A 72089-nucleotide genomic window follows, 5' to 3' on the forward strand; every position below is an offset into this window, starting at 1 on the left:
GGCTCGTATCTAACCCATGATCCATCGCAGACAGCATTAACTTTTGAGTGTTTTCCTGTTTTGTGTGACCAGTTACTCGCCTTGGCACTTAATGCTTTTAGGCTAAAATGTTATTCAAACTTTAAAAAGTCATATCTCTGGTTTCCCTTACATGATGTCTGTGATTTTGGTTTCCTTTTGTTCATTACATAGTTTTCTATATTTACAAATTAAAGTAGAATTGTTATTGGGTTGTGTTGTGAACTTATTAACTGTTTTGGTACTTCTAAATGCTTCATACTTTTTCTTAAGTCAAGTCTGTCTCCTCTGTGCAATAGCTACCAGAGCATGAACTCGGGTTAAATAATGAAACCTTTACTGGTCCTCACAAGAATAGTGACATTATTACTTGTAGTCTCCCAAAATTAATAATCCACTTTCTCAAAGGGGCCATATATCCAAGAGTCCTGGATGTTTTCTCAGGAATTTCACCTGCAAGAAATATCAGAAGAGAGCCGTCATGCCTGGGTTTGACGAGATTTATGAAGTTTAGAGTGTTTAATGTGTTACGGAAGGTGATTTTGAGTATAAGAGAAAACAGAGCAGTTGATTGTGAGCCGTTAGTCATACCCAAAAATGAATTAATTGTGGGTGGAAAGAAGTTGATGGTTTGGCAGACTCAGGTTTGCCGTATCCTATGACTGATGATAAAAACTGTGACAAGTATTTAGTGGGGATGTGATTGCATTATTGCTTGTGATAATAACCCTGTGGCATATGGTGGTGCAAGGATTGATGTACTTAAATACAATGTCATGAAGATCCAATTACAATAAAGGGAGACTTTTGGCAAGGTACAAATTGCTAAATGCAGTGATCACCTGCTAGTGTGGATTCACCAAAATGAAATGGGAATTACATTAAATATAGCCTGGGCAAAATTTGTATTGCATAGTGTAATTTGCATAATTTCAATAGATTTGCATTATGCTTGTTATGCGAAATTCCCAAAATTAAACTATTATGCAACTTCACATAATTACGCGCCATTCACAATACACGCATGGTAGCACCAATGAGAGCAACTGTTGTTTGTGGTGCTTTTATGTTTTTTTACTTTTTGTTGGTGCAAAATGCATTCTTGTATCAATTCAATTCAATAAAAATCTTCATTCGGTCTGATGAACAAGTTCATAATAAAAACAGTTATAGACATCAGCATACAATAAAAGAGAATAAAACAAAAGTTTGGTATTTAATAAAAACAAAACTTAAAACATTACATCAGGAAATAAGAGTTCATAAAGCTTACCTTTTTCTTAAAATCAGAGAGTAATTAAATTTTTGACAGCAGAACAGATTGTTGGGGACTCAATGCGCTGTAGGACAATCACACCTAATTGATGTGATTTAAAGAATCTCACTCTAAGGACGGGACATAGAAATCAAGATTTGTAAAATGCATGCTATGGGCAGAATAACATTAAGTGCTTAGTGGTTAGGGGACACTTCCATGGCTGTGTTGGTGGTGCTGTGCCGAGCCTTTGGTCCGTGAACTGAGGTAGGACTCCGTCTCCCAGCAACGCCCACAGCAGCAGCAGGTAAGGGACTCGGACAATGTGCTAAAAGTGGGCCTTGCTCCCCGCGGTGCAGGACACTTCCACAGCGGCGTTGGTGGTGCTGTTCATTCTTGTGTCAAAAACTTGATGCAAAGATGCACTTTCCGCTAAAATATAAATCTAGATGATGGATTTGCATTTTGTGTTAATGCGCTACTTGTCTGTAATTTTGCCAATATTGCACATAATGACACAAAAACAAATTACAAGAATTTTGCACACCCGAGCTGATGCTTCTGGTGTCCAACAAGGTTGATCAATTAGACATCTTTCGAGAGTTTCCTTGTGTTACTGGTGTGCTTTAAGCACAACATTATCCTTAAGATGAATGCAGTGCTGTGCATGCACATGGTCAGCAAAGGTGTCAAAGTGATGATGGGTCCACTCAAAGATGAACTGCAGCAGTTACTGAGACTTGGTGTGGTAAAGGAGGTTGAGTCAACAGATGGTTAGCACAGAGGGTGGGGAAGTTCAAGAATGTATAAGCATCTCTGAAATCTCAACACACACATTTGGGTGAATTATCAATAATTTCTTACTATGTCCGTGGAACAAGTGATGCTTGGGGGGAGCAAAGCTATTCGGTGCAATGAACTTATCATTTGCATACCACTAGTTCTCGTTTCAGGTTGATTCCAGGCATCTTGCATCCTTTGTCACACCTCTGGGAGACTTCAGGTTCATTCTTATGCTCTTTGGCTTAGTACCTGCTGCTGTGTGCTTCCAAACAGTGATGAGGATGATGCTTCAGGGCACACCTCAGTTTTCATTTTCCCAAGACAATTCCCATGACATGATCATCCCTGTCAGGTAAAGACAGGGATGATCAAAATAAGTATACTGTAATCTGGTCTCACCATGAAAAGAGAAAAGTCTAGGTTTAGAGTACTCTCCATGACGTACTAGGTTCACACCATAACATGTGAAGGAGTCAGTCCTGATTTGAAATTGCCCAAGAGAATAGTGGAGGCACATATGACGGAAAATAGGGAGCAAGTGCAGTTGATCCTTGTTCTCTCATAGTTTTGCTGAAAATGTAATGCCAACTTTGTAGAAGCTGCACTTTTGTGGACACAATCACATTACCATGTAAGCTAAGTATCAAGAGAAGGGATAGTTCTGCTATTCAATGTACACCATGAACTCAACCCAGGCCGTATCTATGGTACAGTAAGTTATATATTGAACAATTTCAGTGAATCATTTCTGGTCTTTTAACAAAATACATCTGGTGATTAGTCACTTCTTCACACAAACAACTCAGATCTTTGTTGAATGGACATTACCAAGTACAATCTATAACGTCACTGTGTAAGAAACAGTTTAGAGGGATGTTAGGCATAAATGGATTGGAACATCAACATCATTTTGCAGACACATAAGTAATGAAATAACTTCATAGTAATTAAAGACAACACTATGGTCCTCTTTTATGGGCTCCTCACTGCTTGCCCATTGTTAGGAGGGCCACTAAAGCTCATCCTAACCAGGGACTTACAGCACCACATCATGGGTGCAAGGCCCAGGGGATGTATCCTGTTCGTAAGGGTCTCCCAACACTGGGCTACTCTTGAGAGAATTCAATGTCGAGAATCAATCTCTGGGGGTGCCCGAAGAAATTTTGCAAGGTATGGAGTAAATGGAGGACCTAATATAGCCTAGATGTTGAGGTGGAAAATGTCTAGATGGCCCCAGAGGGGTGCTTCCTTTAAACCTAAAGACAGGTAATGGTTCCCAAACATCCAAGAGAAAGAGGAACCCTGAGATACTACAATGTGGCCATGTGGTCATTTTGAAATTGATTTCTCAAGACGCCAGTCGTGGCTATAACACGGTATTGTATGATGTATGGCATAAAACTGTATGTTACTGCATGACTGTAACCAATTTTGTTATGGTTCGCTTTCTTTTGTTTGACAAAAATACAAATAAAAACATATTTTGTTTTAAAAAATCAATCTCTGGCCCATCTGTCACTAGACTGTAAAAAACAGGCTCCACACATTGCCAGGCCCATTTTTATGACCCTCTTTTCTGTAAGGTAATGACCTTTCAATAACACTTTGTGCACTTGTGGTTTCACCAAGCTTACATTCATAAAAAGGTTGGCAAAAAAACACTAAGTTTGTTTTTGAGGTATCATCCCATAACACCCTATCATAAATCAGGCCCCTAATCTCTTAAGCAAATAAAACATGTGTAATGGGAAGTTATTTGGGTTGATTCAAGCAGTCCTGCAATGTGTTCTTGGTTCTCTTACTTGACTAAATGATTTGATCTTCGGGTAAATCATGTCCACCCTGGCCCTTTGTCCCTTCTCTGCCCTTAGTTCTGGAGTGAGGTAGACTTATTTGCTCCCAGGTCCTGTTGAGGTTGCACTTCACCCAGCCAGGCTACGAAAGTGCTTGGAATAGTATAAACTAAGCAACTTTAGCCAGTAGTAGAAGACAAAGAAAAACTACAGAGGGTCAGCAAGAGAGAAAAATGAATAGAAGGGAAAAGGAAATACTGACTACAATGGGGTTATTAGACTTGTCAGGCTTAGTGTAGTCTTCTACCAAATATTATGCCTTCTCCCCTACTGTTTACTGAATTTGTTTAGTTGCCCTTAGGATTTTGTGCACGTTATCACTGCAAAACAATGCTAAAGTGCTTGTGCTCACTCCTTAAAAGATGGTAAATTGGCTAACACTTGATTGGCATATTTAGTTATAAGTCCCTAGTAAAGCAGTATCCTGTACACAGAGGGCCTCTAAATTAATTCCTTCTAGTGGGCCTGCAGCATTTATTGTGCCACCTATTTAAGTAGCTTCTTGAAATATGTCTCAGGCCTGCCATTGTAGCTGTGTTACGTTTTAAACTGCCAATTTGAGTAAGCAAATAAACCCTTTGCCAAGCATAAAACTCCCTTTTTTAATGCATATACGTAACCCCTGAGGTAATCCCTAAACAGCTCTTATGAAAAGGCTGCATTGTATTTACAAAGTTGCAAATGTAACTGTAGTGATTACCACAGACAAGGTAGGTGTAAGAACACATACTTTATTGACTGTTCATCTCCAAAGCATCCAGAAACGGACCCTCCGGGGATCATTCCATTGTCATGACAATGACATCATAGCAATACGGAGAATGCGAAACAAGCTTAAAGGGAAACTACTACAACATCTCCTCTCTTTCCATTAATACAACAAGGAAATAGAAAGCAGGAGAAGGCATAAGAAAATATTGAGATAAAAGATAAAGAGAAAAAGAGATACGCCATAAAAAATTAGGGAGAAAAAGGTAGGAAAGCGTACTTGGTAGCAATAAAGTGGTAAAGAGGCAATAAAAGAATAAAAAGGTCTACATCGAGAAAAACAGAAAAAGAATAAAGATTTTTTCAGAATTAAAGATTTAACCGATTCGGCGGGACACTTGTCCTACCACTCCTCCATGGAGGGACATATTTAACAAAAGTACTTTTATTAACAGTGGTCTTCCGTTTAAATGAAAAAGAACAACCAGCTTTTCCTGAGTCCAAACCCAGGTGTGTTACAACCTTCATGGGAATCTTATAGATTCTGGACAAGTTCCACTAATTTTTTCCATTGACCCTTACAGCAAAGCGCGAGGTAGCATCCACCTTAATGGGAGGACCAAATTTGGACAGACCCTTGGGAACATTGAGGGGAGACTTAATCCTCACCCAATCCCCTACCGAAACAGAAGACTTAAAATCACTGCCTTCTGAGGAAACAGGTTGTGACGAAGAACCATGACCTTCTTGTATAGAGACAGCGGGTGATAACTCAGAGTCACCGTTGTCTTGCATCTCCCGCCCTCTTTTTCATCCAAGCAGGACACATGTGAAAAGAAGCTTCCCTACCTCTGAGAAGAGTAAAGGGACTGGAACCTGTAACTGCACTCGGTGTGGTGCGATGCGCCCACAACATATTTTGGAAAGCTTCCTTAATGTCAACTCTGGATGAAACAGCCCACTGAACACACTCAACAAGGATGCGGCTTGTGCGCTCAATAAAACCGTTGGGCTGTGGGTGATAAAGGGCCACACGCCGGTGGGTGATACAACACTGAACTAGGAAATCAGACATTTCTTTGGAGGTAAACTGTACCCCATTGTCGGACACAATTTCCTTGGGAAAACACTCCCTGGCAAATAGGCTTTGAAGGAACTTGATGACTTCATGGGAATTAGGATCTGTCATAAAATGGACCTCCCACCAGTTGCTGAAATAGTCGGCAACAACCAGTGCAAACCTACATTTATTGGGGAGTACATTGAAAGGTCCCACGAAGTCGATGGCCAACTTCGACCACGGACCATCTGGTACCTCCACCTGTTGTACTGGGGGTGAAACAATTTTTATAACCTTTATCGCTAGTACAACAAGTTATACATCTTTCCACAACATCATTGATTTAGCGGTCCATGGAAGGCCACCAATACACGCTGAGAATTCTTTTTTTGAATATGTCTGACCCAGATGTCCCTTGTGACCAGAATCAATGATGCGGCTTCTGAGAGACTCAGGAAGAACAAACTTATTTCTGCGCCACACCAAAATTATACTGCAACAACTCAGAACTCAACCTGGTGATCATGGGGGTATGGTCTTTGACAGTACGACCTTCAAGTATAGGAATGAGGGGCTTATGATCTGTAAGAAGCGTAAAAGTTTTTCCCCACAAAAAACACTTGAACCGTTCAACAGCCCAACAACACGCCAGCAATTCCCTTTCAATAACCGCGTAATTCTTTTCACTGGGCGTAACACTCTTGATGCAAATCCAACAGCGTACTCTTTCCCTTCCTTGGCTTGAGAAATCATCCCCCATAGACCATCTAGACTGGCATCCACAGACACTGTGCATTGGAAGAGAGGATCAAAAGGGGTGAGAATTTTGCATGAGCCCAATTCATTTTTAATCTGTACAAATTCCTCTTGACAGGAGTCATCCCAGATAAAGGTAGACTTTTTCTTTAGTAGATCTCGAATGTCAACAGTTTTGGCAGCAAAATTGGAAATAAACTTTGTGTAAAATTAGCACAAACCTAGAAATGAGGAGACTTCTTCTTTGGAGATGGGACATGGCGCTTTGGAAATGGCCTCAATGAGACCCTCTCTAGGAACGATACCATCTCCAGAAATGCGGTGTCCAAAGTATTTGATGGACTCAACAAAAAACACATTTGAATTTGTTCGCCACAATCCCCTTGCCTTCTAATCTCTCCAAGACTTTCGCAAGATTTTTGTCATGCGACTCCTTGTTCTTTCCAGCCACCAATATGTAGTCTTGAAAAACCATAGTATCTGTGACACCCTCCAAGACCTTCTCCATGACCCGCTGGAAGACTAAGGCCACTGAAGTTAATCCGAACGGCATCCTCCTAAACTGAGAGGTGCCAACAGGTGAGACAAAGGCGGTCAGATGCTTGCAGGCCGTGTCAAGCTCAACCTGATGATATGCCGATGCGAGATCAATCTTTGAGAAGTACCTCGCACCAGCAAACCTTGAAAGAATGATGTCGATGTGGGGAAGGGGATGTGAGTCTATCCACATCTCCCTATTCAGACTGCGCAAGTCAATGCATACCCTAAGAGTACGATTCTTTTTGCGTGCCACCACCAAGGGAGATAACCAGGGTAAGGACTCAATGGGTTTGATGACTCCTGACTCACACATTCTCTTGAGCTCTAACGAAAAATCATCCCTAATACTGAAAGGCACATTACGCATTTTGTGTTTAACTGGGAGAGCACCTTCCTTGACTCTGATTGAGTGCTTGAATCCTTTAATAGAGCCCAGCTTCTCTCCAAAGACCTTTGGAAACTTAGCTGACCAGTAAACTAGGTTCTCACCTTTCGGATTGTTCACCCACAACAGAAACTTGTTCAGGCGTGCCAGGTTTAAGAGTCATGCTGAACAACCCCTGATGATACCAACCAAAAATGTTAAGTCCCTTTTTCGCCACATACATTTTTCCTTCGATACGCCTGTCTTTAAAAGCAAGAGAAGTGACAAAAAACCCAGATAAATCAATCCTCCTCCCTTCATAATAGACAGGACTTCTGTCAGGGGTTTTAAGAAGTCTGTCCCCCCAGGTACTCTCAAGCAACTCCTCCGTAATCATGGTCATACATGCCCCCGAATCCACCAACAGATGCAAACACTTATCATCCACCAACACATCCACTATAGGATCAACACAATCCTCAGAATCATCCTTGACAACCACAACAAAGTCGGTAAGGGAGCTCACGACTTCACACACAGGATCACTCTTAGGTTCCTCAGAATACACAACATTGATACTTCCCCGGAAACCACACATTTTTAGCAAAGTGGCCTTGTTTCCCACATTTGTGACAAGATGCATTCTTTGCCGGACACACCCTTGAATTGGGGAAATGAGACAGGAACCCACACTTGGTACAGAGATTTCTAGAGTAGGAACCTTTTTTTTCAATTCTAGTGTATGTAGGCCTGTTCACTTTTTGTTGAGACTGTGGTTTGACATTGTCTCCCTGTGACTCCTCACTCACATCTTTATGATCCTTAATAGCACCCACCATACTCTTATCCTGGACTTTCTTGTCTCAACAATGTACCACAATTTGGCCACGAATAAGTTGAGACGTGAAATGTTCAAATTCACATTCTGAAGCCAGAATGTGCAAAGCAGCTACATACGACACTATACTCTCATCACTCTCCTGTTTTCTGGTAAAAAACTTGTGCCTTGCAACAACGAGGCTACTCTCCACATCAAATTGCTTCTCTGGCATAGCTACAGCTTGATCATACACATCTATTTCGTCTTCACCCTCCACTATGGCCAGGGGAGGTAAATGTTCTAACACAGCTTGTCCCTCAAACCCCATATTATGCTCTAAAATGAAACGCTTCCTTTGAGTGCTAATGCTTGAGCCCCCCCATAGCACCTAGGTATTTTACAAAAGCTCAATACCATACTTTCCACTTAACAGGTGGATCACCTGGAAGCTGTAAAAAATGGGGAGGGGGTTGTACATTCTGCATGACAGTATGAAGTATTAAATACCTGTGGAGAAAGAAGGTTAGTACACGATGGTAACAATATGAACAAACCACCAATTAGTTTCCAGTAGGATTGAAAAATGTCACAGAGAACTCCAAGCATAGTTGCTTACCTGTACAATGTAATATAATTGTGCACACCCTATATAAATGCCCAGAAAACACTCGTGGAGACAATTGCAGCTGTGGAAGTGAAATTGCTGAACCCAAAATGGCAGAAAGAAAATTACACCACATGAAATGACATGCGCCTAGCCAAGTGTGTCAAATCACGATATGATACGCTCCAATGTCACCTATGAACTCTTACTGAGCAGTAGATGAAAAACGAAGTCTCCTTCGTAGCGCACTATAAAACCCAGTCTCTTTCGTTGCCAACACAATCTCCTTTGTTGCCTACACAGTCTCCTGCGTTGCTTTACTCACTGCGAGAAGACACCATGCCTCAGGCGAAACACGAATGTCACAGTACTCACACTCAAGAGAAAACACAACGTTTAGACAATGGAGTTCCTTACGCAATCAAATTAGGTTGTCCAGGCAAAGCGAGGTATCCAGGCAACACCGACACACCAGAAAAACGTTCTGATAATAGATTACGTGCTGACGCGCAGACTAACCAGGCAACCTGACGCGCTCAAACTTCAACAGCGGAATGACTAGAGAGCCTCCTCTGAAGCTTGACGTAACTAGGCAACGATGAACAACGTAGAGACCTTTTTTTTTCCTGACTCACCCTCTGTGACGTGCTCTCTCCACTGACACCCGCAGAGGATTCCAAGACATCATCAAATGGAGACAACTGTGAAAGGAGAAAGATGCCCTGTCCATTGAATTCAAACGGACACATCCAGGGAAACGTGTGCGAAAACATCACTCAACAACGCGTGTCCCAGGCAGTCAGATGAGTCCCAGCAAGGAAAGGCAACCAGACAGGAACAAAGCGCAGCCATACCAGTGAAAGTTGCTAGAGGAAGTTGCTCGAACACTGGCAGAGAGTTAAAAGTACAGAATGAAGCTTCAAATACTGAAGATGGCTCACTATTGACACAGCACAGACTGGGAGGGCAATATAAATCCTTGGGCAGACGAAAAGTAGAAGAAGTATTCCTCGACTTCCCAGCAAAATGACTCCTTGAACTGCAGACCACAAGGAAGAGTCAGAAATAGCTGGAGACACAGTAGACAAACGCTGCACACGTGGGTGGAGAGAGGAACAGTCAAACTCGTCACCAAATTTGTAGTGATTACCCCAGACAAGGTAGGTGTAAGAGCACATACTTTATTGACTGTTCATCTCCACAGCTTCCAGGAACTGACCCTCCTGGGATTCAAACAACAGCATTCCATTGTCATGACAATGACATCATAGCAATACAGAGCATGTGGAACAAGCTTAAAGGGAAACTATTACAGTAACTTTAAGTTTTGCATGTCCTGGTTGTAAAAAACTCACAAATTTGTTTTTCACTACTGTGAGGCCTACCTCTATCATAGAATAATTTTGGGTTACCTTATTATGTTTAATAAATATTGACTTTCCATTGAAAGCAGGTGGAAGTCTCATGTTTGATGTCTAAGGAATTGTATTTAAAATCCACTTTAATGGTAAAGTCGAATTTTACGTCACAATTCTGGAAATTGCAATTTGAGAAAGTTGTCATTTATTTAACCTAACCATTTTGTGCCTGCAGCATGTTTTCTGTGTCACATGACTAGGCATAATGGGCAGTTGGCCTTTATGCACCCCTCCCAGTCAGCCCCTGACTGTGCACAGCCCCCCTTGTGCTTCAAAGCAGCTGACTTAGCCCTCACACAAAGAACTTCACATTAGCCTTTTGTGCCCCCAGACATCCTGGGAGAAGGGCAGTGAGGCAGAAAATTCCAAACACTTCTGTGCGGGTAAACTCAAAAAATGTCTTCCACTTTAAAAATAGCAGCAGGTATAATATTAGAACCCTCAGACCCACTCTTAAGTGCTCTTCTGGACCTGTGGAGGACTATCAGTGGACTGTCCTGCTGCCTATGACATACTGTGAACTTTAGAGGACTGCCTTGTTGCACCAAGAGGACAGCTGTTCTGCCTGAAGTCTGCCTTGTCCCTTCAGAGGACTGTCCTGCTGATTACAACTTGCTTTTCTACTTGAACCTAGGACTTCTAGAGTGGATCCATTGGCCAGTTGGTTGACCTCTTGATCAGAACCTCAGGGACAGAAAAGGCTCCAACCATCTTGAACCTGCACCTAGACCCAGCCTGATTGAGTCTTGATCCTCCAAGTGGTACCCCTCTAGCCATGCACACTTGGAAGTGGTGCTAAAAGTGCCAAGGTAGCCCAAATCTGAAACATTGGTCTTTTCAGCCAAAAAGTGATCAGAGAACCGAGAGGGGACCCGGACCTACCTGCTCACCGATCCGCCCAAGGTGCATTGCCTGTCAGACTGACTTCACAGTAGCTCCTTCTACATTGGTCTTCAAAGCAAATCCTGTTCAGCTGCTACTCCCAGAAGGGGAATCTGGGCTAGCAGCTTTGTTCTGCTGGAGATTTTTTACTTTTAAAAAAGAGACTAAGTATGAACGTAGAAATCCTTACTGCGACTTCATTCAGCAGCTCCTCTGCGACGATGCCTCCTCCTTAGACACCGCCGACTGCCTCTCCCTGCTGAACTTTACCTTTGCAGACATTTCTTTTAAGTCCAAAGATAAGTGGAGACCGGGCCTAATCACCTTTGTGTATCTGAAATGTGCTCCAGTGTGGTCAGCAATAACTTTTGACTTTGCCGCGGTCTCGCGCTACTAGATGTCCATGTTTGGCGCTTTAATTTTTAAGGAACCTTTTTTCACTTTAAGCTTAAAAAAATCATTCCATGGGTCCTATTGACTGGATTTTTGTTCTTTTGGTTTCACAATTTATTACAATTTACTTTCTTTTGCTATATTTTTGTGGGAGCTTTCTTGTGTTGTGCGTTCACTTTATTAGTGTTTATGTGCTGCATAAATACTTTACACTTTGCATCTAAGTTAAACCGGGCTGCTCTTATGTACCAAGCTACTAGAGGGTTGAGCAACAGGTTAATTTAGTGAATTTATGTGGTTCATCCTAACAAGGATTGTGTCTGTTGCTTGAGTATTGTTTCACTCTCCTCAACCAAAAAAACAATTTCTCAAAGGGATAAAAAGGAAAGAATCACTAACCACTGTCTGACAGGCAGGAAGAATGAGGTGAGGATTGCAGGGTGCCAACCACAGCAAGAAACACACCTCCAACAAGAACTGCCATGGCACTGAGATCCCCAAGAGTGGTGAGAACCACAAGGATGGCAGGAATCCCGAAAGACTTCTGAATACCGAACTGCCTGGAGAGGAAAGAGAAGATATAGAGGAGACCTGGACTAAGAAGTGCTGAAGCCCCCTATCCACCAAGCAAGACTGCTAACTTGCTCTAGTTTAGGAGGGCTGTGGCTAAGCCAAGTGGGTGTCACGGACACAGGTTAAAAGTGCTAAAAGTGCTATATGATATCTGGGATTCTGTAATTCCTGTATAAATGCAAAAAAATTGATGGACAGAATGTTAAACAATGCCAAACATTCACCCCAGTACAGAGGTCTGGGCCTATATCTATCTTTTTTTGCTCCCCATGCCATTCCAGTTTGAACGCAGCCATATGCAATCAGTCTTGACCCTGTTCCCCATGAGAACAGTCCAGCATGAACTGCCCGAGCCAGGTCACCCCAGAAACGGAAACAAGCATCCTTGGACTCGTTTTGGGGTTTCACCCCTTATCAGCCTGGCTAGCTTCACTCCAGTGGTGTGAAGAGCATGGGGCCCATGCCTGGGCATTCCAGTCCCTTTTGGGGTGACAAATGCAAAAAGAACAAATGATAGACAGAATGTTGAACAATGTCAAATATTCACCCCAGTACAGAGATCTGGGCTTAAATCCATCCTTTTTTGGTCCCCATGCCATTCCTGTTTTAACTAAGCCATGTGCAAATCAGTCTTGACCCTGTTCCCCCTAGGAACAATCCAGCCCGGATTGCCAAGCCAGGTCACCATGGACCTGAAACAATCATCCTAGAACCGGTTTCAGGGTTTCACCGCTCATCAGCCCGGCTAGCTTACTCCTGTAGCATAGAGAACAAAGGACCTGCTTCTGGGCTTACCTGTCCCACTCTGTCCCACACCTGACCCTGATGCAGAGGTCTGGCCCAGGACAAGGGTTCATTTCCCACCTTGGCGGGTCTTGGGCTCAATTTCCTCGGACCCGTTATTTCTCGCCTCGGTGCCTATTCTAATCATGGGTCCCACTCTGCAACTCTGGGCAATAGCTTGCTTAATCTCCACAACGGCCCCAACAGCGCTGGGATACCTGGCTTCACCTTGGGGGTGCCCAGGAGTGGACATTTCATAGGGAAAAGCCAGGAAGGGTTCCACAGCGGTATGAGTACAGCGCCAGGACACCCTAGGGTAGCAGTGCGCTATACAAGTACAACACATTTACATTTACATTTTGAACAATGTCAAACATTCACCCCAGTACAGAGATATGGGCCTAAATCTATTGTTTTTTTGCTTGCCATTTCATTCCATTTTGAAACTGTCCATATGCAAATCAGTCTTGACCCTGTGTCCTCCTAAGATAGTGCAAACAGTGGCAGAGACAGTTGCATTTCAACTCACGGATATATTCAACCTAGCCCTCAAAACTTGAATATTCCCATAAATGTGGAAAAAGACCTCTCTTTTACGGTTGTATGATGTTGCAACGCATGCCATTACAATGCATGCCATTACAATGCCTACCTTTACCCCGACTTGCTGTCGGGATGTGCTGGAAGTTGGAATAGTACAATTTATCCAGTGCATGATCATACTTGAAACACACATACAACTGCATCGTCCCTTTACATTGTAGCGGGAGAAACATCACCTCCTGTACAGCAGCCTGTCCCACTCTTCAATGATGAAGAAAAAGACATTGCAACCATCGACCAGGACACCCTCCAAAAGCTGCTCAACTCCATTGGCAGCCCATCTCCGGAAGCAGGGCCATCCAGCAGCATTGTGGAAACTCCACCTCCTGCACAAACCACCCAGCAGCAAGCACCAACCACCACAGCTGTCTCCCAGGACCTTGAGGACCCACTTCTAGCATTTCAACGTCATGCGGTACAGGTCCAGCAGGAGAAGGCTGGTCAGGTGCGGGTGGGGTTTGACAGCCTGGTGGCCAAATTAGATGGGGGTGTGCAGGTGTCTCAGTCCCATTCAGGACCACCTACAGACCATCACAGACACCCACAGTCCGCTCCATGCTCTCCACCATTCCATGGCTGACATCGCTGGAGTACTGAGTCAGAGACAAGAACAACTGTCCAGTCTGAGTGGCTCCAGCGATGTCAGCAAGGAGTTGTGTCACATGCGAATGATCATGGAGAACATGGAGCAGATGCAAGCCTCACAAATGGCTGCCACGGCTGCACACCACAGAGATGTTGCTGGAATCTTCCATGCCCTGCACATGCTCATCACAGCAGTGCTCTCTCAATGTTTGGCACAGATGAATGCTGTTGATGCTTCAGCATCCACATCTTAGCCCCCTGTGTCAGTGCCTCACAGTGGCGCAGCCAATCTACCACAACGCACACGGGAGGCACATGACACATCAGAGGATGAAGATTAATTTGCATCCTTGCAAAGAAGAAAGCGGTAGCATTCATCTATGCCAAATGGACTGCTTCTCCCTGAATCTGTGCTTAGAACCATGCCCCGGAACATCAGCTTCCACTGTCCCCAGATTCACTCTGTGACACTCAACTTGGACCTCGATATGGACTGCAATAATTTGTGTTGTTCCCAATGACACTGCAATCATCCTGCTGACTGAACTCTGCCTCTTCCTCTGGACATGTTACCCCCCAAAGGACTCTGTCAGGCCCTCCACTGGGCCTGACAGAGTCACCGAGGGACATATGATTAATGTTCATGTTTAACTGTATCCTAGATGGGCAGTGAGATGACCGGGTATGTGTGAACTAGCCATGCCCTCATTGCTCAAATACAACATTCTTGCAAGAATCCAACATTGCCCTACTTACATTATGGGAATAGGCATGTGTGGAAATATGTCCAAGTCAGACGCATGCCACAAGTAGTGTCTCCATTTAGTCTCACTTGGCAGATCTACCCACACTCAACGGGGTGCACAAAGCTTGTTGTTATGGGGTCATTGCATTTCACATTCCAAGATAGAGCACACCATATTCACATAGATGATGGCACATATCTAACACCTGCTATTGGAACCACAATGACTGTTTCAGTGAAGTTGTGTTGGCAATAGGGACTTATCCTGAAAATAAGGAACCCTCTCATGCTGTGCTCACTGTGAAAGAAGAGGGCAATATGTCCAGGGATGTGTAGCGCACTGCAATTAGCATATAGACAGATGCTGTACCACCATTTCATGGGTGGCATCACTATGAGGCAATGCCAAATGTAACAGCTAGGAAACGTGGGTATGATACTGGCACTACAGGGAGTAATGCTACATTTCCCCTCCTGTTTGCTGCAGAACTGTGTTTTGCCTTGTGCTGTGCACATTTGATCCACAAAATGACAACATTCTGCATGAGCATGAAAGGTGAGCATCTCTGCACAGGAACATCCAATTTCCATAATGCTGTCACACTTGCAGTACGCAGCATGTGTGCCCATGTCTAGGCATGGTATATGGACCCTGAGACAGGCTCATGTGAATCGTAGGTTGGGGCTGTAATCTGGGGAACACGGCGCATCCATCCATCTTCATGATGGATGAGAGTTGCAATGTAAATGTTTGCTCAAGGCCATATTCCTACATTGTGTTGTAAATGGGCAACAATGTGCTGTCTAACTCTGTGAGTCACACATAAGATGTTAAACTTCACAAAAGAGTTTCCCTAGCCTAGGGCATTTTGCGATGCAGGGCGCGCAACAAAATTCGTTTTTATTTATGTTATTGTTTACTTACCTGCAATTATCCATATTCTGGTTTTTAGAACCCCCCACCCTGCCCCTCCCCCGCCCCACCTTTCCGCCCCATGGAACTCCCTCCACGGGCCGCGGCTGACTTTGGTTGGTGCTAAATGCTGTTTGGAACTACTTTCATATTTAAACATCAAACATTCATAACTTTTGTTTCCCTTGTTGGATTATTGTTCTTTTGATGTAATTTTATTTATTTAGGTTTTTATTGGTTTTTATTTTTTCTCGTGTTGTGTGAGAGATTAGTTTGTTGGTTGAATGGGAGTGATCCCTCTTAAAGCAACAGCCGCAATCCCCTCAGAGTGAACCACAAAGTTTACTAAATTAACCTGTGCTTAACCATCTCGTAGCTTGGCACAAAAGAAGTCAAGCTTAGCTTAGATGCAATGTGTAAAGTATTTATGCAGTACTCAAACAGCATTAAAATGAAAACACAGAAAAAAACTCCAGTTAGTGGAACAGAAGGTATGAATTTTTAAAGTTTAAGGTAAAAACTAGTGCCTTAAAAAAATTGACGCACCAACCGCCGACATCTAGTCACGCGAGACTGGGTCAAAGTCGAAAAATATGGTTGAGTGCGATGGAGCATAGGTCAGACACAAAGGGTGGATTGGGCCCAGTCAACGCTTACTTTTGGACATAGAAGACATTTTCAGGAAAATATTCTAAGAAAGCAGAGTTCGGCGGGGCAAGATTGCAGGCATATCTGAGGAGGAGGTGTTGTCATCGGGGAGTCACTAGTCAGAGTCGCAGTGAAGATTATAACATTTGGACTTAGCCTCTTTTTTGGAAGTCGCATATCTACCATGGGACAAGGCTGGAGGCTGTAGCCGATGAGAGTTCCACAAGGCTAGATACCCCTTTGGTGAAGGACTGCTTTAAAGGGTTTTCTGGTACGGAGAGGAATGTAGTGGGAGCCGCTGCAAAGGCAGGTTGACCAGCAATTCACTTTTGGGGAATAGACATGCAGGATGGTCCTTTCATCTCTCAATTCTAAGAGAATATTTTAGTCAAAACAATTTTCAGCCCCAAGTTTTGACTTTTGGCTATCTGAGCATCTTTAGCATCCCCAAGGGCCCAGGACTGGAAGGGCACCACTTGGGGGGTTTAGACCTCACTCAGGCTGGGTCCAGGTGCCTGTTCAAGATGGTTGGAGCTTTCTTTGACCCTGAGGCTCTGATCAGGAGGCCAGCCAACTCATCCTTGGAGTTACTCTGGTAGTCCTAATTTTAACAACAGAAACAGGGCTCAAACAGCAGGCCAGGCCTCTGAGGGTTCAAGACAGGCTCCAGGCAGCAAAGCAGTTCTTCCAGGTACAGCAAAACAATCTTGTGGAGTACACAGCAGGCAGTCCTCTGAGAGTCCTTTTTCAGGCCCAGAAAGTTAATCCAAGAGTAGGTTTGAGGGGTCTATTCTTTACCTTGTGCCTGATTTGAAGTAGGAAAGGTTTCTAGTGTATTTCCTTTGAACTGATTGAAGTTTCCTGACTCCCCTGCCCTCGCTCCAAGCTGGCTAAATGAACAATGCAGGGGTGACAAGCCCTTTGCGTGAAGGCAGAGCACGGCCTATTCAGTTGCAAATGGGTCTGTGCAAAGCTCCGCTTCCGCATCCTGACAGGTGATGGCACATCCAGGAACAACTAATCTCTCTATTGTGTGGCTGTCTGGGAGAAATACACAAAGTCCAACTGTGTAATACACCCAGTGATGTGACCCAGTGACAGGCTGCAGGCACCAAATAGTTAGATTAGGAAAATGTCAACTTTCTAAAAGTGGCATTCTCACAATTGTATCCTAAAATCCACCTTTAACATTAAAGAGGATTTTTTATTACATTTTCTCAGACACCAAACTCGAAATGCTTACCTGTTCCTAATCAAATGTTAGCACTTATTAATTGTATTAAGGCAACCTAAATATATCCTATTAGGTAGGTCTCACAGCAGTGAAAATCTAATGTAGCATTTTTTCACCACTAGGACATGTATACTTAAATGTACATCCCCAAGCTTTTAAATACAATGCACCCTGACCAGTGAGCTACCTAGGGCCCACCTTATTGGTGACATATGCAATAAAAGGGATGCTTAAGGCTTGGTAAGGGTGTTCTATTACAAACTCGGAATTGGAAGTTTAAATTTCCATTCAGGCTGCAATGGCACTCCTGGGGCATATTTTAAGGGACTGCTTACATGCATGGCACAATAAGTGCTGCAGGCCCACTAATAGAATTTAATTTACAGGCCCTGGGTTTATGGTATACTACTCTACAATGGACTTATAAGTAAATTAAATATGCCAATGAGGTGGAAGCCAATTTGAGCATGTTTTAAGGAGAGAAAACAAGCATGTTAGCCCTGGTTAGCAGTGGTAAAGTGCAAAGAGTCATAGAGCTAACAAAAACATATTTCTTCAAAAAGTGCAGGGTAAAGGTAAAAGGTTTGGGGGAAGATCACCCTAAGGCTTACCGGTCTAACATGTTTTTTTTTTACTTTAATGCTGTTTTTGTACTGCGTAAAATATTTACACATTGCCTCTAAGTTAATCTTGTCTGCTTTGTACCATGGCTACCAAGGGATTGAGTTTAGGTTAATTTAGTGACTTTAGTGGGTCATCCTGACAAGGATGGTGGCTATCACTTGAGGTGGGTACTGACCACTCTCAACTAATATCCCAATTTCTTACAAAGCCTCTCTTTCCATTTTTTGGCAATGTGTTCCGTGAGGGTGGTGTCCAGAATGAATTCAGGTAACTTGGGTGCCGGTGAACATTTTGGTTCAAAGCCATCAAGGCTCATTACATTGAGCCAGGTTTGTACTCTTTCTTGATTGCTGTTCTTGACAAATAATAGGAATTCTGTTGTTTTTAATTTGAGCTGCAGGTAGGCACTGGACATCAAGGTATAGGGGATGTGCAAGCAGGTTTAAGGCAATGTATGTTTGAAGCTGAGGAGACTTTCAAGTGGAGTTGTGTATCATCACCCTGCTGTTACTCATGAGTAGAGCACCAAGCGGCTCTATGTAGAGGTTGAAGATAATAGAAGACAGCATGTAATCCTGGGAGACACCACAGGTTATAGAGATCTATTGGGACCTGGAGGTGCCATTGTCATTAGATTGGTGTTGGTTGTTGAAGTAGGGGGAGAACCAGTGATGGATATTGGCAGTGAATCCCATTTGAATCTCCAAGGTGTGTAAGAGTGTGGAATTGTGGACTATGTCCAAGGAAGCTTAGAGATCATTCAATAGCAGGAGGCAGGGATCATCTTCATATGTGGTCAGGCGGGCATCATGAATGATGGGTAAGGTAGCAGTCTTCATGCTGCAGCATGATCCAAAATCAGTCTGGTAGTCATGCAGGTGATGGTTATCATTGATGTGATTTTGTAGTGTTTTTTTAATGATCTTAATGATGAATGGCAGGTGAGAGATGGGCCGGTAGTTGGAGAGGTCATCAGAGTGTAGTGTAGGTTTCTGTAGGAGTGAGGGAATGTGGCCTTTCAAGAGAGCTTTTGGGAAGATGCCTTGAGTGAACGGCACATCGAAAATGGTGAATTGGGATGAGAGATTGTCCCCAGCATGAGGGAAGATGCCATCTTCATAAAAAGAGTCTTTGTGGAAGCAGAGTATTTTGGTGAGATCTGTTGAAGATATGGCTTTGAAGGCCGACCATTTTGGATGGAATTATACCTGGTGTTGTTGATGTGCTGTCGGGACTCCTGTATTTTTTCACTGAAGAAGAGATCGATGGCATAACACCCTTCTGCTGGGTGAGGCAGAGGAAAAGTGATGAGGTTGGTTGTCTTGATAGCTGGTGCGCCTCTGCTTGTGGTTTCATTCATGGTGTTGGCATAGTTCTTTGCTTTCACTGATGTGACGGGCTGTCTGTGTGTTGCACAGAGGGACTTCAGTGTCATGAGGTCGTTAGGAGTTCTGTATTTCTTCCATTTTCATTCCTTTCTACAGATGGAGCTCTTATTATCAGTAAGGACTTTAGTGTGCCAGGATGCTGAAGTCTTCAGCTTCCACTTACAAATATTAATTTGGTTATGAATAGTCACATAGTTTTGCAAAAAAGTATTAAAGTTGGTAAGAAGGGTGTTCTCATTTGATGTGAAGTTGGTAGGGTTAGAGATTATTTCAAGCAATAGGTTTCTATGGAGAGGGCTTTGAAGTATCTGAAGGTTGTGTCCTCCTTCTTGTGCTGACCTTGGTCTGCTGGTAGGACACTGAGCAGGTAGATAAGGATGGCAAAGTGGCCAGTCCAATTCTAGGATACAAGTGGTTTGCACTGGATTGTTGGTGATGTTGAGAAGATAAGGTAGAGTATGTGGCCCTTTAGAGTGTGTTGTTTGTGTGACATGCTTTACCACATTGAGTGTGACAATGGGGATGGAGAGAGGGTCTTTTTTTGATCTTATGTTAGTTGGGAGATTGAATTCTCCTAAGAGGGTGGTGGCGGCATGTCAAATGGATAAGGGGGGTGAGGAGATTTGAGGGATCGACGAAGCCCCTGTCCTGCCCGGGATACCTGTAGAGAAGATTTAAGGTGGTGGTCTGAGTTGTAGAGTGGGAAATAGCATAATGGTAGCTCCATCGATTTGAGTTTTGCATGGTTGGCTAGAACGCAGAACCAGGATGACTAATGAATTACCTGAGCCCTTCTTCTTTCTTATATGTGCTGTCCACACCATTTCCCTCACAACGGACAACTTGGCCAGTATTGTCAAAATGACTTTTTAGCCACTTCAGAGTTTTCAAACTGGAGCTCTATGCTGCACCATATAAATTAATGTTTCCTAGAACATGTTTGGTCATTCAAACCCCAACCTGCTTACAGTTCCAAGCAAAATATCTGTGACTAATGAGATGTCACCCTTATGTTGAGTGAAAACCTTGATGCTTCCACAAATACCTCAAACTCACCACACATATAATTGGCCTTTGCAGAGAAATCACGGTCAATGTGAAAAGTCAACAAGTCTGAACTCTATGTGTTGGTTGCATAAAGAAGATACACTGTTGGGGAAAATACATATGCACATCTCAAAAATGCAAAGTATACCACGACTGAAAGCACACTTGTACCTGATTGATGCTTTGTATTTCATCTTTCCTTTTTATTTTTCTGCATTTCGGCCTTGGAATATTCTGTTTGGTATTACTGATATGTTTAGGAGTTTGGCTATATATGTCAGGCCACAGAAGTGTACCCTTAAATTTATACTAAATCTTTAATTCTAATACTGAAAACACCTCTTTAAATACTAGCCAGAATAAGTCAAATTACATTTACTCATTAACAATTAGCAACTAGGAAAAACAGATGTGTGTGCTGGAAATACTTAACATTTTTAGAAGCTGCCAAATGGTCACATAGCTTATATGCCTTCTTCAGGGGGCTCTTGCTTCTTAGTCACAAGTACATTCATTCTGTGGCTTTAATTTCCTTCTTTAAAGTCATATGTATGACCTCACAAACTCTAGCTTTCGCATTGCAATTAACTAAAAACATAAGACTAGATTAGGTGTCAACATATGTGGCCACATTAGCATATAGGACTGTGCCTCATGATTAATTATTTTGTGTGTTTAGGAGATGCACATACTCTCGTTTGGGAACTTAGAGCAGGGAGCTTCAAAGAATGACATCGGGAAAATGTAGTTTTTCTTTTAACTTGCACTAGAGTCGGGGAGCATTTAAGAGGGGAACAACCTAAAATTAAGGCAATTTTAGTTTGAAAATGTTGAGAATCTCCCACCTAAATAGGGAGCATTACAATGTTTAAGCCGTTTCAAATGGATCACAGGAAAAGGTGACAAAAACATTTCATGAAAACTAAAGGGGTGTACTGAGAATATTTGAAACTTCACACATAAAAATGTAAATTGCAAATTGAAACACACAATAATATGTGGATTCACTAGCTGTGGCCTAACTGTAATAGACCTCTCATAAAACATGAAATGAGATAAAATATAACTAGCACACAGAGTTAGATAATTGCGCTCCTGGTGGAAAGGCACAGACAAACTTCAGAGGAATAGCTGTGGAGCTTTTCAGACAGCAGGGTTTCCAAACAGTAATGTGGGGTACAAATTAAAAGATCCTTGCTCTCACAGAGCCCAGCTCAGAGGTACATTTTAGAGTAATATTTGTTCTTTTTAGTACTTTCATTGTCAGAACAGGACGGGTCCTCTAGAAAGATTATTGATATGTTGTTATGTTTTTTAAACTCTTTTGGCCGTTCTGGGTCTGGAAATTAATCACAGACCTTAGATCGTGAGAGGCATGGGGCCTAGAGAAAAATGACCTTGCTTTCCCCATGTAAAGGTTAGGATTTAGAAACACACTGTTGGTCCTTGAACTGCTCCTGTATCTCTTCAGAGAGTTCTAATGACCCGTCCACTGGCGGCACTTAGGGCCTGAATACTAGTTTGGTGCAACCGCTCTGCCAAACCCACTCATGGACCGCAGGCCATATTAACTTAAAGAATACCGTAATGGGAAAGGCCAAAAAGTTCCAGCACGACATGGATGGTGATGTCCATGCCATGCTGGAACTGGGGGTATACGGACAGGGGGACCTCCTGAATGTATCCCCATGGCGGGGAGGATATGGGGGCTCTGTAGGGCCCCTTTGTTCCTGCACCACAAGCTTTTCATGGCAGGGCTCCACCATGAAAAGGCTTTCGGACCAGGAACTCAAAATATGCGGATTGGGACTGCATCAGTCCCTCATCAGCATAAAGGATTGTGACCCTCCTGTGCCACCACCAGGGAACGACTGTTGCCTGGTGCAGCCGGCGGTCAACTTGCAAAGTTGTAATTGGCAAAACTTCTGCGCCACTGCAAGTCTGGCTATCGCAACACCGCCAGACTGGTAATCTGGCCCTTAGTCATCTTCTGATTGGGGGCCTCAGAGATGTCATCTCACCCTCAGAGGCCTATCACTGTCTATAAGGCACACACACCTAGTCCTACAACATCCCATTGCCATCAGGTTCAGGGACCCTCAGTATCCCCTCAATCACTTCCTGGAGGCCTTTGGAGATGCTACAACTGTTCCTTAGAGACACTTAGTCTGTTTTCAGACAACCCCACACAACACTCAAACACCTACAGTCCATTCTCAGACCAGGTCTCAGAAATCCTTGCAATGCATGAGAGACCCTAAGGCTCAGCAAGTTTTCAGACCCACACTAGTAATGAAAATCCCTAGCTAGCCCTCAAGCTACCTTCAAACAACCCCGGCTAGCCAATGGACAGCACAAAATGTGTTTCAGAAAGCAAGATCTACCTTTGGACACAGGCTGCACAGACACTAGGAGTCCATTCAGACACCCCCACTCTTCTGTTAGACCCTGCCAACTATCCCTCAGAGGAATATCAGCCATTACAAATCATAGCATCACATCATGGTACATTACAACATAGATTTTACCACCTATACCTTTACAGCATATTGTAATGTACCACTATATAATTCACGTCAACTACATACATTTTTACAATGCCTATGGTTTTTTTTACCAGGCAACATGCCAAAACATGCAATTTCATTGTAAAAATATTTTAGAACATAGGATTAACATTACTAAATTATAAAAAAGTTTAACCCATGTTAAAATGCGTCTTGCCTTATTGCTTAAAACTCCCCAACCAAAAGTATATCTCTATTGTTCCACCGAAAGTCAAAGAAAAACTTTTTTTCTGAAGTTTGTTGGAATTAAGTCACAAGTAAAACATAAAATAATAATAACGCTTCCATGCATTAATTACATGTTTGGGTTGATTTTCTTTCAGGAACACAGATCATAATAATTAAAAAGTATTTTCAATAAAACAAGACTACTAAGACTGCACCTCGCACATAATAATCAGGTAAAACAAAATCTAGGCTTCTTATCTTGCATTCACAGAACTTCTTCAAATAGGCACAAGCAGATGCAAAATAATAACCTAACAATTGTCCTGGTCTAATAGTCAAATAAAAAAAGCTGTTAAAAATTCAGAGTTTCATATTTACTTAACTTTTATATTTTTTCCACCTTGAAGAAAGAATTTAAAAAAAGGTCCCACTGCAAACATTGGCTACAACTCTGCACAAAAAGGGTAAATAAATGTGCCACAAAGCTCAGCAAGTAAATTTAGGGGTATTTTGTAATACACATTTTTCTTTTTCCACCTCAATACAGTCTCACTAAGATTCAAGCCATGCCTCGAGCAGGATATGGCCATGCCTCAAGCAGATATATGAATTAAATTACCACCCATTGCAGGGGGAGGATGGTTACTTTTGGGGGGATTACATTGAAAGACCTTTCGAACATAAGCACTCTGCCTTTGTGATAGAGGTCGAAGTTAGAGAAAGCATCCAATAAATGAAAGCTTCTGATACCACCTCCAATGATGTATCAGGATCAGTCTTAAAGGAGGTCTCCATGAACATCCCTGTTTCTGGGCAAATGCCACTAATTCCAAAGTTAAAATGTATAATAGGTAGGACAAAAGTGTTGAATAATTGAAACCCTCCCCACCCTAACCCAAAACATTTAGGGTCAGATGCATCAACAATCCATTTTGCAATTTCCTAATTGCGAATTCTTGTGATTCGCAATTAGTAAATCGCAAAATGGAATGCATGAAAGTGTGTCTAACACTTTCTGCAATTCCTAGGGGATTGCAAATGACCTACTTCATGAATAATAATGAGGTAGGTAGCAATTCACGACCCCCTTGGAATCGCAAATATCAAGGGGATGGTGGCCTGCTGGGGTCAGCAGACCACCATGTCTGTGATTGCTTTTAAATAAAGCAATCTTTTTTTTGTAAAGTAGCCCGTTTCCCTTAAAGGAAAACGGGATGCTTTACAAAAGAGAAATTGAAAACTTTTCCTTTCATTTTCTAAGAGCAGGCAGTGGTCCGTGGGATTTACAGAAATTCACAAAGAGAAAGGGGTCCCTTAGGGACCCCTTCCCATTTGCGAATTGGTTACCATCTACTTGAAGTAGGTGGTAAAATGCTAATGTTTTGCAACCACATTTCGGTCGCAGAACATTCATGTATACCGATGCGATTCGGTATTAGGAAGGGAAGCCCTAAATATACCCCTTCCTAATAGCGAATCACAAATCCATTATGCGATTCGGTAACAGGTTACCAAATCGGCAAATAGGATTTACTGCATCAGAAAGGCATTTATTTGCGTTTGCAAATGGCTGATTCTGCGAATCGGCCACTTGCGAAGGCAAAAAATGCTTGATATATATGGCTCATAGTGATACTAAAATTCCTGAGGAATTAACGCTAACCTTTAACCACAAAATGTTTCTTATGCATAATAATGAAAGCAATCAAAAAAGAATACTATTATTTGGCACTCTCTATAACTTAGTAACATTAGAGAATAGTGATATGTTGAATATGGCTGGGATGAATATGTGATGTTACAACACGTGGTGTTACCACGCGGTAGATAACAACGTGGTCGTTAAATCTTGCGTGTGGTTACCACGCATGGCATTATATCGCAAGTCATTTCAACGACTTGCGCTAGATGGCGCGCTGGACTTAGGAATAGTAGAAATTACTATTCCTACTCCAGTTACTACAACAGCAGGGAAGTTGTCGGATTTAAAATCCAACACATTCCCTGGTTTTGCACTCCACCTAGCGCAAGTCGTTGAAACGACTTGCGATGTAATGCCATGCGTGGTAACAAAGCGGACAATGTAATATCCGCGTTGTTATCAGCCCACGTGGTATTACCAGTGTTGCAAACGCTGTCTCCCTGCTGGGATATCAAAAAGTACGTCCCTTCTATTCTAGCAACTTTACAATGTTAATTCTTCCTTAATATGCCTTACACCAGTAAGCATGTTTCTACTTACAGTGAATTTATAACTGTAGTGGAAGAAACAAGAAAACAAGAAGCAAAAGTCCTGTGAACATTCTAATTAACGGTGAATTACTTGTGATTGCAATATGAAAAACATTTCTTCTTATGCAGAAAATCATGGATGTTTTTTTCCATTTTTCACATTGTATATTGCACTAAATACAAAAAAAACATTCTTAGCAGAAGACATCATAAATGATAGTTTATTGTAAATTGAAATAAAAAAAAACTAACAGCATTAACTATTGTTTCTCCTGAAAATTTACAAAATGTAAATGACCCATACACTACACTTATACAATCTCATTATCATACTCAAAAGCAAAGAAAAATTGTCACATTGCTAAATTATTTGAAGGAAACTTGGATTGGCCATTTGAAAAGGTCACATCGCAGAGGGGTTGCATGTTATTGTATCCAGTAGTGGAACTGCTATTCAGCCTGTTTAGAAGGAGAGCAAAGACTAACATTGCCATAGCGGGTTAGCATAACTCTTTCTCAACCTGTATAGAAAAACCCGAACACAATTTCTACCATTTCCTGGAAATTTAAAAAAAGGAGCAATGTGTCCAGGGAATGAGACAGGCCTACGCTTTTATAGGTAGTGATAGCCCAGAATCTTTAAAAACCAACTAAAGAAATGAATGAAGGGCTCCTTTTTTAAGTTCAACAAGTTGCAATGTTTGGTGGAACATAGTACTTTGAAAATATAGCCTACGTCTTGATTTAGCTGTTCTAAAAAACTCTCTAACAGGCACATGCTTCACGGTAGGATTTGGCGAGTCCTCAATTGTGATTATTAAGGAATCGCAATTAAGGACTCGCAAAAGCCTATGTATGTAGGAATCGCTATAAAAATAGCGATTCCTATACATTCCATAATTGCGACTCGCTAAATGCGAGTCGCAATTAAGGAATGGCTTTCCATTCATTCCTATGGGCCTACAGGCCCATAGGAATGAATGGGAAATTGCATGCACAAATTGCGAGTGCAATTTCAAGGGTGCAAGGGTGTCAAAAGGACACCCTGTTGCACCCCTGAAATTGTACTGTGCACCCATGTTGCACACACACATGCCTTAAGGGCATGTGTGTGTTTGACATGAAATTTTGAAAAATGCACTTTAGTGCATATTTCAAAGTTTTTGCAAAATACCGTTTTGTTTTATTTTACAGTAAATTGCGGACCCAAATAGCAAAATCGCTATTTGAAAGTGCTTCTTGCATTGCATTTAAGAAATCGCACATTGCGATTGCTTAAATGCAATGGCAATTTGGGAAATCACAAAAATTGCGCTTACCGAAATTGCGCATGCCAAATTGTTTAATGCATCGCAAAAGCCCATTTTGCGATTGCAAACGGACGATTTTTGCGAATCGCACCGTTTGCGATCACAAAAAGCTTTGATGCATGTGCCCCTAAAAGTTACTTTACACTTTATACTCGAAATGGTTGCTTCCTATAAAAAAAATAATATTGCTATACAGATAATATCCAATTGTATTCCATAAAAAAAGTATGCACCATTTTTGGAAGTAAAAATGTGTTAAAATTGTCCCAAAATGTATCTAGTTAGACAATCTCAATCAATGTCCACGCTGTTAAAATCTTGAAAAAGTAATGGTATTTCACAACAAACTTCCCCCCTTTAAATAGCGACTCAGAGAATGTAAAAATGATTGTAGGAGGTTGGTGGAAGGGGGAAGTATTATACACAACACCCCCATACAGCGGAAAAAATGCTGTAATTCACAGTTTCGTTTTGTCAGTTCTGCAAAAAAACTCGAGTAGACATGCAGAGCTTGCTAAGTGCTGCAAGTGCAAGGGGAAGCAAGGGGCCAGAGGAATGGATAATCAATGTATTGGAACAGCAGGCCCTCTGAGGTCAATATTTTGCATGTGGCAATTAGTTCAACAGCAGTTTAACCAAGCATGCCATAAATTAGGGGCATTGGCTGACTCGATTGTCAGAGCTTTGGTCAGACTTTGGAGCTAAAAATGCAAAATTGCTGCACATAAAGAGGCACATGTATAAAACACAGAGCTCATGAGTTCTCATATAGTTGCACAACATTGAAAAACACCTGCTCATCTATCGCTTTTCCAGTAAGTAGCACATAGATATTGTTTCATTGCTTTCACTTGTTGATTCTAAATAGTTTTCTTAAAATACTATTTAAAAAAAAACAATAGAGAGCTGCTGAGACATCCAGTCGGCAGTGCTCTAGCTTCCCAATGTGCCCCTGTTTGGCTGGCCAGGCAGGAAGAAGCCTGTGAATACTCTTTCGAATTCCTAGTCTTGGCCCTTTTTGCATTAACCCTTTTTCCCTTTTTGCTATAGTGTTGTTTTACCATGTCCACCTAAGTGCAATGCATTCTGGTACATGGCATCAGCCGCGGTCGGTAGTAGGAGTAACTGCAGGGCGGTGACGAAAAGAGGGGGAGGAGCAGGGTGGGGGGTAGTAAACTATGGATTACGGAGGTTTACAGGTAAGTTAACATATAAATTAATAACATGAATTTCGTTGCGTGCACTGCATCCCCAAATGCGATGCAGTGCACGCAACAAAATTTGTTTTATTAAATTATATGTTAACTTACCTGTAAACCTCCGTAATCCATAGTTTACTACCCCCCACCCTGCCCCTCCTCACGTCACCGCCCTGCAGTTACTCCTACTACCGACCGCGGCTGCATGGCATAAAGCCTTAAATCTCCTAATTACCAGAGAAGATTTATTTTGTAACTATCCATATCCATGTTCAATAGACCTGCTACACCCTAATGTTCAGCTAAATCTACAGTTCAATGTTATTCTGAAATGTCTGCATTTCATATATTGGAGGGACACAGAATAAAAACACAAAACAATTTATGTTGGAAGTGTAATAGCGGATCATAAATCTAAGCTAATAATCAGGACCTCTTTTGGGCTAAACTTTTACCTGAGGTTCATTAATGCGGTTTAATCAATTAATATTCCAATTCCGGACATTCATCACAATTCATCAAGGTGGAACATAATATCTGTTCTCTTTATCTTCAGAAACCCAACACCAGTTCATCAGCAGTTTAAAAAGTTCATCACACATCATGCATGGCAAGTTAAAACATCACATGTTTCACTGATAGCTGCTGCAATTGGGTTCTGCGCATACAGTAAGCCTGGATTTTTTGCTTTTTGGATCACATGGTTTTAGTCTTTTTACTGTATCTCACTACATGAGTCATACCCACGATAATAATATAGCAAACGGACTGCACATGTTTACGGGCAATATCCGCCTTTTCAGAGAAGGCCACTGTGACACAGCAAGTTAAAAGGGCACTTGACTGGTTACATTTCAACACGTGTACACACTCATGTGCACAGGTGTGCAGGCTACATGTAGGATTACCTTTGTGTGCATCCTGGCAAAAGCGCACAGGTAGCCTGGCGCAGTGGTGACTCTGAAGGATTTTGATTTGGGGCAGGCTTTAAAATGTTAGTATACTCTGATAGGGAAAGTCAGTGTGATTTAATTTTTGTATGTAGTGACACTTTATTATTCACATAGGGAGAAAACTGCTTCCCTTTGGCCTACAGAGATGAGAGACATGTAATTGGGGTGTAATCTTTGTAGAGACATCAATTCTGCAAGCTCCACAATGATATCTGTACAACTTATGGGTCATCCAGAATTGTCATAATTCTCTGGCTCAGCTCAGAATCAGAGCCCAGGCCTTTTGTCACCCTGCTGTGCCCAGTTAATTACACTTCTCTCCAGCAGCGGGAACAAAGGCCTTCCCTCACAAAGGGAGCATTTAACAGTGTTTCACTCAACTCCTGAGGAGAAAAAGGGTGGGCAGAATGATCTGCCTCAATCAATCAGCTGTCACGTTGGGCCAGGGATGGGCCTTCCAAAGTTCACTGAACAAAGGAGGGAGGCCTGACCTCTGGAGCCAACACAAGAGGGGGCTCCCCTTTGAAAATCTATTGAGAAAGGTCCTGTGAGGGGCAGAGCTGAGGTTCCCAGAGATGTGAATTTGGTTTCAAGATGACAATATTTTGATCTGTTCCACCATGCTGTGCAGGACGATTGCGACAAGGTGGAGAGGTGATGCAGCACCCTTGGGTTGGCCATGGGTGCCTGGCTTTTGGAACCTTTCTCTCCCCTTTAAAAACTCTAGCACAGGGGGAGACTCTCTCTTGATTGGTGATGTTTCTGTGCTTCGCTGGTGGACCCTAGTTGCTGCCATGGACAACTTGGAGGAAGAATCCCTTGATGTCCACGAAGGACTAAGGATTCCTCCCAGTTGATCCCAGGACCTGTGGGCCTCCACAAAGGCCATTGAGACTGGCCCACCTACACCATCTGTGGACCAATTGGGGAAAAACCCTAGACTTCTGTGACCAGAAACCTAGACCAGGAGGAAGGCTGGGGCATGGAATCAGGAGAACCAGCTTCCTGATGATTGCACCGCTTAGGTGGCGAGGTGGTCTGCTGCACAATCCCTGATGGCTAGACCTCACCACCAGGAGTAAAATGAGCCTAGGATCATCAAAATCCACCCAACTGTGCCTCAGTTATGGCATTTTAAAGTTTGTGAACTTTTGACCTTTCTACCGGCTGCAAAGTGTGTGGTGCTCCGCTGCTGAGCCATCATTTACCTCCAGGGTGAGCCATGGCCCGGGGTTCACACCTAATTCATTTATTGTTTTCCTGAGGGAGGGGGCATGTGTGGGACCCGCTCCAAAGATGCTCTCCTGCCCTAGGCACCCCATCCCCAGGGCCAATCATTTTGAAAAAGGGACTGGGACCGAATTCCTGCCAGCCTGGAGCTGAGGAGGTCAGGTGGAGTACTGTTGCATCCCCCTGAGTGGAGGTGGACTTGCCCTGCTTCCTATGCCTGTGTATGGGAGTAACAGGGAGCCACGGCAAGAAAGGAGCTCCCTGACCGGAGGAACAGGCAGGGGAGAAGAGCTGCTGGCTCCTGTGGGCAGTGGAGGAGATGGTGCCTGTGTGGGCAGCCAGCAGGGGCAGCCTGGGGTGGGCTGTCCGGTGTGCCCTCCATAGAGGAGTTTCACAGGGGTTCTTGTGGTTTACTCAGTCCCCTACAAAAATTAAAACAAAAACAAAATGAGGATCTGCTGCGCAGCATGAGACCACATGGCAAAAACAAAACAGTGGCTCTCCTGGCGCAGCAGGAGAGCCATCCATCAAATATGCACTGCTCCTGGAGGTGCACCCCATATTTTCCTACTTTTTCCTACTCATGATGGCCCCAGGAGTGCAGGGGCCCCACCAATGAAATCCAGAATGTGTGGGAGGGCTTCAGTTTTTGTTAGGGACTGACCCTATGTTTGTGGGGTCCTTGAAATCTGGACACCTCTCTACCTTTTTATTATTGCTTCAGAACATTCCCTAGGCTACAGCTTGTGCTCTACAGCTGGGAGTGCAGTGCTCTCTAGGGGCTTTTGTTATGGTTGCATCTATTATAGCCTGATAATGTTTATAAAAAGGTACAGGCTTTTAAGTGCCCTCTAGTATATGGTTGTATGCTAATGTAGTCAAAATGAAATGCCCTCTAGGAGTTGCTTTTATGATTGCAATTTCATGGTTGCAGAGTTTATGCAAAAAATTCACAGGCACATGTTTATCTCATTTTAAATGCTTTAATCAGATAATATTGTTGACAATTATTATTGCTGACTGTGTGTCAGTCATCAGTGCATTTGCACCGGATTATTATTATTGATAATTGCATTCTGCAGTAAAGGATGCCTTTAACATGTGGTTTGTTACTTTTGAACTTTTGACCAAGCCAATAGACTTACCTTATATGTTTGCATGACCCCTTTAGGGGGTCAAAGGTGATTATTTAATGTAATCTGCGGCATTTCCCATCTACCAATTTATATATTTATATAGTATTTAGCATTGTGTGTGTGTAATAAATGTACTTCTTTTTCTAAAGATAAAGTACTGACTCGACAATCTTTTATTGAGTGCTATTATTGCGTGCCAGTGAACAGTGGTTACTAACCCACACCACCTTCCCTGAGTAGGCTTGGACTGCTCTACCTCGCTACCCTGAGAGAGTTAAGGTGTTACAATGGGATGCTTGGTTCCCAGTAAGGTCAATTTTGCATCTACTTCATGTGCAGGCCACATAACTAATAACCCAATGTCCCACTTTTGAACTCAGAAAGTTCTTGCACTTGCCATGGGCAGTGCAGATTTACAGTGAGGGAGCTCACCGTTAGTCATTCTTTTTACAGTTTTTTCCACCATTTGCTCACACAAGAAACCACTGGAAGGGTGTGGTTGGAGGGTACCCAGAAGTAGCTGACATCCTCTAGGGGTTCCCACCAGAAGGGTCGGAGGTCCTTAAAATATTTTCCCATGGTGTTGGTGTGAGAAAGTTGTGGTTCCCATGGTCCCCAAGGGTTATCTGGTGGGAGGGGAAGCTAGCCCAGGTTGGCCCATACAGGTGGGTGGGCCTGTGGAGGGAAGGTTCCTGAGGTTGAGGGGATAGTGGCTGACCTAGAGGGGTCAGAAAGGGGGAGTAGGACTCCCTAGATTCCTGGTATGGGTTAGTGGTGGACCCTGAGATATCGGGTGACTGCTGAGAAGTGGAGGTCTGATGCAACTGCCCCTGGTGGCTAGCACTAGTACCAGCAGTGACATGAGCCCAGGAACATCAGAATGAGCCCAACAGGGCCTGGGTTATGGCATTTTAAAGTTTGTTAACCTTTGTATCGGCTGCAAAGATCTTAGGGCTCTGCTGCCAGTCCATCAGCTACCTCCAGGGTAGGCCAGGGTCTGAGGTGCATGCGGAATTCATTTATTTCTTTTCCTCAAGGGGAGCATTCATGGGGACCCCTCCCCGGAACTTCGCCTTGCCCAGGGACCCCATGCCCTGAGTCGTTCTTATTGAAAATGGGACCAGGAACCCATTCCCAGTCACCAGAATCAGTAGGGGTGGGCCAGCCCTTCCTCAATGCCTATGTCTGGGAGGAGCGTGTGACCGCCACAAGGAAGGAGATCCCCGAGGCAGGATTGGGCAGGGGAGAAAGCTGCTGGCCCCTATGTGCAGCAGAGTAGATGCTACCCATGTTCAGAGCCAGCAGGGGCAGCCAGGAATGGTCTCCCCGGGCTGCCCCAACTGAAGAGGCCTGCTGGGGTGCTCGGGTGGGACTGATCACCCCCGCAAAAATAAAAACAAACTGAGGATACGCCACACAATATGAGATGTGTGATAAAAACAAAACAGTGGCTCTCCTGGTGCAGCGGGAGAGTTGCTCATCAAATATACACTGCTCCCAGAGGAGCATCTCTTAATATCCTGTGGTGCTTGTATATTTGCCTAATTTTTCTTCCTTGTGGTGGCCCCAGGGAAGCAGGGGCCGCACCAATGACATCCAGGAAGCATCGTGGAGCTGAAGGAGTGCAGCAGCCCCCCTAAAGAGTGTCTGTAATGGGCACAGGAAAACTAGGACACCTAGGAACCTTTTTTTATTACCGCTGCAAAGCACTTCCTAGGCTGGAGCTTCTGCTCTACAACTGGGAGTGCACCACTCTCAAGGGGCTTTTGAAATTGTTGCATCTATTGAGGCCTGATACTGTTTAATAAAGGTACAGGCCTTGAAGTGCCCTCTAGGGGCTAAGTCTATGGTTGCATGCTAATGTAACAAAAACCAAAGGAAATGATGGACGGAGTGTTGAACATTGCAAGCACTCACCCCCAGTCAACTGATCTGGGTTTAATCCATCACCATTCCTTAGCCCACTCTGCCACCCCAGTTCAGACATGGCCATATGCAAATCAGTGTGACCCTGTGCCTCATGGGAACAGTCCAGCCCAAACTGCCAAGCCATGTCTTCCCTGGACAGAAAACAAGCTTCCTAGGACCGGTTTCTGGCATTTCAGCCGTCTTCAGCCAGGCTTGCTCGAATCCAGTGGCAAAGTGAGCAAGGGACTCACGTCTGAGCATACCCTGCCAACTTATGGCGAACAAAGCAAAAACCAAAGGAAATGATGGACGGAGTGTTGAACATTGCAAGCACTCACCCCCAGTCAACTGATCTGGGTTTAACCCATCACCGTTCTTTAGCCCACTCTGCCACCCCAGTTCAGACATGGCCATATGCAAATCAGTCTGACCCTGTGCCTCATGGGAACAGTCCATCCCGAACTGCCAAGCCATGTCTTCCCTGGACCGGAAACAAGCTTCCTAGGACCGGTTTCTGGCCTTTCAGCCGTCTTCAGCCAGGCTTGCTTGAATCCAGTGGCAAAGTGAGCAAGGGACTCACGTCTGAGCATATCCTGCCAACTTATGGGAAGCAGGGGGCCGCACCAATGACATCCAGGAAGCATCGTGGAGCTGAAGGAGTGCAGCAGCCCCCGTAAAGAGTTTCTGTAATGGGCACAGGAAAACTAGGACACCTAGGAACCTTTTTTTATTACTGCTGCAAAGCACTTCCTAGGCTGGAGCTTCTGCTCTACAACTGGGAGTGCAGCGCTCTCAAGGGGCTTTTGAAATGGTTGCATCTATTGATGCCTGATACTGTTTAATAAAGGTACAGGCCTTGAAGTGCCCTCTAGGGGCTAAGTCTATGGTTGCATGCTAATGTAGCAAAAACCAAAGGAAATGATGGACGGAGTGTTGTACATTGCAAGCACTCACCCCCAGTCAACTGATCTGGGTTTAATCCATCACCGTTCTTTAGCCCACTCTGCCGCCCCAGTTCAGACATGCTAATGTAGTCAAAATGTGATGCCCTCGTGGGGTTGCTTTTATGTTTGCATTTTCATAGTTGGAAGGTCTATACAAACAATAGTCCTAGCTTCACCAAATGAGCAGCAAATGTGTTAGATTACTGAAGTCACTTACATGGACAGTCTAGATGGCCATGTGGATTATAAGTTATATACATTCCCACTTGCTTGAGTGGAGTCTCACACCATGGCAGTCTCTGTTGTCCCATGCACTTGATGGGAGTCTCTCACCCTGACAGTCACCATTACCCCATGCACTTAGGGGAGTTTCACATTTAGACATCCTCTGTTGCCACACTTAAATTGAGTCTCATACCCTGTCAGCCTCCTTTTCCCCATGCACTTAAATATGTCTCATACCCTGACAGTTTCTGCTGTCCCATACATTTAAGTGGAGTCTCGCACTTACACATCTTTTATGTTCACTTACACTTAAGTGGGGTCTCACACCTAGGCAGCCTGTTAAGTGGAACATCACACCTGAGGAGCTTTAGCGGTCCCACTTCATTGGAGTCTTACACCTGGTTAGGCTCAATTCCCTCATATAATTTAACTGAGGCATCACAAGGATGCATTGTGGGAATTGCAGATTTTGTGAAATATGTCAAGATTCACAACGGCGGTCCCCCGCTACTGCACCTCACACTAGTTCCAATATATTGCATTCCTAGGCAAGACACCCCTGCGCCAGCCGTTTTGTGACACCCCTGTTATAGATCCAAGATTGTTTTCAATGAATATGGGGTGCACCAGGAGAATGACGTCCAAAGTCCATCAAGTAATGTCAATAAAGTTCTTTATTTTCAAATTGTACAAATTGCATCAAAAGTATGTAAGGCTCAGCCAACGCGTTTCATTCCCTCCCGGGGAACTTCATCAGGGCTCAAAGGTAATAGGAGTAAGCATCAGAAGATCCAACCAGCCCTACTGAAAGTTCAGTGGTGGCACAAGATATAGGAACTCCCCGTTGTGTAAATAAGAACCGAAGGTCCTGAGCTCAAGCACCTGCAGTGTCAACGGGCCGGATAAAGAAACTATGTGGTCACTCCAAAAGTACAAAGTCCAGTGTAATATACTGGAACAATCTGGAAGTCTTGCAGTTAGATTGAGTCCTGCATAAGTGAACCTGTGGTTTCAAAAGGCATAGCGATTTTCCTGCCCACAGCAGTGCGTGCTGGGAAGCCTGTATTAGCTCTTGCTTGGCAGTAGCATTTTCAAATCTCCAGCCAAGTGGGAGAAAACACCAAGTCCGCTCCCAGTGAGCGGTTGCTTAAAAAAATGCTCTTGCCCATTGGGAGCAGACTTTAGATCTGTTTCCCGGCACACAGTAATGTAGACAGGAAAATATATCTAATTATTGCTCCTGCCTGGAGGGAGCAGCAATAGGAGTTGCTCCTTACAGGAGGGTACAATGCTGGCTCCTGCTGGATGCAGGCAGCTGGCTGGGGCAGAGGGGGAATGTGTGATCGGTGCCCTGGGTGGGCACCAAGGCACCCACCTTTAATGGTACCAGGCTGCAGGAAATGGGGTCCCCATAGACTGAAATTGGCCTGGGGAGGGGGCCGCATGTCCCTTTATCTCCAAACAAGGATGCTGGGCCCCAGGGTATCGAGTGCCCAGGGCCAAAATCAAAACCACATGCCCCCTCAACCTGATCATAATGCTGGGTCCCAGAGAATGGAGTCCCTGGGGTTGATATCAGTGAGGAAAGGGGGCTGTATGCCCTTTCTACTAAACAAGCATGCAGGGTGCCTGGGGGATGGGGTCCCTGTGGCAGAAAAAAGTCTAGGGAGGGGACCACAGGACCCATCCCCCTGATAATAAAGCCAGCCCCAGGGGATGGGGTCCCCAGGGCTTAAATTGTCTTGGAGAAGGGGCCACGTCTCCCCTCCCCTGATAATAATGCTGGGCCCCAGGTAATGGGGGCCCTGGGGCCAAAATCGTCCTGAGGAGGGGAGCCCTCATGCTCCTCCTCCCCTGATAATAAAGTTGGTCCCCAGGGGATGGAGTCCCTAAGGCCAAGATTCTCCAGGGGAGAGAGGGCCACATGTACCCCAGGCTAAGGGAAGGTAGCAATGTGGCCCCCTCCCCTTTAACAAAAACAACAACCCTGGCAGATGGAGTCCCCAGGGCTTATTGAGGCTCGGGATGGGGCCACATAGTCATTCACACCAAAAAGGCCTTGTAGGATTGGTTTCCCAGGGCCTGAGGCTCAAGGAGGGGGCTACGATGCCCACCTTCCCTTTCAGAAAGAAAAGACCCTGGGGTGGGAACTCCAAGGCATCCAACCCCCACATGCAGCAAACCCCAAGCTGTACTTGGCCTTTGGCCATGTGCAGCATGGGATTGGCTGCATGTGGGGATTAGCATCAGGCCTACCGGCAACCATTGGTCATGTACAGCGAGGGTTGGATTTACGTTTTGCAATTAAATGTTACTTAAAGTAAAGAAAAAACTAGAAATTCACTGAAAAAAACAAAGGATAAAGTAATGTTATAGTTAGGCTAATTTGACAGTGTCAACATTAATGTTTTGAACATAATAATCGCAAAATTTACCAGTTATAGTTAGCAACGCTATCTATAACTCGCGCCCCCGACATGCACTGCTTATGATCTCACACATATCAATCATGACATGTTCTATGACATCATTTATGACCTCACTGATGAAATCTCAAACGACATCACTGATGACATCATAAAAAAATGATGAAATACAATAAGAAAAAACAAAGGTTCTAAAACGTACCTGACTGACGGATGGCAGAGGGCCATATAGCTACTGCTGGGATGTACCCTGATGTCATTGTTGATGTTTTGGCAGTGGGCAACAGGGTATGTCCCCCGATGTCATGGTTAATGTTTTGGCGGTGGACAACAGGGAGTGATGGATGCAAAAAACTGGCAGAAAAGAGAAAAATTCATAAGTGAGCAAACCATCCAAAGCCATACAAGAAATTCCTATACAAATGGTTGAAAAACTATGTTGAGATTGCTTTTCAGCAAAATATGAAAATGAGGAAAATATATATATTTACCATTACATTGTCAAGTCTAAGGGCCGATGGATATGACAATAGATATTAACTAGAACATGCCCATAGCATGCTAAGCATGTTGCCAATAGGTGTGTGGAACAAAGGAGATACATATACTTTGTCAATGGTAAATAAAGTGGTTAAATCCAAAAGGCAACGAGTAGACATGCAATTTACCAGCCTCTTCCATTGAGCTGCTGTGTGGCACCATCCTGGAATTGCAGTATTGCTATGAGCAGAAGTCATTGTTGTAGATGGTAGATTAGAAAACATTAAAGAACTTTCATCAGATTACAAAAAAATGCTACTTATATAACCGTAGAAATGTCAAGGTTACATTATACAACAATGCAAAGAAATGCAAACAAACATTATCAAATGTATTAGGATATTAGGCTTTAACAAAACACATAAAACAAGTAGTCTATAATGTGTTAGTAAGTTTGTAAGCTTTAAGACTTGCGTGTGTGTGTGTGTATTTGTTTCTATTGACATGGAATGAGTTGTATGCTGTTGTGAAGTGTGTTGCCCTATTGCTTTTGTAATGACTACTTCTCCAGCTGAAGCGACCATCTGCTAGAATGGGTAGCTGTATGGAAAATGATAAAACTAACACAACGAATTATAAAACTAGTAGAAGTTGATAGGGCTTGTTATAGAGGGTGTTTTAGGGTAGCAAACATATGATGTTTGAGAAACGATGCAGGTACGAATGAAGAAGAAATATGTGTGAGTGATTGCAGGCTTGCTTTTAGTGGGCGCAAAGTGCGGAATTAAGTTCTTACCAGGCACTACATTAGTGTTGTCTGAAATAGGTAGCCCATATAGTAGGTAGGGCTACATTGTGGAGAGTATAGCCTCCTTGAGATGTAGACAGGATCCAGTTAGCCCTACAGGCTGTGCTGCAGCCAGATGAAACCTGGAGAACTTATCCTTCACCCACCTCTTACCATCCTGCCATTTTTTCATGCCCCCCCACAGTGCAGGCATCCTACCCAGTGCACCGACAGTCTGTCACTCCAGCCTTAAGACTGCCTTATGTGTCCCACTGACAGTGAAGGGAGGCAGGCCAAGTAGCATTCCTTTTCCTTTTCATCAGGGTAGTCTGCATGGTTCTTTCTGGGTGGGTTGCAGGAAAGCTGAAGAAGTTGAAGAGGAAACAACAGATCCTCTGATGTGGCCAGTTTATTTTCTATTAGAAGTGAATGGGTGTGAAGTGTATGGGTTTGTTTTCAGGTGTATGTAATTCTTCTATTCTGTTTCATATTGAGGTCTCAGCACTGGTGACAGAAGTTCGGCTAAGTGTGCAGAGATCCCTGCCCCAGCGCAGTAGATAGGCCTTAAGCCAACCATGTTATTGATACCACTTGGGGGGATGGGTTCTAATATGATTTATTGGTCAAATTTGGACACCAAGAGATGAAAAATATGTGATAGCAAGTCATAACTCTTTGCCTTTTTTGTGTTACCACTCCACTCTATACCTTGATGTAAATGGAAAAGTTGACACAATTGTTATTATTTTTAATTTTATTACTAAAAATTACAATTACAGTAAATGTGATTGTATACATTGACAATAATTATAATAGTGTTTATGCTTATATAAATTACACCAAATAAAATATGTAAATGTTTTAATTAATTTCTTTTTCCAGAGCTAGTGGTGAATGATTGTGCAGCATATTCCAAAAGATGAAACAAGCATATCCTGTCCCTCTGATACCCAGTGTAATTCATTTTTGGTCAAATGTTCAACATGGAGTTATGCTGACAAGCCTACAGGATTACTCACCATGGAAAACTTTGCTAGAGGCAGCTAAAGTAAGGAATCACATTCCACTTTTAGACATTGTGAGAAATGTGGAACGGAATACTGTTGGCCAAGTATTTTACGACAGGAAGTGCAGGAGCTTGTTTACTATGAATGAGTGGAATGAGTGATTGCATGAGTAAATACTTAAACAGAAGAACATCATTAAAGTCAAACATGTATGCTGAAGAATGTATATTTTTTGGAATTTTAAAATGCGGCAAGAGAACATCAACGAATGAGAAAATAATCAAGGCCAGAGAGCTTAGAGATGACGAAAGCCTTCGAGAGTGTGCTGCCATTAATTGGGATGCAAAGATCTTAGCTGTTTGTAGTAGGAACATAGTGGCTGCAGAAGTCCATGATCATGCATCTTGTTATAGGAACCATACAAGGGTTAAAGCAAAGAAGGGAGATCATTCATCTAGCATTCAAACCAATGATCACTACAAAGAAAATGAGAGATGAAGCATACGATGAACTATTTCAATACATCAGAACTGTAATTATTCCTAACAAAGAGGTAAGAAGTGACGCCTCTCACTCAAAGGCTTGAAACCCTCATGACTCGCAGAGGAATACAACGAATAGATGAATCAACCAAGAAGCATATTAGAAGAAAATTGGACTCCGAGTTCAGTGACAGCCTCCACATATTCCCAGACAACCAAGGACAATTATTGGCCCTACCTTATAGTGTCTTGCTACAGGACATTGTAAGAGAAAACCAGAGTTTGAAAAGAGAATTATCAGTTTTAAAGGATAAGGCAACAGGCATGAACAAGATCATTAATCTAACATCATCAGACACTGGAGAAAATTATTTAGCCACGTAAGGAATAACTCATTGCATTTCTTGTTAATGAATGAAAGTAACCAGAGTATTTTGTAAAACTTGAGAATGAAACACTGTCAACACTGTGTTGAAGATAAATGCTAAAAAAATCACTCCTGAAGGGAGCCACAAAGTGCCTGATCTCAACAGTACACATGAAGAGCAGAAGGTTGCATGTTGCTTTGTGCTGCACACACTGCTAATGAGGGGTTTGAGGTAGTGATAATCAGCTCAGATGACACCAATGCATTTATTATACGTGTGGGGTTCCATGACAGAATCATGGCTAAACTGTTTCTGAAATGTGGTACTAAAATACGCTTGCAAGTTCTTGACATTGGGAAAATTGCTTTAACTCTCAGTGAAAATGTTTGTCAAACTATGATAGGTCTCCATACGTTTACCGGATGTGACACAGTAAACGCATTTGCGGGGAAAGTAAAAATAAGTGCACTCAAAATCCTGTCAGCCAACAGACATACACAGGAAACATTTTCACAGCTTGGAGATTAAAAACTAATGGACAAATTGGAGCGATTCTCGTGCTTGCTGTATGCACCGAAATATTCGGTTTATCACGTGAATGACTTGAGATGTCACCTATTCTGCGCAAAGAAGGGTAGATAGACGGTCATCAACTTCCACCTTGCATGGACTGTCTGAAGAAACATGTCGAACATGTGAATTATCAAGCCACTGTAAACAAGAGATGTCTTCTGAATGATCCACATACACCCAGTCCAATTGGGAGAGGGTGGAAATTGGAAAAACAACAGGGAGCAGAGCAACTTGAAGTGGAATGGATGGAGGGACAGCCAGCACATCAGGCTGTGTTAAATTTACAAGCTTGCAACTGCAAACTGCCATCTGTCTGCTGTCTAAATGACCTCAAGTGCATGTGCAGACTTCCCACCTGTGAAAATCAAACAGATGCAGAGAATGATGACACCTTTCCAGATCAGAAGATGATGACGATGAATGTGACTGATAAAATTGTGTTTATATTTACTCATGATATAAATTGCCTAGGTAAGATGTAACAACTGATATTATTTGAACTTGTAAGTGTAAATTATGCATACTATCAATGTCAATATATAAGGACTACAAGGTGTTAATTGTTATTATTTTAAGTACTATATTGTTATTATTACAATTAATAATCAGAATTATTTTTAAATAATATGGGATTAACCAAATCTGGTGGAATTAGATTTATTTTTCCACATATTATAATTAGTTTGTTTGCTATGCATCAAAAATATGAAAAACATTCTTTTTTCCGGCTATGGTTACTAATCAAATAATATTAGACAAAAGGCAAAGAGTGATGACTTGCTGTCACATATTTTCCATCTCTAGGCAACCATACATTACATACCTTGTTGATCATTTACTCTGTACTTATTATTAACCACTTCTGCTGGCTCGTCTGGCAGGAAAAGTCATTCAGAACACCAGAGGAGCCACAGACAAGTGCAACAGTGGATGGAACACCAGAATCAAAAGAAGAAAAAAAATAACACATTTTTTATTTGGGCACCAAAGTGGTTATGAAAAGAAGTACAGAGTAAATGAACAATAGGAAAGCCAAAGAACGGATCCAGTCTTTGTCCTGAGGAGAATCCCACTACTGTGAAGGGAGTATGAAACGCGTTGAAAATATGAGATCTCTTGAGAAGTTAACCTGCAAGTAAAAGATTAGAGAGTGGGAATGTTGGCAGAAAAAGACTATCCCACTATACATCTGAGTCAAGTTTCCAGTCCTCAAGAATCCTTTCCAACAAGGGTCACTTTTTTCAGATTCAGTGATACAAAGCCTCTGCTTTTTTTTGTTCAAGAACAAATGACTGGCATGATGATTTCTTTCCTAGGTAAAGTTTCTAAAATCATTACCATTGTTTTTAGTTGTTTTCAGTTTCTTGAAAATTTGTCACAGTATAATATGTTATATGTTCTGGGACAGTTCTGTGTGTACAGATAAAATGAAAAAGTGCTCCTTTTATGACATGTTACAAGCTACAGTTTATATTGAAATTATTGAAATAATTGTGAATAAACACAAGGGCCAAGAAAAATAAGTTATCGGACCCTGTAGGATGTATTTACCACTGTAATCAGGAAGCCAGATCTTTGTTTTGGTTTACACATTTAGAAAGTGGCCATTTTCTTACTTAACCATCCAGTGTGCTTCTGCCTGTTTCTGTATTCACCATCTGGTTTTGGAGTGATGGGAGCTGGGATGTGCATTCACACTGGACAGTCACAAGGGGGTTGAGGTGTGTCCGGCCTTTCCGTGATGACAAATAGCCAGGCTGAATAGACCTTCTCTGCATTTAGAGTGGGGGGGAGGAGTTTTCACTAGCACCTGAATAGGCTCTGCACAATGCTGTCTCAACCTCTTGTAGTGAAGCTCAACCAGGGAGGACAGAACTGTTATTCACTGAACTCAGAGACTCTCTGTCTAAAACTTTGAACGGAGAAGTAGTATAAATATTGGGGCTCAGAAATTTGAAACTCGTTTGGACTAAGGCACAGCCTTGCTTCACAACGCTGCCATGGCATCGCCGACAACTTTGCTCCACGCCAGCATTGGTGCTGTTGCCTGCACCGTGGCCTGCGGGCACTGCTCGTAAGTTACACGATGTACTGCCCCATCCCACAATGCAGTCTTGGCCCACTGACGCTGGCACCATCGACTCCAGATCGTCTACCGACGACACCACTTCTGCAATGACAACACTGCTGCTTGCACTGTGAACTGCCAGAACGGCCACGAGCACCGCCCCACTTTGCACTGCAGCCCTGGTCTCACCGACATTGTTGGACGCCATCACCGAGCAGCTGCCTGCATAGCAATCCATGGGCACCGCACGCTGCACCGCTCCAATTCGGACCGCAACCCCAACATCTACTGATGGCAGCGGTCCTGACTTCAACCTCATGGAGCTCGATCCACAATGCGTGTGACTTTCAGGGCCCAACAACTCCTACACTGATCTGTGGAACTGATGTGCCGACAACACCACTTCTTCGGAGCTCACCACAAGTTCCACAACGTCCTGCATCCAAGGTATTGTTGATGGGTCTTCCCAACACCATAGCTGGCAAGCGATGGCGCCGGGCCTAAACTGTTGTATTCCTTTTTTCACGATGCCGTGATAGCCCCGGACGGAGCTATTGACTTAAAAGAAGTGTACTTTAAGTCAATTTGTTACATTATTCATATTATTCATATTGTGATTACTGTATGTTGGATTTTTATCGTTTTGGTCTTGTTTTACACAGATAAATATTGGCTATTTTTCTAAAACTGGTGATGTGTCCTTTTGTAGTTTTTCCATTGTATAACTGTGTGTTACAAGCAAATGCTTTACACAATGCCTCTGAAATAAGCATGACTGCAAGTGCCAAACTACCTAGTGGGTGAGCAGGGGTTATTTTAGAAGTGTAATCCCCCTCATCCTGACTAAAAGGAATGGTCCCAACTTGGACAGGGTGCAAACCTGCCAACCAGAGACCCCCATTTCGAGTAGTATGTCAATAAGCATTTTTAGTAGTTGTATGACAAATTAAGGTACTGTCCTTTTTTGAAAAAGACAGTAATCAAGCGAATAATTCATAATCAACCAGTAGTGACAGTATTATGGAATTCCATTTTGTGTTTGAATGTCAGGTCTTTAAGTTCTCTCCTGCAGAGCCCTTAGGGATACAGAAAAATATTGAAATGTGTCACCATTATTAGAAGCTATTGATCACAAAATTTAAGGATTAAAAAAGTATGCTTTTTGGAAATTATGATCTGGCAGATGAGTAATACAGACTACATTGGAAGACATTTATATGCCTCTCAATTCTAATACGTTCAAAGGCAGAACAGATATTTCAAATGCACACTCAAGGACTAATGGAAATAAATTATGTTTAAGAAATGGAAACATATTGAGAAGTATTATTTTAAATATGTATTTGATATAAGGATGCCATCAATAAACAACAGTGCCAATAAAAGAAACAATATATATTTTTGTCATACACAACACAACAATGTATATATAAATAAAGTAAGCAATCTGTTTGGATGGGACTAACTGGCACATGCATCAAGGAAGGCTTTTGTGATTCTTTAATTGTGATTATTAAGGAATCGCAATTAAGGAATCGCAAAAGACTATGCATGTAGGAATCGCAAAAAAAATAGCGATTCCTAAACAGCCCTTATTTGAGATTCGCAAATTTGAGTTGCAAATAAGGAATGCCTTTCCATTCATTCCTATGGGCCTACAGGCCCATAGGAATGAATGGCAAACGCATGCGCAATTTGTGAGTACCCATTAAATACTAGCAAATTGTGCATGCAATTTCAAGAGTGCAAGGGTGTCAAAAGGACACCATGTTGCACCCCTTAAATTGTAATGTGCAGCCATGTTGCACACACACATGCCCCAAGGGCGTGTGTGTGTAACATGTAACTTTGTAAAATGCACTTTAGTGCATTTTTCAAAGTTTTTGCAAATTACCGACCTGTTTTATTTTTTAGTAATTTGAGACCCCTGATAGCGATATCGCTATTTCAAATTACTTCTAGCATTGAATTTAAGGAATCGCACTTTGCGATTCCTTAAATCCAATCGCAATTTGCGAATTTTGTCTTTGGGGTGATGCATCCCAAATGCAAATATACCGGTCGCAAAGGGGCAGATTCTGAGAATCTGCCCGTTTGCAACTGGCTTTTAGTTTCATGCATGGGGCATTAAACTTTACACTTGCAACTACTGTAATAAAGTTTTATAGAGCGCGTCCCTACCCGACAGGGTTTGCCAGCACTACGCATGCGTAGGCAGGCATCAGTATGGTACAATACAATTCGATTTAGAAGAGCCAGACCTTTAGAAGTTTCAGAATAAAGCTGAAGAACTGACAAGTTCTCATAGAAGCGGGTAGTGCATTGCAAGGTTTAGGACCCATTTAAGAGAAAGATTGGCTGCCCTGTCGAGTTCTGCCAAGAACTAGTTCTCCTACTAAGAAGCAGTTGTACCTTTAGATGATATGCATATGTTCATACATTAGAGGGAACTGACTGTTTATTCAATGAAATTTACTCTTTGATGCATGGCAGTGCAGGTTGTATGCCTCACAAGGACCTCGTAGGCATTTTACTGTATCATTGTGGGAATTTGAATGTGAACGGGAATTTTATTAATTCACTGGTTGTGGGAGGGTACCGAAGCTTCAGTTAAGAAAGTCCCTCTGACTGACTCCTCCATGTTGGTTCTCTGTGCGGTCTAGTCGTCAGAACTGGCGGCTACAAAATGAGATGCTTCTTGTCTGTGCCCGTCAGCGTCCCGGAGAAATCCGGAGGTGGAAATGCTGCCAGTCGTTCATCTTTACATAGGAACTCTGCGGCTTACAGCAATTCAGATCTCCTAGAAATTGGGAAAAGGGTGAGACACTGCACTAGTAAAGGTATTAGTATGCCATGGTCCACACTCCCATGCCGTTCTTGTAATTGGGTAGCCGATCCTCATAACAGCAAACAGAGGGCCGGAAGTGCAATTGAGAAAAGTAACGGTTTAGTTTTGGACCGAGACTCACGGGATAACGGTCATTTGAATGCCCTACTCCTACATACCCGCTCCATTAAAAAACATGAAGCTCAATTGTACGACCTACTACTCGAATCCGACCCTGACGTTATGTTTGTAACTGAAAATTGGTTTAATGAGGGCTCGAACCCCACGATTGTGGGGGCTATCCCACCTGGCTATCAGATTATTAGGAAGGATCGGCCAGTGGGAAGAGGGGGTGGAATTGGCATAATTTTTTTAAATGCACTTTCATGCTCTATTCTACCTGCGCACGACATTGAGGGCGCTGAAAGTCTAAGTTTTCTGCTCTCTGTCTCCGATCATCAATCTATTGCTGGCATCCTTATCTATAGGCCACCTGGTCAGGGGGGCAAGTTTGTTGAGTCACTACTGCTTGGAGATTTTAATATCCATATGGATGATCCGTCGGACTCGGAGGCTTTACGGCTGCTGGAATCTTTAGAGATTTTCGGCCTATCCCCCTATATTCATTCCCCTACCCATGAAAAGGGTCATATTTTAGATCAAATATTTTCTAACGTTAATGTGGAAACCAATACTCCACAACCGTTGGTGTATACGGACCATTTACTTCTGAGTTTTAAAATTTCTATGGCTCTACCTCATTCTCAATATAGAGATAGGCCCCGTCCTTGTACCTTTAGATCTTTTAGCCAGGTGACTCCCGATAGTCTGAGAACAGCTCTAGGCCAGCACCTGATCCCCTTTGTTGCGACCCTGAGATCGACGCCCCTAGCTTGGAGTTGTGGCTTCGAAGAGCGGTCCTCTGAGTTGGCTTCCCTCACGACTTGTAAAGCTAAAATTGGTCGCCCCTCTGCACAATGGTTTACAGAAACCCTAAGGAAAAGCAGGAGTGCCTGTAAACGATTGGAGAGAGTGTGGCGAACCAAGTTTGACTCTGAGGATAAAGCCATCTATTAGCAAGCTCTGAAAAGCTTACTTTAATGAGGTGCGCACTGAAAAGAAGAAATTTTTTAGTTCGGAAATAAAGGGTGCAGCTAATAAGAGCAAAGAAATGTTTTAAATTGTTAAGAATTTCTCTTCCCCCAGTGCAGTGAGCACACCATTCATCCCCACTTCCAGTTGGGTACACCAGATGGCTAGTTTCTTCCATGATAAGAACTGCTTGATACAACAATCATTTGTCCCTATGGGCACATCTGAAGTTGTCGAGATGTGGCATGCCGCCCCCGCCTTTTGAGGCTAGTCATTCATTTACCCAATTACCCCCATTTCTTTAGAAAAATCCCTTGACATCATGGTAACACTGAAGTCGAGATCTCCCTCTGATCCGTGTCCCGCTAAAATCTTAAAGAACATTGCAGAGACCATAAATCCTGCTCTTAATTTAGTTCTGAATACCTCGCTTGGAAAGGGAACAGTACCTAGCTGTTGGAAAAAGGCAAAAACCATACCTCTTCTAAAGAAACCCACAGCTGACCCTGCAGTTGCATCCAACTACAGGCCTATATCCCTGCTGCCTTTCTTCTCTAAGCTCCTTGAGAAGTACGTTAATTCAGTGCTAACAGACTTTAGAGGTGGAAACCATGTGCTCCACGACAGTCAGTCAGGCTTTAGAACATCCCTTAGCACTGAAACAGAGCTACTGGAGGTTTCTGAAACTATTAAAACTCAGATGGATAAAGGGGGCAGTGCTGTGGTGATACTGCTAGATCTGTCCGCAGCCTTTGACACTGTGCCCCATGACCGGCTCTGGCGTAGTTTGGTGGAGTGTGGTTTTGGGGGCACGGTGTGCAAATGGTTTGCCTCCTTTCTGAGTGAGTGGCATCAGGAAATTTGGACCCCTCCCGTATCAGCCGCAATCCCTCCAATGCAGGTGGACGTACCGCAGGGTGCCATTCTGAGTCCAACGCTCTTTAATATTTATATGGCCCCACTTGCACACCTAGCAGAGTCACACGGAGCGAAGATTATTTCTTACACTGACGATACCCAACTGCTGTTCACGTGTGACAAAGGGGCGAACATCCAAGGGATGGAGATTAACAGATGTCTAACAGAGGTCTTCTCTTGGATGCAACTTAACCAACTCAAGTGTAACCCAGAAAAATATGAAATTATCTTCTTTCGCTGCCCCCCATGTGAGGACTGGTGTTTATGGTGGCCTCAAGACATGTCTCCTCCTTCTGCCCCAGTCTGCACGGTAAAGAACTTGGGAGTTAAGATGGATGCTAGCTTAGCGATGAAGACCCAAATCCAAACCGTTGCAGGCACATGTTTTGGATTGATAAGAATGGTAAAAAATGTCCTCCCTCTTCTGCCAGTTGAATATCGTAAGATGGTAGTGCAAGCCCTAATTACATCCACGTTGGATTATGTAAATATCTTGTATTTTAGGTTACCAGAATATCTGCTCAATCGTCTGCAGGTTGTCCAGAACACCGCAGCCAGAGCTTTTCGTGTGGTAAATCCCGGAATGCATATGTCACCACTCCTGAAGGCTTTGCACTGGCTCCCGGTCAGAAAGAGGATCCAGTTTAAGGCTTTAGTGCTGGCCTACTGAGCTTTCCACGGAACGGGTGCCGTCTACCTGAGAAGGAGGATCCAGCACTATCAGCCACAACGGGTTTTAAGGTCCTCTTCACAGTCCCTCATGCTTATTCCCAAGTTTACCCGCTCTCGGATAAGGGGACGTTCCTTTCAGGTTTTAGTACCACGCCTGTGGAACGACCTGCCTTTGCATCTTAGAGAGGCTCAGGACCGGCTGTTCTTCAGGAAACAACTAAAAACTTGGTTGTTCCAGCAATAGCACTTTGGTTGGGGGGGGTGATGTTTTTTCTGTTACGGCTTTGGTGGTTTAGCACCGGGACACTCTTTGTGAGTAGCCGCACGCTTTATTAATACCCATTTTCATTTCATTTCATTTTCATTTCTAAGACTTTCTTGTGATATCGCAGGTCTTATTGTAGGCCATAGCTGTGTTCAACATGCTCTTGAAACTATTTTGATAGTTCGTCTTTCATCCTTTTTCTGCAGTGTAAACTTTTGTGGACTGATTAGTAGTTCCTCATTCCATTGTAATGGTTACTTCACAAGAAGGTTATTGATTGAATATTTCATTGGGTCAATGAGAAATCTGCATTAAATTGGCTTATTTATCATGTTTGTGGCATCAGATGAGGAATGTTAGGCATGCTTTTACTTGTAGATTAGCGGATTTTAATTTCTGTAACAATATTGACACCTGCTTTTAAGGCATGTGTTTTAAGGTAGTGGGTGGGGATTTAGGTAGATGAAAGTGGGTAGATATTTTGACAATTCAGGTTGTTTACAGTTGAAACTGACGATTTTCCTGAGGGCTCTGTGAACAGGTAGAATCATGGGCTATGAAAGGGAATGGTTGAGTGGATATTGTCTGCGCAGGCTGCGTGTCTCTCATTGAGCGATCTTCATATTTGACAAAACAATTACCCCGCCTTCTTTTTAGGGCACCCAATAGGCTGGTAGCTGGGTTGGTTGTCGTACTTTTGATCTGTTTCAGCCGTCGGTCAATTGTTGGAGGCGATGGTGCTATTAGAATTTGTCGACATGGCATAGTGGCACGACCTGTTAATCTTTGAGCCTGGTGATATGTAAAGAGGTAATGACCATGGTGGAAATATTTAACATTCTGGAGATGAGTGGGTTTAACCCAAAGTCAATAACTAGGTTCATCATTCTCTTCTCAGTGAATACCAAGAGAACGAAGGCAATATAAACTCTCTCTATAGGCGGCTTGTTTAACAATCTGATATATTGGAGCAATACCAAAGGACACATGTGACTTGGCTTTGATCATTCTTGTTCATTAGGAGAGAAGACACAACTCTGCTTCCCTTGTCTATTGATTCACTTAACGGATGATGTGCAACAAATTGGTTCATGGATCTAATGCTCATCCATTTGTTCTTCATATTGGTTAGTAATAAAAGGCACCATTTGATGAGAACCAAACACAACCTTGATATGAACCACGTATGTAGCCTTAAATTGTTCATAGACGCTGCAAGCCTCACAGTGGAACTGCTGCATTAGGTAATCTCACAATAAAGCTCTGTATATAAAGAAAGTCTTGTAAAAAAAACCACATTTGATTTATTGTGTTTAAGGCGTCAAATATATGGGCCAAAACATTGTGGGGCATATTTACAGCCCCTTTCGCCAAGGGAACGTCACTTTTTGTGAGAGTCCCGATACGATAGGAAGGCCACCCTTCCTGCACATAAACAATCTTTTTTTTTTAAATGACATTTTGTAACTTCCATGTGTGCTGCATTGATCAGCACACATAGAAGTAACAAAACAGCATTTCAAGATTGTTTAGGCACATGAAGGGGGACCTTCCTATACATAAAGGGGCAGATTTACAAGCCCCTTGCGTCACTTTTGAACCGCTGTTGCGTCACTTTTTGTGATGCAGCGGCGGCATAAAAAATGCGCCACGTTGCGGCCCATTTACAACTTGATATCACTGTGCCACTTCTAGGACGCCACTTGGTCAAAACCTTACGCCTGCTTGGAGCAGGCGTCAGGAGTGACACAGCACAATAAGTATAGGCAATAAGTATAGGCCTCGCCATGCATTGCTGGAATTGCATTGTGCCTGCGACACAAGTCCAGCAATGCGTGACGTTTGCGCCAACAGATGCGTCAGAATTTCTGACGCATCTGTCAATCCTTGCAACATGGTGCAAAGGTTTCACACGCAGGCACAGGGAAAGTGACGTATCTCTGCTCTAACGCAGAGATACATCAGTTTCTTGTAAATCTGCCCCAAACAATCTTCCCTAGCATACAGACACCCTGGCACTTTGGTGCAAGGGTGCCTGCATTGGCGCTACACTGCTAAGTGTAGCGCTAGCGTGGGGAAACGCAGGGCTGCATCTTATTCTTGTAAATATGGTGCAGCCCTGCTTTTCTGCTTGGCAGTTCGGGCTGGACTGGTCCCATGAGGCACAGGGTCAAGACTGATTTGCATATGGCCATGTCTAAACTGGGGTGGCGTAGTGGGCAAAAGAACGATGGATTTAACCCAGATCTCTTGACTGGGGGAGAATGTCTGCATTGTCAGCATTCCGTCCATCATTTGTTTGTTGTAACGCTTTTCGCCCTAAGTGGGATGGGTATTCCCAGACGTGGGACCCGTGCTCACTGCGCCACTGGAGTCAAGCTATCCTGGCTGATGACGGCTGATAGCCAGAAACCGGTCCTAGGATGCTTGATTCCGGTCCAGGGAAGACATGGCTTGGCAGTTCGGGCTGGACTGGTCCCATGAGGCACAGGGTCAAGACTGATTTGCATATGGCCATGTCTAAACTGGGGTGGCGTAGTGGGCAAAAGAACGATGGATTTAACCCAGATCTCTTGACTGGGGGAGAATGTCTGCATTGTCAGCATTCCGTCCATCATTTGTTTGTTGTAACGCTTTTCGCCCTAAGTGGGATGGGTATTCCCAGACGTGGGACCCGTGCTCACTGCGCCACTGGAGTCAAGCTATCCTGGCTGATGACGGCTGATAGCCAGAAACCGGTCCTAGGATGCTTGATTCCGGTCCAGGGAAGACATGGCTTGGCAGTTCGGGCTGGACTGGTCCCATGAGGCACAGGGTCAAGACTGATTTGCATATGGCCATGTCTAAACTGGGGTGGCGTAGTGGGCAAAAGAACGATGGATTTAACCCAGATCTCTTGACTGGGGGAGAATGTCTGCATTGTCAGCATTCCGTCCATCATTTGTTTGTTGTAACGCTGCTTTTCTGAAGTGGCGTAGTGTGTCGTTATGCCATAGAAACTAACGACACGCTCCGCCACTCCCCTTGTAAATATCCCCCTCTAAGTTGTAGCCAGGGCAAAACCATCATTGCCAAGGAGTTGCAGAGTCTAATCTCTTGACAAATGATTGTCGCAGTAAAACTGAGGACCTCCAACTATGGTTTATTTTCAATTAGAGATGTGACAAACATTGAGCTTGAAAGACACCTCCTGCTCTGCGACCTGACACGGCTGGCAGTGCACGGCACGCGCCACCGCCCAGTGCACAAAGTCACACATAAGTAGACCCGAATGTCCTCTCTGCATTGCTTGCCCGCTTTCACGTCGACGGCCAGCACCCCTCTGCCCTTGGTGTGCCTGTTTTGTAGTCGGAGAGAATGGCGTTGCTTTGTTTCCTTCGTGCAGACAGACAAGGAAGTGACAATGTTCAGGGAGAGACGAAAAGGAGCATTAAAGCAAATCCTGGGCTAAGCCCTCTGCCACTCAACAGCGAGAGCGAAGAAGCATCCCTCTCCTTCCCGGGCCAGCCCGCCTACCTGCCTTGCCTGAGAGACGTCGTAGCACCAGCTAAAATGGGCGCCGTATTGCCTCTTGAATGACAATGAAGTATCGGAAAGCAATGGCAGTCTGTAGTGTCCTAGCATGGACACGTTCTAGTGTTCATAAGTGTATGCTCTACACTTTACACCCACCCACCACCTACGTCACTGGGTCAGGTGACTAGGCTAATAAAAGGGCCGAGCGCACGTGCTCGTGGCCAGTTAACCCACCATCTAACCATGTGTCCGCGTCAGTCATTCTCAGCATGAGGGCCTAGGGCCCCAAACAATGAGGGCCTAGGGCCCCAAACACCACATTGGCGACGAGGCGGGTACTTTACACCCGCGTGTGCAGCCCCCGATCGGCGCACCATCGACGACATGGAGGGAGAGAGAATTGCCCCCAGGGAGGACAAACCCTCTGCAGGAAGGCGCGACGCGCCGAGAAGCCAGCCAGGCGAGCGGAGCCCGCAGCAGGCCCTGCGGTGACCGGGTGCCCACCCCGCACCGCCACGAAGACTGGTAGGCGACGCTGTGCCCCAGGGAGGAAGCGTGGCAGTCGGGTGCCCACCCCGACCTGCCGCGGTGCCTAGAAGCGCCCAGAAGGAGAAGTGCTGACCGTGCGGAGCCCACCCGCACCGGCCGCGACCTGCCCGGTGAAGGAGGAGAAGTGCGAGCCGTGCGGAGCCCACCCGCACCGGCCGCGACGCCGAGATTGAGCCGGAGAAAATCGGGTGCCCACCCCGAACCTGTCTAGCCTGCCGCCGTGCCCGGTTCGAAGAGTGCACCGAGCGGAGCCCACCCGCGTCGGCCACGACCCCTCACAGGAGCCTGTGTCATGCGGAGCCCACCCACGTCACGAGGAAGCCCAGCCGGGCTGGAGGTGAGCCCGAGATATGCAGGAAGGTCCCAGCGGGTGCCCACCCCGCGTAGAGGAACCTGGTGTGCCCTCCGGCACGAAGGAAGCTCCCGGTCCGGCCAGAGAGAAGCGAGGTACGGGCACCCCCTCCCTGCGCAGCCCGCAAAGTGAGGAGACCGGCTGCGGGGAGGGGGCGGAACAACGCAACAGCGGAGCCCACCCGCAGCACAGACCAGCGACCCCGGACACACTTCCCGGCATAGCGGCACCATCCCTCCCCCCGCCCCGGCCAGCGAGTGAATAAAGGAGCTGCCGAGGGCGGGGAGAGCAACGTACTGGAGGAAGGCGCGGATCGGAGCGCTAAATAAATAAACAAAGGGGTGCCTGGCCCGCGACGCAAAGACAGTAGAGAGAAAAATAAAGTTACTACCAGCGGGTGCCTACCCCGCATGAGGGCAATCGCAAGTGTAACGAACGGCCGCCGCCGGCCGGAGGAGTATGCCCCACCTCGCAGCACACGGAAGAACTGCGAGCAAGCGGCCAGCGCCGCCGAAAATTGACTTATGCTGTGTGCGCGATGGCACCATGCCCCCAAGGAGTGTTGCCTCGCCCCCTGTGCAGCCCACGTGCCTGTGCCCTCCAAGCAGCTGCTGAAAAGTAAGGCGGAGCCCACCCGCAGTGACAAGAGTCTCACAACTCGCACACAGAGTAATGCCTGTAACTCGAGGGTTGCTTCCTGACAATGCCTGTGCCCCCCATGCCTCTCAATAAACTCAAGTACACAAATAAATAAAGGTAGAAAAAGAGACTTACCTGCTGCCATGTCCTGGACTCCACTGCTCCAGCCTCATCTGGACTCCACTGGTCTGCCTGGCTCCAGCTCCCCTCCAGCTCTCCTAAGCACGAGTGAAGCCTGGAGGAGAGGAAAGGAAAACAAGGCATAGAGTTCTGGCAGTACAGAAGGTTGCTGCTGAAGCCAAGGAAAAGCAACACTGCCACCCAGTGGCCACTGGTGGTTTTGCAGACACCAAGAAAATCAACAAGCATGCAGCAAGCCAAGAGAGTCCAGCAGCCACAGGAGATCGACGGCTCGCAGCGCAAGGCAGAAGAGGCAGCAAGGCACGTACCGCAAGGTCTGACGGATGCGCGATGGTGAGCGCACGGGAATGCGACGGAGGCGCACAGGAATGTGCCAGAAGCGCAGGAACGCGACAGAAGCACAGGAAGAAGCAACGGTGTGCCACAGGGATGCAGCGCCATCCCGCAGCAACAAGGAGGAAGAAAGAAGAACGGTGTCGAGCCACATCCACCCCAGCGAGGACTGCGCTGTCGCCGCATCAAGTGGAGCGAACCCTCGAGAGAGAACAAACGGACTCAGTGCAGATGTACGCCGGACGCGGAAGGTACACTGCAGCGCCTACAGGAGAGGAACCCACTGAAGAGGATGGGCGCAGCAAGTATCCGACACTGGCGGCCATGGATGCAGAGCAACACCCAGTGGCGCCAAGAAGCCACCACATCAAGTGCTCCTGATACTAGGAGCAACGCTACACTGAAGAGGTACCACGACGGTACGAAGAGTAGCACGCACCAGCGCCTGACAAGGCAGCGGACACAGGTACTCACACGACGTGACACACCTCGTGAAGCCGACCAGCCAAATGGTCGCACCACAAAGGCCAAGCCGACCTGCCCAACGGTCGCAACACAAAGGTCCAGCCGACCAGCCAAATGGTCGCACCACAAAGGCCCAGCCGACCTGCCACATGGTCGCACCAAAGAAGCCGACTCGCCAGGAGTTGCACAAAGAGGTCTGACGCAAGACCGAAGATATCCTGCCAGTGATCGGCAGCGCGGACCGACAAGTGGTCCAAGAAGCTCAAGATGAACCAAAGCAACTGGTGAAAGGGAGAAGACCGAAGCGGACCATGAGCATGGCCCCACGAACTTCAACCGAAGTAACTGGTGAAAAGGAGAAGATGAAGAGAAGGTCACGACCCTAACTCGGAATGCTGAGGAAGATGAAGAGAGTGTTCTCGGACGAGGACAAGACCAGGGGGAACACGTGCAGAGTGCGCGCGCTGCATGGAGAAGCCTGGCCAGATAAGAGGAGAACAGAAACGGTCCAGAGTAGGTCGTGAAGCGAAGAGATGAAGAGACCAGAGTGGCACGTCCGCCACTAAGAAGAAAGAAGACATCGCGGTGGCACGTTTGCCACTACAAGAAAAGAAGATGTCTGAGTGGCACGTTTGCCACTACAAGAAAAGAAGATGTCTGAGTGGCACGTTTGCCACTACAAGAAAAGAAGATGTCTGAGTGGCACGTTTGCCACTACAAGAAGGAAGATGATATCAGAGTGGCACGTCTGCCACTTAAAGGAAAAAGGGGAAAGAAAGATCTGAGTGGCACGGTTGCCACTATAAGGAAAAGAAGAAGTCAGAGTGACATGACAGCCTCACGGAGAAAGAAATAGAGGACAAGGAGAAGAGTGTGGCAAGACTACTCACACCTCAAAGACAAGGAAGGTGACAAGCGTCAGAACACAGTGCGCAAGTCCTAAAGAACACCCGTGGCACGGAGAAAAGACCATCTGTTTGATGATGCTTTCAGCACACCTGGGATCTGCAGAGGTGAGCAGGCCGGACCATTCGAAACACCCACCTTTGGGGTTACACGGACACTGGTCAATGCCAGCCGTGGTGACTCAGGGGCAAAGGCCTCAGGGATGCCGGTGAGAGAGAGTATCCCCGCGACGAGAGATGGTCATCAGCCGCCCTTCAGCAAAGGTCTCAGGAGGATGAAGACTTCGCGTGCTTAAGACAGGAGCCAACAGCCACCCTCCAGGTCTGACTGCGGCATCTGAGGTGAGACCTGCCGTCTCCTCCGCACCCGTACTTATCGGCATGGGAGTAACACGATACAGGACACTGAACCCAGGCCAGATCTGAGGAAGAGGGCCTCAAGGATATCCCGTGGCAGGGGAACACCTGTGAGAGGGGCATCCTGGTGAGAGGGGTGTCTTGCGAATAACCCGTCTTTCTGCAAAACAGAACACACGCCACCGATAAAGAAAAGGACTGGACTAAAAAGATAAATGGCAACATCTAGCGCTGAACCAAAAGAACTCAACAACTGCGTTTGTCGCCAAGAAAGTAAAGCGAAGAAAGACTGTGAGAGCAACTTCAAGGCAGAGCCGTCAAACAGACTAACTCCATCGAGCACCCATGACTGGTGCCACAGTGAACTGGTGATCGCCCGCGACAGGAAGAACATCGTCCGCGACAGGAAGAACATCGTCTGTGACTCCAGGCTGCTTAAGCGTGAGCGACTCTGCAGAAGTTTAGTCACTGTATTACATCTGTATATATATGTCTTTTCTCCCCTAGGTTGGACATTTGACTCCGGGTTTTTGTTATTAAAGATTGGGAGGAATGTAGTGTCCTAGCATGGACACGTTCTAGTGTTCATAAGTGTATGCTCTACACTTTACACCCACCCACCACCTACGTCACTGGGTCAGGTGACTAGGCTAATAAAAGGGCCGAGCGCACGTGCTCGTGGCCAGTTAACCCACCATCTAACCATGTGTCCGCGTCAGTCATTCTCAGCATGAGGGCCTAGGGCCCCAAACAATGAGGGCCTAGGGCCCCAAACACCACAGCAGTCTAATCATGCCGACAGGCAGCGGGACCCGGCGCACGAGGTGATCGTTTTTGTGAGAAATCACAAGGGAACAATTAAAGAGAAGCCGGGGCCAGTCTTCACGAATCCGACTCCCGAAGTATATGGAGAAAAAAAAAAAAATTACGAGCCTAACTTTCTCCCGCAACTCCAATTGGCTTTGAAACGCATAATGCTTTCCATAGACTGTCCCCACGTCATAAAAACATAATTCCGTTTTTCAAAGTATACACTCCTGCAATACAAAAACATCACATTTCAGTATATTTTGCACTGGAAATTCAATACAAGACGCAGATCTGGAAGAAAGGCATGCAAGACACACAGATGCTAATGCACGTTTACCCAAGTAATATGTTGCACGCTCTATTAGTGAGTGAAAAATGGCAGATGGGAGTCGTATAATTAACATGCGAGCCTTTTAACTGTATTGATCAGTCTTTTCTTCCAGACCAACAAGCATATAGGATGTGAGCATTTGTAGAATCTTTTCACTTACTTTGCCAGTGCTCTAGTCAAACCTGAAAAATGTAAAAAAAAAAAATCTACAGTAATCATTATGATTGTCTTTTATCAAGATGACTTTAAATTCAGTGAACAAAATTTGCCAGCAAAGGGTATTAAGAAAAGGGCGCAGTTTGTAATGAAAGGGTTATATTATAAATACATGTTGTGATTCGTTAAGGGATGGCAAAGATAGATCCATATTTAAAAACTGCAGTTTGGATGTTCAATACAATGTAAAGTATTGGATCACACAGATTATACTACAAAAATCAAGCCCTCTGTCCACTTCAAAGGCTTGTCTTTTAAGTCTCCGCCACTTCAAAGGCACCACTGGGTACTGGACCTTAGACACCACCAATTCAGTACACTTCAGGACCTTTGGATTCTCTGCCAGGAAGAAAGACTGCTGTGCTGCTGAAGGAGTGCCACTCTGATTAAACCGCACCCTGTTATTCTCCTGCATCTCTGTGCTGATCTGCTGCCTGATGCCCTCTTCCCCGGAGATGCGGATTAGATGCTGCCTGCATCAAGTGACCCCAGAACTCAGAGTGACTCCAAGGGCTTACTGGCTGGCCTTCGAATCTTAAGCCTCAGGGACTTACCAATCTTCCAACCAATGCACCTAGACTCTGCCATCTGTGAGAATACTCTGCCAAGTCGTGCCACACCAGTCCTGGACACTTGGTAGTGTACCTAAGATACTTGCCAGTGGAACTGACATATCTTCTCTACTGAGCAACGTATCCCTGAGCAGAAACAACGCATCTCCTTGGCTGAGCTGTGCATCCCTGAGCAGAACGCTGCATCGCTGCTGCTGCATGGTTTGGATCCATCATAAAAAACTTGCATCGCCACTGTCTCCCGCAACTTGGGACTGATGCATCACCTTTTCCAGGCACAAGCTCCTTGTATCCCTCATCAACAGCAGCCTTGACAACAATGACAAAACTCTGCATCACTGCTTCACCGCACATCGAAAGCTACACATCATCTCTGCTGCACTTTGCATCCTTGACACCAGACTTCGCATCACAAGCCCCATTGACAGGATCCTCAAGGACGACACAACAGGACCTCACACTGCACCCTCGCCACATCTCGGAACCAATCATTACCTTGACTGTGCAACATATCTTCGATGTGTATCCACGCAATGCTGTGAAAGGTACTTTGTTTAGCGAACCTTACTTTCTCCCTGTTAGACGGCGACCTCAGAGGAGCCTGGAAGGGGTCCGGACTACCCTGAGACCCACCCTCGAAGTATCGTAGCCGGGCACTGGCGGGAGACTCCCCAGGGGGAGGAATCTCGTATCTAGGATCGTACTTCTGGCACCACACGACACAGAGTGACCACACCAGGTATTCTTAGAAATCAATCTTTATCAAGTAGGTTATCACTGCAAATATGTACAAGGTGAGCACGAGCTCAATGAGTCTTGGAAGGGGTAGAGGGTAGCGGGACAGTCTCTGGTAAAGGTTCAAGGCAGGGACGTATCCGGCGCACAGCTCACAATCCTCGAGCTGGGGGCTACGTGGTGGTAGTCGAGGTCCGGCGGGACCGTGAGAGTCCGTTGGAGCCGCGAGTCACTCAGCGGGCTCAGGTGCAGGTTCAGAGGTCTTACGAGGTTCAAGGAGCCGCGAGTCACTCAGCAGGCTCAGGCACAAGTTCGGAGGTCTTACGGTTCTTCGGGGAGCCGCGAGTCACTCAGCAGGCTCAGGTACAAGTTCGGAGGTCTTACGATCTTCAGGGAGCCGCGAGTCACTCAGCAGGCTCAGGTACAAGTTCGGAGGTCTTACGATCTTCAGGGAGCCGCGAGTCACTCAGCAGGCTCAGGGACAAGTTCGGAGGTCTTATGATCTTCAGGGAGCCGCGAGTTTCTCAGCAGGGCTCAGGAGGGTCCAAGTTTCAGGAGCCGCGACCACGTCGGCAGGCTCTCGTTGTTCCAGCGTCGAATCTCCCAGACAGACCCAGAGCACCCCCTGTTATAGGTCGACCCCTCTTTGATGTCCGGAGTCTGTGCAGGCAGGGGTCTTGTCACCTGGGGGTCGCTTGTCGGGATTTCCTGCTATTGTCTTTTGATCCCTTCGGGGCCGGGTCGGGAGGTGTCCCAGACACCCAGCAGGCACGGAGCCAGCCCTCAGGGAGGCCGGAGGGCCGATCGAAACCCATCGTCCCAGGGGAGTTCAGAGGTGCGATAGAAACTGCTCCTCCCTCTCTCATCCCCTGGAAGCGTGATGTCCTCCAGCCGGAGTGGCGCCTCTAGGCCCGGGTCGCGCTGGGGCCGGCGGCCATCTTGGTGCATGAAGTTGGGCACGCGGGCCCGGGGTGGCCGAAAGGAGAGAGGCCATGGACGGGGACGTCCGGGTCGGTGCGTGTGTCCTGGTGGGGAGGGTCGGCTGGGCCGTGTGCTTGGGCTGCAGGTACCAGGTTTCGGGGGTGCGGGGGCACGTAGGGCCATTCTACGAGGCCGGGTCCAACACGCGTCCCCCCCAGCTGAAAGCCGGAGAGAACTGCCCATCATCTTGGGGGGTTCTCTTCGCTGAGGCGGAAGTACCGGGAGAGGCCGTCAGCGTTGGCGTGGTCCGTACCAGGGCGGTGTTCTACGGTGAAATCCATCCCCTGGAGGGAGATTGACCACCGCAGTAGCTTGGGGTTTTCTCCTCGCATCTGCATGAGCCATCGCAAGGGCCGATGGTCCGTTTGGACTCTGAAATGGGTGCCGAACAGGTAGGGTCGTAGCTTTTTGAGTGCCCAGACCACAGCAAAGGCTTCGCGCTCTATGGTGCTCCATCTCTGTTCTCGGGGCAACAGTCGCCGACTGAGGAAGGCGACGGGCTGGTCTAGGCCTTGGTCATTCACTTGGGACAGGACGGCCCCAATGCCATGCTCGGAGGTATCGGTCTGGACTATGAACTCCTTGGTGTAGTCGGGAGCCTGGAGGATGGGGGCAGTACACATGGCCTTTTTTAGGGCATCGAAAGCTTCTTGGCAGGCAGCCGTCCACTGCACTTTCTTTGGCTGTCTTTTAGACGTGAGTTCTGTGAGAGGGCCGACAAGGCTGCCATACCCCTGAATGAATCTTCGGTAGTAGCCAGTGAGTCCCAGAAAGGCTCGGACCTCTGTTTGGGTGATGGGTGGTTCCCAGGCCAGGATGGCGTCGATCTTTGGCTGTAGAGGGGCGACCTGGCCGCTCCCGACCTGGTGCCCCAGGTAGACTACGGATCCTTGCCCGATCTGGCACTTGCTGGCTTTTACGGTGAGGCCTGCCTGGCGCAGGGCGGTTAGCACTCTCCGGAGGTGCTGGAGGTGCTCACTCCATTCTGAACTGAAAACAGCGATGTCGTCCAGATATGCCGCGCTGAACTGCTCTAGCCCGGCCAGGACCCTATTCACCAGTCGCTGGAAAGTGGCCGGGGCATTTTTCATCCCGAAGGGCATCACGCGGAAGCGGTAGTGCCCATCGGGGGTGGAGAAAGCGGACCGCTCCTTGGCCCCTTCGGTGAGCGCAATCTGCCAATATCCGCAGGTGAGGTCGAAGGTGCTGAGGAACCGGGCTGCCCCTAGTCTGTCAATGAGTTCGTCGGCTCGTGGAATGGGGTGGGCATCGGCTCGGGTAACGTCATTGAGCCCCCGGTAGTCCACGCAGAATCGGAGCTCGGGGGCGACACCGGGGGCCGCTGCCTTCGGGACCAGGACCACGGGGCTGGCCCAAGGACTGTCAGAGGGCTCGATCACCCCCAGGGTCAACATCTTCGAGACTTCAGCTTGAATGCAGGACCGGACCCGGTCAGGAACCCGGTAGGCTCGGTGTCTTACCGGCGGGCTGTCCCCGGTGTCCACATCGTGAACACACCAGTTGGTGACCCGGGGGGGTCAGGGAGAAGAGGTCGGAAAATTGTCTTAGGAGCTGGCGGCAGTCCGCTTGTTGCTGGGCAGTGAGGGCTGGGGAGAGGTTCACTCCCTCCACGGAGCCATCCTGCTCCTTGACACACAGGAGGTCCGGGAGGGGATCCGACTCATCTTCGGCCCCGTCATCGGTGGCCAGCAGGAGGCTCAGTTCTGTCCGCACGAAGTGAGGCTTGAGGCGGTTCACGTGCAGGACCCGGAGGGGATCCCGAGGCGACTGGACGTCCACCAAGTATGTGACTTGACTCTTCCTCTCAACCACTTTGTAGGGCCCAGTCCATCGGTCCTGGAGGGCGCCAGGCTTCACGGGGGCCATGACCCACACCTGCTGGCCCGGCAGGAACTCGACCGGAGTGGCATTCTGGTCGTACCAGCGCTTCATTTCTTCTTGACTCGCCTCCAGGTTGGCCTCGGCCAGTTCTCGGAACTTCCTGGTCTGGTTCCGGAGGGCCAGGACGTATTGGAACACATCTCGGGGGGTGGTCTGGGGCGCTGCCTCCCACCCTTCCTTAACCAAACTGAGGGGACCTCGGACGGGGTGTCCATAGAGTAATTCAAACGGGCTGAACCCTAAGGACTTCTGGGGGACCTCCCGGTAAGCGAACAAGAGGCAGGGGAGCAGGACGTCCCACTTACGCCGGAGGGGCTCTTCTAGGCCAGCGATCAACCCTTTCAAAGTCCTATTAAACCTTTCTACTAGGCCGTTCCCCTGGGGATGGTACGGGGTGGTGAACTTATAGGACACCCCACATTGTTGCCACAGGGACGTCATATATTTTGAGATAAAATTAGTGCCGCGATCGCTCACGACCTCGCGGGGAAAACCCACCCTGGAAAAGATCCCCATAAGGGCCCGGCCCACCACGGGGGCCATAATGGTGCGTAGGGGAATAGCCTCAGGATAGCGGGTGGCGTGGTCCACTAGGACCAAGATGAAACGGTGACCTTGGGAGGTGGGGGGGTCCAGTGGTCCCACGACGTCGATTCCGACTCGTTCAAAAGGGGTACTGACGACCGGGAAGGGTTGGAGGGGAGCCTTGCGCTTCCCCCCACTCTTCCCACTGGCCTGGCACGTGGGGCAGGACTTGCAGTGGGCTTCTACCGCTGCTCTCATTCTAGGCCAGTAAAAATGGGTCACGAGACGGCTGTAGGTCTTGTCCTGACCCAGGTGGCCGGCGAGGGGGACGTCGTGGGCTAAGCCCAGGAGGAAGTCTCGGAAGCGGAGGGGTACCACCAATACCCGTCCGGATCCCAGCTCCACCGACTTCTGCTCACTGTACAAGATGTTATTTTCCCAATAGATTCGGTGCGTCCCGGTCTGGTCCCCTGCGGCTTGGCCCTCGGCCTGGCGCCGCAGCCCGACCAGGGAAGGACAAGTGGCTTGTTCCCGGCAAAATTCTTCCCGGGTGGGCCCCCCCTCGTGGCGCCACTGGGCCAACTCGGGTAGGTCTCCCAACTCGGGGACCGGGGCGGGGTCGGATGGTGCGGGTTCGTCGCGGGCGACGGACCCTTCTGATGGGGGGACGGGAGGACCCTCAGCGGGGACCGTTTTGGTCTCTTCGATCGGGGTGCTTTCGACTTCTCTCCGGGGAGTGAGTCGGGCTGACATCGATCGGGTGGTGGCGCACACCCACTCGGGGAGTCCCATCATTCCTAGGTGGGCCTTGCGCTCGACGTGCTTCCAGGGAGAACTCTCCAGGTCGTTCCCTAAGAGGCAGTCGACCGGCTGGGAGGTTCTTACGGCCACCTTGAGCTTACCTATCACCCCTCCCCACTCAAACGGCACCAGGGCTACCTGACACATACTTTCTCTATTGTCTGCGGATATTACGGGGCAAAAGACGTTGGGGAGGATTTGCTCCTCGGGGACTAGGTGCCTGAGGACACCGGTGATACTGGCCCCGGTGTCCCGCAGGGCCTCGACTTGGTAGCCATTGATCTTGACGACCTGCCCGTATTTCTGGGTGTTGGAGGGTAGGAGGCTACCAGGGATCATCTCCCTATCTCCCAGGGATACTAGGGCCATCGCTGCGGGTTCCCACTCCTCGGCTTCCTCAACCTCCTCCCCCAGGGCTACGTTGGCTATCTGTCTCGTAGGGGTGGTAGGGGAGACTTGGGTGGCCATGGGGCACTCTGGGTCATTGGCGTAGTGCCCGGGCTTCTGGCAACGGAAACATGTGACGGTCACCCGGTGTCCCCGTCTCCCAGGGGGCCCTGTCACTGGTGGGGGGGGTGCCGGGAAAGGTGGAGGTTGTGTCTTCGGGGGGCTAGGCTGGGATTCTCTCGGCCCTCCCTGGTTCCCTCCCCCTCTCTGGCGGGGTGGTCCCTGACTGGCTCGGGGGTACTCTCCTACCATGCCCCGGGAGACCCGGGTGTTGGTCTAGCGGTCGGCCTCCACAGCCAGCTTCCGGGGGTCCGTGAGCTTGCTGTCAAGCAGATGCTGACGTAGTTCTATGAAGCAGTTCGCAGCCAGGTGTTCCCACAACATGAGGTCAGTGAGTTCGGCAAGGGTGGTGACTTTGATGCCCTTGATCCACCCATCGAAGGCCCGACTGAAAAAGTTTACATACTCCACCCAGGTGGTGCCCGGGATCTTCCTGCAGTCCCGGAATCGCTGGCGGTACATTTCTGGGGTGAGGCCGTATCTTGTGAGTAGAGCCTCTTTCATGTGGCTGTAGGAGGTCTGCAGGGAGAGGGGTAGGTCGAGCAGGGTGTCCCCTCCTTCGCTCAGAAACCGCCCCCACAACCCCGCCCCCCAGTCCTTCTGCGGGATCCGATGGGAGGTCATGGCGACCTCGTAGGCCCTGAGCCATTGCTGAATGTCATCGTTTTTATAATATTCCTTGACCACATCCTTGGGGATGTGGACCTTCTGTTCCGCTGGGGAGGCCGTCTCTCGGTTTCCCGGGGGCCTCCCTTCCTCATTTCTGGCCTTGAGCTCGAGTTCCTTCAAGCTGCGTTCGTGCTCCAGCTGGAGCTTCCTTCCTTCGTGCTCCCGTTGGAGCTTCTTTTCTTCTAGTTCGCCTTGTACACGCATTTGTTCTACCGCTAGCTTTTTTTCCGCTAACTTTAATTCGCCCTCGATTTTGAGTTTGGCTAACTCGAGTTCATGATTGCGACTTCTCTCTCTGTCCGCGAGCTCTTCCGGGGATAGGCCCCCGTCTGGTACGATGCCTCGCACCTGATTGCTGCTGCTTTCACTCTGGGGGGGTTTGGCTTCGTCGGGGCGCTCCCCCGTGCCTCGTCCTTAGTGTTGAGACCAGTGGTAGCGATTTTAAGTTCTTTGCAAAATTGCTTTAGCTCTTTGTGTGTATATTCTTCTAGATGCTCCACCTGGAACACCCTGTTGGCGTTGGTTTCTGCGGGGCTCACGTTGCTTCCTTCTGCCATCTTTGTCGGTAGTGCTTCCGTTGTTCATGGTACGATCTCTAGGTGATGGGCCCGAATCCCGTCGCTTGCCACCAATGTTAGACGGCGACCTCAGAGGAGCCTGGAAGGGGTCCGGACTACCCTGAGACCCACCCTCGAAGTATCGTAGCCGGGCACTGGCGGGAGACTCCCCAGGGGGAGGAACCTCGTATCTAGGATCGTTCTTCTGGCACCACACGACACAGAGTGACCACACCAGGTATTCTTAGAAATCAATCTTTATCAAGTAGGTTATCACTGCAAATATGTACAAGGTGAGCACGAGCTCAATGAGTCTTGGAAGGGGTAGAGGGTAGCGGGACAGTCTCTGGTAAAGGTTCAAGGCAGGGACGTATACGGCGCACAGCTCACAATCCTCGAGCTGGGGGCTACGTGGTGGTAGTCGAGGTCCGGCGGGACCGTGAGAGTCCGTTGGAGCCGCGAGTCACTCAGCGGGCTCAGGTGCAGGTTCAGAGGTCTTACGAGGTTCAAGGAGCCGCGAGTCACTCAGCAGGCTCAGGCACAAGTTCGGAGGTCTTACGGTTCTTCGGGGAGCCGCGAGTCACTCAGCAGGCTCAGGTACAAGTTCGGAGGTCTTACGATCTTCAGGGAGCCGCGAGTCACTCAGCAGGCTCAGGAACAAGTTCGGAGGTCTTACGATCTTCAGGGAGCCGCGAGTCACTCAGCAGGCTCAGGTACAAGTTCGGAGGTCTTACGATCTTCAGGGAGCCGCGAGTCTCTCAGCAGGGCTCAGGAGGGTCCAAGTTTCAGGAGCCGCGACCACGTCGGCAGGCTCTCGTTGTTCCAGCGTCGAATCTCCCGGACAGACCCAGAGCACCCCCTGTTATAGGTCGACCCCTCTTTGATGTCCGGAGTCTGTGCAGGCAGGGGTCTTGTCACCTGGGGGTCGCTTGTCGGGATTTCCTGCTATTGTCTTTTGATCCCTTCGGGGCCGGGTCGGGAGGTGTCCCAGACACCCAGCAGGCACGGAGCCAGCCCTCAGGGAGGCCGGAGGGCCGATCGAAACCCATCGTCCCAGGGGAGTTCAGAGGTGCGATAGAAACTGCTCCTCCCTCTCTCATCCCCTGGAAGCGTGATGTCCTCCAGCCGGAGTGGCGCCTCTAGGCCCGGGTCGCGCTGGGGCCGGCGGCCATCTTGGTGCATGAAGTGGGCACGCGGGCCCGGGGTGGCCGAAAGGAGAGAGGCCATGGACGGGGACGTCCGGGTCGGTGCGTGTGTCCTGGTGGGGAGGGTCGGCTGGGCCGTGTGCTTGGGCTGCAGGTACCAGGTTTCGGGGGTGCGGGGGCACGTAGGGCCATTCTACGAGGCCGGGTCCAACACTCCCTTTAGCCGGCCCATGATCCATCGTGGTTGGCCTGAACTTGTGACTTTGTCCTGATCTGGTATCCCCAATAGCACTTTGTGCTTCTTGGCACTTGTTAGAAATTGGGTTTCTGGTTGACAGAGGTGTGCATCCTGTCCAAGCAGGAATCACAATCCTACTCAGGATAAGTCAGATACAAAACCATAAATTAACATGTGCTCACCCTCTGGTAGCTTGGAACAGAGCAGGGAGGTTTGTCTTAAGAGGCAATGTGTAATGTATATGTGCAACACCTCAAACAGGAGGATAACGGAAGGACTCAGGCCAAGACTCCCTCAACAACAGCCAGAAGAAGGAAGTTCCCAACTTCAGTGAACCCAAAATGATGATAACTCTAGGAGGCCTAATAAGCTCTCTGGACTGGTGTGAGATGCATTTATTTGGGTAATGCAATGCTGCTGAGCATGTATGCTGGCTCAAATTAGAAACTCATCTATTATGTGGTCGGTTGTTGTAAGTAACTGGAGACAGATATGTGATGTCATCTGATTATTCATGCACTTGGCTAAACGTTATGATGACCGTTGTGAGATTGATCAGCCTGGTACATGCAGCCGCTTGTCTGTAATTGGTTGTAATTTGCTCTCACTTCTCAATTAATTGATCGGACAAGAGTTATAAAATAATTGACAGGCTATGCTCTTGCTGTGCCTCTCTGAGTCTTCTTGGTACACTTAGCTTATGTTCTGTCCTTCTCCTTGACTGTACAATATCCTTTCTGCGTTGCAATCTGCCGGGCTTCTCTTCTCCTGCACAAAAAGGTGAAAGTTCACGCGCCACACCAATTTGGCAGTATAGTATCATTTTCCTTTGAAGAATGATTTTTTAGAAATGTGTCAGTCTACCTCATGGCTCCATAAGTTGTATACTATTTTTCAAACCTATACGGCAGAACATTTAGATATATGAATAATTTTGGTCTATAGGGGTTAAGGACTGTTTCTGTTTGCAATGCATTTAACTGAACTGTGTCATACTCATTCCTTCATTTCTTTCTACAACACGTTGATAATGTGCTGATCATCCCCCCAATGGATATTGTGTCAATCTGCAGTGTTTTTCTTTATCACATCTTTTCCCAGATGCCCTTTCCCATCCATTCATCTAACCACTATCTCTCTTCCCCGGGCTGTATGATTTATTGATGTGTGACTTAATTTACAATATAAATAGATCGCACACTTGGTGGGGCAGATTTGGTAAATGGAACACCAATTCACTGCAGAATCTTCTATTACCTGAGCAATAACCCATGTAGCCACATTTTATTTTACTGACTCACATATAAAAGTGATCCATAATTTAGATAGAGAAGAGCATTGTTCATTGATATCGTCATTCAGGCCTTGTGTTGCGTAAATACTTAGCCTTGTCCACTCCTGACTCTGACTCAACTCCTGCCTCAAAGATTTTGTAAGTTTAGTACTGTAGTTCTAAAAACTAGTGCTCCATTGCTCAGAAGAAGTTACTATTACTATTTTTTGTTATATCAGGTCTTCTTTGTTGTATTATGGTGGTAGTCTTCTCTCAGTCATTCTGAAGTTATGATGATGATATAGTAATATAAAAACCAACTAACTGTGTTTTCTTTCAATCTAGTTGGCTGTGATGGATAATACTTTGATCGATCCTATATTTGGAGTTTACCTAGGCTTGTGATGAATTCCTTAAGTATGCTAGCCTGCTACTACTACCACAACCATAAGATGGCACCTTGGGAAACGGTGGAGTAAGAGCACTGAGAGAGGTAGCAGCCATTGCTTCATCTATTGAGGTAAGAGAATAATGGAGCGTTGTTGTAATATAAGCAATGGCAAGCCCCCCTAGTGTTCAATAGAGGTTTAGAGGGTAGTAGGACTAGGATACTGTATTGTGTACGCTTTGTTAAACAGGTTTCAAAAACAGGCTGCGCTAAAAGGCAGCAGTGCAAAGTAAAACACCCCAAAAAAGGCAGAAATAAAGTAAAATAAATATTTATTTCCATTTTACCAATAAAACCCACCCCTTGCAACCACATCTGGCCCACTACTCTCTCCAAACAAATCTCTCTGTCCCCAACCAATGTCCAAAATGTCCAACAAAAAAGTCTAATAAACATTTCCGGGCCCAACTCCCATCATTCCCACCCTCTCCACCCACAACAAGTTTCTCACATCAAAACAAATATTTAAAAAGGGGCTAAAAAAAGGGCACTACGGAAGCTGCTTAAAGTCCCCCTCCATACGTGCTTGTCTGCTTTTAATGCACACTGGCCTCAGCATGATGCGATGCTGCAAAGTGCGTCTGAGTACAAGTGCAGCCATCAGTGGTGGTGTGCAGGCAGCTGCCAGCTGCCGGCAGCCGGCAGCGATGGCTTCATAGTTATCAGGAGGTTGGAAGCGCTGGTGGCCAGCTGGGGTCCTGAGCAGCAGCAGCATGTGCCCCCTCCTTGACCACCAGGCACTGAAATTTGGCCCATATGGCCTCCAGCCTCTTCTGCCACAGTCTGGCTGCTATCTCCTGCCTAGTAGGATGTCGACCAGCAGGAGTAGATATATAAAGAAAGAAAAAAGGACACATTGTATACAATGCGCTGTGCAAAGCACTTCTTTAAAAGTATATAGCAGCACAGTAACAGTACATTGCTGGTCCCCGAGGGCCAATCGAATTTGATATGATTAGAGTGTAGGGATTTTTTGCCCACACATTCCTCACATAAGGCTGAAACTGTCTGAAAGGAATTAAGGCAGCACACTGGATTAAAAAACTGTTATTCTTTTTCTTTAAAAGGATTTTCTAGTAAACAAATACATAGAGACTTTGGGTGGAAAAATACAAATAAATTACTTCTCATCAATGAGTAAGACAATATGCACTATGGAGTAAAAGTATTCTTGTGCTAAATTAATGGAGGCATGCTAGCTAGTGCATCGGTAGTCGCTACTTTGCTGCTCTGCACTCTGCAGCTGGGGCAGCTGTAATTGACAAACATTTTATCCCAGTGACACTGCAGTGCCAAATTGAACCATGCAGCAGCAGTTAGGTCATGAGTGGCACTGCAAAATACGAAGTGAAGGGATGTGATGGGTGGGAAACATATCTGCTTTACTTAACAAATACATTGAGTCAAGGAAGTAAACAGAAATGTAGCCCCCCCAGTTTGAAACAATGCTTTTATAAAACCATTCCAAACAAGCAAAGTAGGTGTGCACGCCCGTCTCCAGAAGAACTCCCTTGTTTCTTCATCAAAGAAATTATTAATTCATCATTTCATTGTGCTAGTATTTTTCAACCTTTCATACCCACCATTTAAGATTTACATTCTCTCATCCAGTCTTACACCATTGAAAACCATTGATCCATGTGTATCAATCCATCCATCCAATCATTCACCTATCCATGGCTCTCAACCATCTTTTCACCAACATCAGCTTACCCACCCATGCATTCTTCCACCCATTTACCCTTTCATCCACCCAAGACGAATTCCTTTCACCCAAGAACCGTTTCAACCGCCCAGGCAGGCATCCTTTCCACCCATATACCCTTTCACCCCGTGTAGACCTGACATCTTTTGGCGTGTTTCCACTGTCTTTTTGCTTTCTGACCTCCTGGTTTGATTCTGTTTTGCTAGTTTAGTGACTGCGCACTTTCTCACTTCTGTCCAGTGTTAAAGTGCAAGTGCTCCTATGGTAAATTGTATTATAGATTGATATTTCCATGATTGGTATATTTGATTTACTGGTAAGACCCTAGTAAGGTGCACTGAGAGAACCAGGGCTGGTAAATCAAATGCTCTAGTGGGCCTGCATCACTGGTTGTGCCACCCACAGAAGTAGCCCTGTAAAGTTATATCAGACCTGCCATTGCAGGGTCTGCGTGCAGTTTTTACTGCCATGTCCAATTGGCAAGTGCACCCACTTGCCAAGACCTAAGCTTCCCTGTTATTACATGTAAGTCACCCCTAAGGTAGGCCCTAGGTACCCCTATGGGCAGGGTGCAGTGTAAGTGAAAGGACGGACATGTACTGGTGTGTGTGACATGTCCTGATAGAGAAATACAGTGTATTTAGTTTTTCACTGTTGAAAGGCTATCTGTCCCATAGGATAGAATGGGAGATACTGTGTAACATCTTACAAGTAAAACTTCTCATGCATGGAGACGAAATAGAGAATTGGAGTTTAGTATGCTTAAACTGAGAATGAAAAAATTGATCTTTTAGTAAAGATGATTTTTATATTGTGTGGTTGAAAATACCTCTTTTAGGAAGAAGTGTACATGACAGAGCCCTTCATTTACGCTAGGCCTGGGTGAAAATTTTGTTCCGTTCGCGGAAATTGCGATAATTTGACATTTTCGCGTTCCGCGGAAAGCGCGAAAATGTCAACATTTCTGCTTTCCGCAGCTTGGCGATAATTTGTTTCTTGCTCGCGCTGTAAAATAATACATTCTCGCGCGCGCGCGATCGCCTTACCTGAATCCCTGCGTTCGCCACAAGTTTTCTTGATCCGGTCGCGTTCTCCATGAGATGTTGTATTGTTTTTAGCCATTTGCGCTGTCTCGCGACAGTTCGCGCCCGCAATGACGTCATGCGTCGCGCGATCACGTCTTTCTTCTCGTGATCATGCACCGCAAGACAACTCAAAACAAGATGGCTGCGCCCGCGAGCAACCACATGGGTAAGTTGGCGACCCGCAACCATGCAGAAAATCTTGTGAACATGCTGGAAAAAAACTTCCGCATCTTCGCGATATTTCCGCTTGTTTGCGATAATTTTAAACATTTTCGCGATAATTTGCGGAAGTGGATTTCGCAAATTCCGCCCACCCCTACCGCTCATATTACTGATGCACTGCTGAGAGCGGGAACAGCTCCCTCCAATGTATAATTTTCATCCTGGTATTCCATAGTACTCTTCGTAATCAACGTATTTATGTATCAACCTTTGCTAACAGTTTCATCCTATTCTTCACCACAACGGAGACAGCTGGGTTCAATCTGTATTTTTTATTCAACGTTTCCAATACTTGCTGTATGCCATTCTAGCGTTACAACAAACAAATGATGGACGGAATGCTGACAATGCAGACATTCTCCCCCAGTCAAGAGATCTGGGTTAAATCCATCGTTCTTTTGCCCACTACGCCACCCCAGTTCAGACATGGCCATATGCAAATCAGTCTTGACCCTGTGCCTCATGGGAACAGTCCAGCCCGAACTGCCAAGCCATGTCTTCCCTGGACCGGAATCAAGCATCCTAGGACCGGTTTCTGGCTATCAGCCGTCATCAGCCAGGATAGCTTGACTCCAGTGGCGTAGTGAGCACAGGTCCCACGTCTGGGAATACCCATCCCACTTAGGGCGAAAAGCATTACAACAAACAAATGATGGACGGAATGCTGACAATGCAGACATTCTCCCCCAGTCAAGAGATCTGGGTTAAATCCATCGTTCTTTTGCCCACTACGCCACCCCAGTTCAGACATGGCCATATGCAAATCAGTCTTGACCCTGTGCCTCATGGGAACAGTCCAGCCCGAACTGCCAAGCCATGTCTTTCCTGGGCCGGAATCAAGCATCCTAGGACCGGTTTCTGGCTATCAGCCGTCATCAGCCAGGATAGCTTGACTCCAGTGGCGTAGTGAGCACGGGTCCCACGTCTGGGAATACCCATCCCACTTAGGGCGAAAAGCGTTACAACAAACAAATGATGGACGGAATGCTGACAATGCAGACATTCTACCCCAGTCAAGAGATCTGGGTTAAATCCATCGTTCTTTTGCCCACTACGCCACCCCAGTTCAGACATGGCCATATGCAAATCAGTCTTGACCCTGTGCCTCATGGGAACAGTCCAGCCCGAACTGCCAAGCCATGTCTTCCCTGGACCGGAATCAAGCATCCTAGGACCGGTTTCTGGCTATCAGCCGTCATCAGCCAGGATAGCTTGACTCCAGTGGCGTAGTGAGCACGGGTCCCACGTCTGGGAATACCCATCCCACTTAGGGCGAAAAGCGTTACAACAAACAAATGATGGACGGAATGCTGACAATGCAGACATTCTCCCCCAGTCAAGAGATCTGGGTTAAATCCATCGTTCTTTTGCCCACTACGCCACCCCAGTTCAGACATGGCCATATGCAAATCAGTCTTGACCCTGTGCCTCATGGGAACAGTCCAGCCCGAACTGCCAAGCCATGTCTTCCCTGGACCGGAATCAAGCATCCTAGGACCGGTTTCTGGCTATCAGCCGTCATCAGCCAGGATAGCTTGACTCCAGTGGCGTAGTGAGCACAGGTCCCACGTCTGGGAATACCCATCCCACTTAGGGCGAAAAGCGTTACAACAAACAAATGATGGACGGAATGCTGACAATGCAGACATTCTCCCCCAGTCAAGAGATCTGGGTTA

The sequence above is a fragment of the Triturus cristatus genome, chromosome 6, assembly GCF_964204655.1.
Source record: "Triturus cristatus chromosome 6, aTriCri1.1, whole genome shotgun sequence".
Lineage (NCBI taxonomy): Eukaryota > Metazoa > Chordata > Amphibia > Caudata > Salamandridae > Triturus > Triturus cristatus.